Source organism: Nyctereutes procyonoides, unplaced genomic scaffold (assembly GCF_905146905.1).
Source record: "Nyctereutes procyonoides isolate TBG_1078 unplaced genomic scaffold, NYPRO_anot_genome, whole genome shotgun sequence".
Lineage (NCBI taxonomy): Eukaryota > Metazoa > Chordata > Mammalia > Carnivora > Canidae > Nyctereutes > Nyctereutes procyonoides.
This window is the reverse complement of record NW_026575140.1, coordinates 11,107,490-11,164,077: the sequence shown is the minus strand read 5'-3', so window position 1 is coordinate 11,164,077 and position 56,588 is coordinate 11,107,490. Positions and strand designations below refer to the sequence as shown.

At 41.1% G+C, this 56,588-nt stretch overlaps 1 protein-coding gene across 1 annotated transcript; it reads right to left on the bottom strand.

Moving 5' to 3' along the window:
• Positions 1–3,523: 3,523 nt before the first annotated feature.
• PMFBP1 (polyamine modulated factor 1 binding protein 1) lies at positions 3,524–49,653 on the bottom strand. Its single transcript, XM_055305211.1, has 20 exons — positions 49,642–49,653; positions 43,701–43,856; positions 35,123–35,365; positions 31,868–32,089; positions 25,057–25,227; positions 23,956–24,066; positions 20,625–20,751; positions 20,367–20,524; positions 18,671–18,911; positions 16,282–16,471; positions 16,000–16,153; positions 14,956–15,123; positions 14,554–14,691; positions 9,182–9,346; positions 8,470–8,637; positions 7,995–8,162; positions 7,070–7,173; positions 6,486–6,560; positions 3,842–4,080; positions 3,524–3,609 (listed from the first exon to the last, which is right to left on the bottom strand). The coding sequence occupies exons 1-20, from the start codon at positions 49,651–49,653 to the stop codon at positions 3,524–3,526; spliced, it is 3,096 nt and encodes a 1,031-aa protein (XP_055161186.1).
• Positions 49,654–56,588: the final 6,935 nt, after the last annotated feature.

Below are 56,588 nucleotides of genomic sequence, written 5' to 3'. Positions count from 1 at the left end.
CGAATCCCGCGTCAGGCTCCTGGCATGGAGCCTGCTTCTCCCTCCTGTATCTCTGCCTTTCTTTCTATGTCTATCATAAATAAATAAATAATTCTTTAAAAAAAAATGATCCTTGCACAGGAATCCCTAGTCTTTGCTCTTGTTAAGCAGCCTGTATCTGCTGAGATGGCTTTGTGGGTATGTGGCCCTTTGCATCATGCATGGCCCTTACTCTGACCCTCAGGTGGGGCTCCTGCCAGGTGTGCTGGTTGCAGGGTTCTGTGCTGGGGCTGAGTCATGGATGGCCTGGCCTGGGGCTCCAAAGCACCTTCACCCCAGCCAGCAGCCCTCAGCCCCACCCTCTTGGCTCAGGCCACCATTACTTCTATTCCCTTTCTTACTTTTTTCCTCGGATGTGGTTTGAAAATTTAAGTCAGTTTTATGGAGGAGTTTGGAAGCCTGGCTTTGCCAGCCAACACCAGCTACCACTTCTACTTGCATTCTCTTTACCTCTAACTGCCTTTATTGGGAATTCAGGTAGAAACTGCCTTTTCAGGGCTCTGGAGTGAAGAGAGGGCATCCGGAGGCTCATCTGGGAAGGCTTCTAGTCTTGACACCAGGTTGACGGGCTAGCAGAAGGTGTCGACCTGCTCTGTGGAAAGAAGTAAGCTGGGCATGTGATTTATGTACAGCCTTGGACTAGGGATGCAACCGAATGGGGCAAAAATTGAGCTTCCAGTGAATATGGCTCTGTTACTAACACAGGCTGTGACCTTGGTCACACACTTACCTTCAAGTTTCCTGGATCACGAAAAGCCAGAGGTTATGAAAGCCAGGGGTCAAACCAGCCTTCTTATTTGAAAACAGGAACACCTGGCAAGGACACCTCACAGTACAGATGCCTCGGGCTGTGTGGGGAGGCTCCCAGCCCTCAGCAGCACTTCCTGGATCGGTTTTGGTGTTGAGACTTCCACACAAGGGTCTGTCGGGACCCGTCTCTAATGTGCTCTTTAAATTATGGAACTTTTCCATTCAGATCCACCTTAAATCCTTAATCCTTCCTTCCAGCTCTAATACTCTTGATTCTTACCACTTCTTCCTCAGATAAAAACCGATCCCCCCCACCGAGATACAAAAGTAGGCCTGTGGCAACAGCCCTGAAGTGGGTTCTGGAGAATGGCTTTCGGGCTTCCTGGTGTGAGTGAACAGTGAGGCTGCTGAAGTGGACATGATTAGGGTGGGCGCCCCGTCGCTCTTAGTCACGTGCATTTATCATGTCTGGTTGATGGTAATGGTACTTTGAACACATTAAAGATGTCAGTAGTTGAGGGTCTCAGGCTGAGATGGCGCATTCTAGCTCATTCCAGAGCTTGGCTTGCCAGGTCCTGTCTATGGCAGGAAACCTCCTCCTCAGCTGGGCTGCGTAGGGAAGGCTCAAAAGCCAAGTGCTTATGGGGCAACACGGTGGTTGTAGAGAAGGTTACAGTGGCTGGTGTTTGCTCTGGGTGTTTTCGGTTCAAGGGAGGAAATTACACTCCGGGTGAGTAGGAGTGGATCTGCTGCAAAGGATTCTGTGGGCCCCAGGTATCGGAATCCCCTTGGCTAAAGTAAGTCCTAGTTTCGTAACACTTTCTTTCCTTTTTTTGGTTACTTTCTAGAGAAGTTTTAGGTACGCAGTAAAACTGAGCAGGAAGTACAGAGACCCCTTGCCCCCACACAAGCACAGCCTCCCCACTATCAACATCCCCTACCAGAGTGGTTCATTTGTTACAATCGATGAACCTACCTTGGCAAGTTATCCCACAGAACCCATAGTTTATATGACGGTTCGCTCTAGGTATTATATAGTCCATGGGTTTGGGAAATGTCTGATGACACGAATCTGCTACTACACATCATACAGAGACCATTTCTATGATCAGCGATTCAAACCACCTTTAAGAAACCCCTTTGGTTTCTTCTTAAAGATTCGTAGTTAGGCAACCCTCTGGTTTCCTGCTCTTTGCCTTATCTTTAGAGAAGCTACATTTCCCTAAATTCAACCCCTCTACCCCATCAGATCTCCCCCTTGGTTGGGCTCACAAGGCCAGATGGCTGGGTGATATATCTGTGTTTTTCTGGCTCTGCTGCTCCTTCGCTCCCCATAACTCACTACGTTCCATGCTCTGGTGTAATTATTCCACAGGAAGTGAAAGATAACTTTGAAAAAAATGGACAACATTCAAAGTATCCAGCTATTATTGTCTTTGGCCAACATATATGGCACCTTTTCATAAATATAGAGACAAAGTATCTTTTTAAGTAGCTAGCGCTCGGGATTTTAATGACATTGAGATTTTGTTTGAATAAATGGGCCACAGGCTAGAAATGGGGAATCATTTCATTAGGACCAGATTCTTCACTCTTTGTTTACTCTGGAAAACATATCCTTACTCTAAACCCAATGAGGGTACATAGTCAAAAATAAACATAAACAATCAGACAACAACTGTCACAGCAGAGACTACCAGACGTGCTTGTCACTTCTGCCTCACCCTGTACTTCCAGTATTGGCCCTTGCCAAGTACTAGCAGGGACATGCTACATAACATGTCTTGGCTTTTGTCTGGCTGAGGAGGAGGGCAAGAATATTTAAGAATCCTTACCAACTAGTGGGTTTCTTCACTTCTCCTGCCCCCCTACCCTGAGGTACAAACTCCTTTATTTCTTTCTCTTACTTTACCTTAGTAGATAGTTCTCTCAATTTCCTACACACTAGGAATATAAATTCCAGACATGTATTCAGTTTAACAAAATCCTACCACAATAAAATAGTTTAGCTGTCCTTGGAGTTTGTTATAATGGAATTTTACTTGTATTGAGCTGGCTGGGGAGAAAAATAAAATTGTTAAAAGGAGAAATGCAATATGGCGGGCCAGGGAGAAAGCAGATGGCTATCTCCCTCCTCCATTTGGAAAATGCATCACTCATTTGTCGTCTTTTCTTTTGGGTTTCAGGATTACTTTCCTTTTTGAGATTTTTAAGATTTTTTTTCCCTTAAATTCCAGACAGAAAAAATAAAGGGGGAGCTAGTTCTCTCTTGGTTCGAAAATGAATGCAGATAATCCAGAAGCTTCCTTTGGGAATTATAGCTTCCCTGTATATATGAAAGAAACTATATTTTTTAGAATCCAGAGAAAACAGGGATGAACATATGGTGGGGACTGGAGGGCGCAGAGATGTCTGCAAGACACCAAGAGCTTACTGAGATTGCTATGCTCATGTCTTTATTTTAGAGTTTGGGCCCAGAAATAGTATGGTTCCAATGCTCACTCCACTGCAAAAAGTAGACAAAACTCAATAAAATGTTAGCATCTTGCAAAATGCACTGGGACCTTGATGTGTTCATGTAAGAGCTGATCCAGGTCAAGAGAGAGGGGCAGAAAAATCACTGTCCTCTGAAAAACGTGCGTGGAAATGATGCTCAAGGCAGGGTGCTGATTTCTAGCAATATGAGGAACCTGAGAGAACAATGAGGAAATGACAGTCTTGATTTGAGGAGAAATTAATGAGATGATTCCTCAAGGGCTGGCCTCATGGCCGGGCAGCTCAGTTGTGGGGTGGCTTCTTCCTTCTGGGGAAACATGGAATCTATAGGTGACAGAAAAGGTAGCTATGGATCCAGGCTGTACAGGGGATCAGTGTAACAGTGATCTCTGGTCCAGAGTAGCTAAGCAAAAGATATGTCCCCCAGCTCCCACTTTGAATTCCCAATGCAGTGATCTCTTCTTGAAAAATAGTATCAGGCTGTTGCTTTTTTTTTTTTTTTTTAACCAAGAAAACAGATATCATATAAGTAGCAAAAGACAGATGGCAGACTTACCTGAGCAGTGGGGTATCCCGACAAACTTGGTGATGTCCATTCTTTGGCTCATGTCCTGAGCTGTCCCCCTCCAGCCCAAGGTGGCACACACTTTCCCCTTCTGTATGGGCTCTGTCTTGCTGGGGCCTAGGGCTTTGGTGTACAGCCTTGGGTGCCCAGTTTTCAGCTTCTTCTCCTCTATCTCAGTCTTTAGTTTCTTGTTTTCCTGCTGCAGATGGACCATTACATTGTGCAGGTGGCTGGGGAAGGAAAGGGAAGGACAGGGGATGTTCAGTCTGCTTCAGCACCTTGGTTCCCCACCAGAAAGGGCAGATAAAGGTGCCAAAGGAAGGAGGACCATGGACGTCCAGGTCCTTTCCCAGCTGGTGCTCTCCTGCTCCATAGAAACGGAGGCCTATGTGTATTCCCTGGAAGAAGCCCAGGCTCAGGGTTGGGGTGGACCCAGGATCAGGACTTCTAAGCCACTGCATCACGTCAGCACAGGGCCTGTTTTCATATCTGTCAGATGGGGACCATTGAGTCTGATCTGCCTTCCGTACTTCATATAAAGCTCCAGTTTGACAAATGACAGAAATTTGATTTGAAGAGCTGGAAGGCTGTCTGTCATGAATGATCCCACATGCTTGGGCTGTCCAGGCTGTGCCTGGGGAACACTTTCATCTAGTTCTGGTGTCAAAGCCCAACTTATTTCCCCTTCCTTTGCTGGAAGGTTGAGAGCACAGGGGGATCTTATCAGCTCTGTTGAGAGCTTGGGCAAGTAATGTGTCCCCATTTATGGATGAAGAAATGACAGTGATGTAGGTGAGGTGAAAGAACTTAGCATACCTCCTGTGGCTCCAGAACTGGTCGTATTTCTCCAAATCAATGTTGAGGGCAATGCGTGACAGTGGGCTCTGGAACCAGACTTCCCAAGTTGGAATTCTGGCTCTGCCATTTACTATTTATGAGGTCATGGGCAAGTTATTTAGCCTCTGGGTTCCTCTCTTTCTTTATCCATAAATGGGGATTTTAGTGGTACTGAACTCATGAGTTCTTATAAAGATTAAACAAATTAATACATATAAAGCCCTTAGAATAGTGCCTTGCACAGGTAACTGATAAATATTATTTGTGTTATTATTATTATTAATAGATTTTTTTGGGGGATGCCTGGGTGGCTCAGCAGTTGAGCATCTGCCTTTGGCTCAGGTTGTGGTCCCAGGGTCCTGGGATCGAGTCCTGCATCAGGCTCCTCACATGGAGCTTGCTTCTCCCTCTGCCTGTGTCTCTGTCTCTCTCTGTGTGTCTCTCATGAATAAATAAATAAAATCTTAAAAAAATAGATGGATTTTCTTCAAATAGGTTCAAACTCAAGAATGAGTTCTTTGTGAAACAGAACTTCTTGGAACCTGGCATAGTATAAGAAATGCTCTGTTACTTTTAGATTTTTACCATTTCTCTTCCAGTTAATCCCTTTCAGAAAATGCCTTTGTTCTAGTGAAAAATTTCATGGTCTTTTATAGAGAGAAATCAAAGACTTCATCCTCAACTTCTCTGGGCCTATGCTTTGCCCTCTTGCTCTCTATGAGCCTGGCTGGTGTTGAAGGCACCGTAGGAACCCCTCATGTCATCGCTACACTCCATATGCCACTGGGCCTGGAGGTGGAGTCCTGGCCATGTCCTCATTCCCTGGGTCTCTGCCATTCTCTATGGTCCACTCCTGTCAGAATTCCCAGTGCCTTCAACATCCTATATATTCTATCCAAGGCTTTCAGTTCCTTGACTTCTGTATTCCAATCATCCTTTCCTCTCCTTAAACTCAGCCACCATCCTATGGTCACAGCTCAGAACAGAGCTGTCCAACTGGGCCTAATGAATGGGTTCTAGATGTGCTGAGATGTGGATGCTTTCAGCTCTTGGGGCAGCCACTGGCTGGTCAACTTTGTCACAAACAATTCATCCCAAATTCTCCCACTGTGCCAAGCAAATGTGGTTCTTTTTTAAGTGTTCCCTGACAAAGGATTGGGAGCCACTGCCCTAGAGCTTGTCATTATCTGTGACTATACCATCTCTGAAATCTTGGTTGTAGACATCCATACTTTCATCTGTTCCCAAACTTCCCACACTCTTCCCACCCCACACTCTGCTAACCCAGCTTTGACCACAAGGATGAAGCAAGGCCACAGGGGAGGGTGGAGCAACAAGTAGAAGGAACTTAGGTCCCCAATGACCATGTGGGACAGAGGAACCCTACCAACCTAGACCATTCACCTCCTAGGGATGTTCCTCCCATTTCTATGTTCCTTCATTTGGAGGTCTCTTTGTTATAGCAGCTTAGCCTCTACCTTGCCTTTCAATTTCTGTTTCCTTCTTAGCATTTTTGATCTCTGAGAATCACAGCAGGCGACAGTGGGAAGTGGCAGAGAGACTAGTAACCCCTTTCTGTACTGTTGGTGAGGGAACAATGGCCCAGTGAGGTGAATGAGGTGAAGTGATGTGCCCAAGGTCACATAGATGCAGATTCACAACCCAGAATGTTTCCATAGTCCCAGCCCTTTCCTGAGGTCAGATGCATGTATATCTAATGATAAAGCCAGCCCTCGCTCATGGCTGATCCTTCCCCTAAGGGCCCAAGCAGCAGCCTGGGGGGTGTGGGATGACTTACTCCTTTTCACCAGTCAGCTTGGCAATATATTTGACCTGCTCACGGAGCTTGTTTCCTAGTTTCTCATTGGCGATCCTGTAATAAAATCCATAAGAGAAAGTTCCCAGACCCCCATGAGGAAGAGCATGAGTTGGCTGGCTGGGAGGCTGGTGTTTTCAGCAAGGCATCTGCTGAGCCCTAGGCCCCAGCTCATCACCCACTCCCTAGAGCTAGATCTTCCCTAGCACCTGGCAAATGAGGGAACCCTCCACTCTCAACTACTATGCAAAATCATTATAATATCAGGGGAATTCAAGGGATCCAGGCAGGGAAGCCAGATTCCAGGTTGGGAAGAGGAAATCTGACCTACAGCAAAGCATCCCTTTGATCTCGGAGCCACTCTGTTTCTAAGTCAGCAAGTCTTCCTGATTCTGCCTAAAGAGTTGAGGCCCCTCCATCTTATTCTCAGCTCTTGAATGTGGGGTGACAGTGGATTCATTTCCCTAGAGGGCAGTGTGTGTGTGTGTGTGTGTGTGAGACACTATTCTTAAGCACATGTGCAGTTTCTCAGCTCAGCCCAGGCCTTGGAACCCTGCCTTACTTACTTTTGCTCTTTTGCCCATTGCTCCATGTTGGACATAATCTGATCATTCTCTCGGCGTATCCTACAGCTCTCTTTAGGCGCAGACCGCTGGGGCAGGCCACAAGGCTTTGGTACAAGAAGAAAATGAGATGGTTAGAGGTGGGAGAGCATAGGCCTGTCACCTCCCTATTCCAAAATCAGGCCTCTTCTCTCTTCCTGGAAGAAGAAACATTGGTTCTGCTGTCCAACCCCTAGGCCAGAGTTGGAACTGCCACAGCAGGATCTCCACCACCAGCAGTGCGTGCACACAAAGGTAACATCTCTGAGCAGGGCACTGTTTATTGTAGAGACAAAGTAGTTGCGTATACTTACAATGATGATTTTTGGGCAAAGGTATTAAGATAGCATGTTTTGCAAAAGCAGTATGTTAAATCTGTTTTTTAACAGATGGAAGGAAAAATATCTTGAGGAATGGATGCCTTTTGTTTTTTCCTAATTTAAGCAAAGTCTTTGCGGCTACACCGAGATATTCTGTGGCCTCCTGCCATGGACTTCACTGCTCTGGGACTGGGGCATAAGGTGTGCCCAAAGATCTCTTAGCAGAGTCTACTGCAGGGAAGTGAAAATTTTTAGGGTAGGCTCTGGAGGAGGACTGCTCAGGGGGTTATCCAAGTCAGGGGCAACTGGTATACCTGACAGGGCGCTGGAATAGGCTTTTGTTCTCATTATCTCTATCAATGAAGGCACAGGAAGACAGCTGGGTTGAGGCAACTGCTGTGGGCCTTAGAGCACCCAGACCCTATTTGTACTGAATAGAGTGGGCTGGGGACGTCCTTTCCTTGCTCTTAGGCATCCCCACCTCCACCAAGGGCAGTCTAGAATCCAGGGGGTCGTGGACATGCTGGGAGGGCCTGAGAGGGAGTGACCGGAAGCTGAGGAGTACCCACCTCCTTCTCGTCTGCCAGGAGGTTCTCTTTCAGGGCGGTCATTTCCTCCTGGAAGGCCCGGAGCTGCTCCTCTTTAGCTGCCAGCATCTTGAGGTCGCTCTGGTGCTGCTTCTGCCACTGCAGCACTTGGTTGCTCATCTCCTCCAGCTTCTTGTCGAAGGCGTGCACCTGCTCAGGGGTGCAAAGTGAGAAGGGGACCCCGGCTGCCCGACCGCCCTGAGCCCAGAGCACCCATGATAGGGCAGGAGGGCGCTTTCTCGGATTTAGGAGACTCCTTATGGGGCGCTTTACTTCCAGTACCAGCAGAGGGCATCCCTGCTCTGATCGTTGCCGCCTCTGCTTGAAGGTCCCTGAACAGCAAGCACAGGGAACCCGTTAGCCAAAGGGAATGGCTCTGTGCTAAAGAGCTGGGGGCAAGAGGAGAGTTTGGGGACCTGGAACAGGAAGGCATTCCGAGCTCCTGGCTGCTTCTCACCTCTAGCTCGCTCTGCTGTTGGAAGCCCTGCAGTTTTTTTAATTCCATGTTGAGCTTTTTCATCCTCTCCTCGTAAGCAATGATTTCATCTTCCAGCTGAACTTTCCTCTCTTGAGCCTGTGCCAAGCTTCGGTGCAGACTCTTGGTCTCTGAGGTCGTATGATTGAGCTTCCATAAAGACAAAGGGGATGAGAATGGCTGTCACAGTTCTTTGGCCCATTCTGTTGAGTGCCAAATGGGGCAGGGTTCCAGTGTCTCCCCATCCTCTGCTCAGGGTGGCACAGACACCTGGTCACTTGCCTAGTGTCCCAGAGAGGGGTGGGAAGTGACAGTGGTTGATTTTCTACATCCTCCTTCCCCTACCTTGTTTCCTTTTTTTCCAGTTCTCTGAACTGATCAGCTAGGCATGATCGGCACTGAGTGAGGCACAAATTGCCCAGACAACCTAGGTTTTGGGAAAACTTTGTCCCTGGGTTACCTGTCGGTAGACTCATTGGATTTGGCCTCCATCTTTCGTTTCCTGTTCTCCTCAAAAAAGAAGTCTCACCAAGAGGAGGCAGGCCTTCTCTGGTAGGAAATTCTAGCTCATGCAAGAGTTTGCAGATGGTCCTGGTGACAGCCAGTTGTGCAGAGGATTGACTCTTACACTTCCCATGATACTTGGACGTTTCTTTACCCTAAAGAGCCCTGGAGATGAGAGGGTATGGCTTACCTTCTCAAGAGTTTGTGTCAGGTCATCTTGGCAGGCGGCTGACTTCCGGGACAACTCCTCATAGGCTTCTTTACTGACCATGGTCTGGATATATTGCTTCTCCTTCTGCACAGCCTTGTCCAGCTGGATCTGTAGACTCTCTAAGGCTTCCTTCTGAAGGACTAGCTTTTGGAGGGGGAACATCACTGTCAGAGGCATCCTCTATGTCTACAGGCAATGGACAAGAGCTGGGCTCTGTTCTTTCTGCACTAACATGCAGAACAGTCTGTGTAAGGCCCATACCCTCCCCTCACTGTTATAAAAAGAACAGCTGCCCTTTCCAGACTCTTCTGCACCTCTTGCCCCACAGTTCCCCTTCTAAGTTAGCAGGTCCCCCCGCCACATACAAGGAATATTGGCAGTCCTGGGCCATGATGTATGGAGTACATTAATAATCCCTTTCACAGACTCTATAGCCTTTAATAAAGATCTGGAGCTCAATTCTAGGTTAGGAACCATGTTATAGCATTTTGTTTGTGTGTTTTATGTCTCCTTAATTCCCTACATAATCCATTAGACTTGATGTACCATGAAAGCAGGACTGTGTATGCTTCCTTCACTGCTGTATCTCCACTGTCTATAGCTCAGGGCATGGCACATAACATGTGCTCAATAAATACTAAATAATTTTTTTGACCGAATGAAATGTTTTATATGGCAATATTTGGAATTAGGGATGTAGTGAACATGTAGTTCTGGTAGAAGCATGTTTAAAAATTGAAGTCTGTGTCTTAAACTTAGTAATGAGTATTCATACTGTAGTTAAAAGGAATTGAGATCTGGATTAGAGGTCGTGTTCTGTCATTTACTTAATCTCTCTGAGCCTCAGTTTCCTCTCCTGCAAACTAGTTACTTTCAAGAATTTATAGAGTTTTGGTGAAGATCAAATGAGATTATACAAGTAAAAAGGGCTTAATAGTGTGTAAACTGCTTTATAGCTATGAATATGATCATGGACATGCTAAGTAATGAAACATGTTATTAAATACTTTTAAATATAGGGCAGAGATCTACTTCCAAGTCAGGAAGCAGAAGGAAGACCTTAGAAATTCACAAGCCCAACTTCTGTTCTTTGGTATTTTATCTTCTTTGATATTTTAGTATACCTTCATCCTCTATGTGACCACATCCACAGAAACACACTCCGCTGGGTTTTCTTCAGTAACTGCTCCATGCTTGAAGTTTATTATTTTTTCAGTTGGAATTTTGAGTATCTTCAACTTTAGGAATTGGTGAGATGAGAAGTGTTAAATTGTACTTCTGACCCTGTATTTACATGTCCTGGGAATGAAACTATTCCTGAAGATTAAATAATTTGGTCTTCTGGAAAAAGAACATATTTTTCGGGGACTTCTGACAATGTGGAGTCAACTGGGTCTGCCCAGTAAACCTGGTGAATTAGTGAAGAAATGGCAATTCACTGTAAGTACTTGATAATTGGTGGTCAAATCAGGAAATGTCAGAGGAAGGATAACAAAAAGAAGGGTGGTGACATAAGTCACAATGATGCTAGCATCTAAAACAGAAGCTTAATTAATTCATTGGTTTTGTATTATTTATATGTAATAAATATATGTTAGTTATTATTTGTATTATACATTTATTGCTTTTATATTTAAAAATTTACCAGCAAAAGATGGGTTTATTTGGGTATGAAAAAGAATTACAATCTGGGACAAAGAAGCTGTGGCAAAACCATAGGCAAGTCTGGGAAACAAAGGAGAGGTGTGTTCTTTTTAAGGAGAAAAGGGGTACGTTGAGAAGGCTGTTATAAACTAAAAGCCCATTGGCTTTAGTTTAATAAAGTTCAAAGAGTTTATTTTAAATTTATCTAACATCAGTGGTTTAGCTTGGAGAAGGATAATGGAAACCTATGTACAGATATATGTAAATTATACAATAAAATAATTTTAATAAAAGTTTTCATAAAGATATAATCTCTCCCTTGCAAAGGCAATAGGCCTACACAGTTTTATAGGTGAGTTTCACTAAGTCATCTTTGATTCCTTGCTTCCTCTCACATTCATTCCATCATTAGTCTTGTCAATTCTGCTGCCAAAACACATCATGAATTTGCTAACTTCTGTCTTCACTGATGCCAGCCTAGTTTGAATGGCAATAGCCTTCTAACTGGATCTCTCACTTCCATACCTTCCCCTCTTTGCAATCCATTTCCATACATTAGTCAGAATTATATTTTGAAAACTTAGATCAAATCATGTCCCTTTAAGGAAATTTCATCAGTGTCTTTTCATTGCTCTTAGAATAAACCCCCAAATTGATTAACAGAGGCCACAAAATGTCCACCCCTACCTATCTTACTACTCTCATCCTATACCAGTATCCTCTTTGATTACTACACTCCAGTCAAACTGGCCTTATTTTACTTCCTAGAACATTCCAAGTATTGTATTAAAAGAGTAATATATGACACATAGGATTCATACTGGGAATGTAAGAATGAGCCAAAATTAGAATCAATTAGTTAATTTTAATCACCACATTACAAAGAACATCATACTAAAACAGATGGATTCCATTAATGTTAAAAGCAAGAAAAAGATGCTACTCTTGAACACCAAACTGTAGGTACTGTCCAATGTAATAGGCAAAATAAAATAAAATAAGAATAAATATTAGAGGTTTAGTGAATTTTTGTTGCTTGCAAATGATCTAATCATCCACCTAGAAAATCCATGAGAAGCAACTGAAAAACTACTGTTTATAAGTGAGTTCAATAAGAAGTCCAAATACAGAATAAATATGTAAAATAAATTAGCTTTCTAATTTATTAATTAGAAAGTTAATTATTTTTAGTAATTAATCATAAAACATAGTGGAAAAATGTCCTAGAATCAAAGAGGAAAAAAAAATCTCAAGATCTATTGTTTTCACATGGTAACTTTAAAAATTGAGATCGTGGAGTATTGGTGAAAGAAAATACACTTTAGGGGGAGATCCCTGGGTGGCTCAGTGGTTTAGCACCTGCCTTCTGCCCAGGGTGTGATCCTGGAGACCTGGGATCAAGTACCACATCAGGCTCCCTGCATGGAGCCTGCTTCTCCCTCTGCCTGTGTCTCTGCCTCTCTTTCTCTCTGTGTCTCTCATGAATAAATAAAATCTAAAAAAAAAAAAAAAAAAGAAAATAGATTTTAGAATGCAAAATTAAGCCTCTTTCTTTCTTTTTTTATTTTTTTTTTAATTTTTATTTATTTATGATAGTCACACAGAGAGCGAGAGAGAGAGAGGCAGAGACACAGGCAGAGGGAGAAGCAGGCTCCATGCACCGGGAGCCCGACGTGGGACTCGATCCCGGGTCTCCATGATCGCGCCCTGGGCCAAAGGCAGGCGCCAAACCGCTGCGCCACCCAGGGATCCCTCTTTCTTTTTTTAAAAGATTTTATTTATTTATTCATGAGAGACACACAGAGAGAGGCAGAGACACAGGCAGAGGGAGAAGCAAGCTCTATGCAGGGAGTCCAACATGGAACTTGATTCAGGACTCCAGGATCACACGCTGGGCCAAAGGCAGGCGCTAAACCGCTGAGCCACCCAGGGCTGCCCATTAAGCCTCTTTCTAATGATTGTTTCAGCTAATAATACTGCTACTATATATGAGGTTTGCTTTTAAAAAGTTGAACAGACGGGATCCCTGGGTGGTGCAGCGGTTTCGCTCTTGCCTTTGGCCCAGGGCGCGATCCTGGAGACCCGGGATCGAATCCCACGTCGGGCTCCCGATGCATGGAGCCTGCTTCTCCCTCTGCCTCTGTCTCTGCCTCTCTCTCTCTCTGTGACTATCATAAATAAATAAATTTAAAAAAAAAAAAAGTTGAACAGGCATACACATACACACACAAAAACCCTCTAGTGTCCTGATTTCCATCAAAGGAATTCTGAAATTAATCCTTTACTTCCACATTTACATGGCCATCTTTCCTTTTGGCAAACATGATAATAGGCCAATATTAAGTAATTAGGTAATATCTCTTATATTCAGGGAGATTCCCTGGGGATCTCAGGGACTCAGAGCTCAACTTTGGACCACAGCAAAGGAGAGATTTTTATCTCTGGAGTACAAAACTCCAGAAATACTAGTTTCTGTGCTGTCTAATATGGTAGCCACTAGCCGCACAAGCCTATTTACATTTAAATAAAACTAAAAATTAGCTAATAGTAAAATTTAAAATTCAGTTCCTAAGTCATACTAAGCCATATTCCAAGCACTCAACAGCCACATATGATAGTAGATATAGTATCTTAGAAAGGTCTAATACAGAACTTTCCCATCATCACAGAAAATTCCATTGGGAAGTGCTGTTCTTATACTTTGTATAGTCTGTAATATTTTAAGATGAACATTTCCTCTTCTTTCTTCTTCTCCTCCTCCTTCTCCCCTCCTCTTCGTCCTCTTCCTCCTCATCCTCATCTTTTTCGTCCTCCTCATCTTCATCCTCCTCCTTCTTCTTTTTCTTCTTCTCCTCCTCCTCTCCCCACCTCCTCCTCCTTCTTTTTAAACATTTTTTTTCTTCTTTTTAAATTATAAGGGAACCAGAGCTGCTTGGTCTTTCATTTGTACCCCAAGGGACTTACGTATCAAGATGCTATATTTGTTTCTTGCAGGAAGATGAAATATATTCAGTTTTAGGGAAAGTATTGCCATTCATGATGAAGTGGAAAGAGGTTAGGCACTAGAGCTAGATGCTCTAGGTTCAAACACTGGTCCATCTCATTGCTTATTAATCAGTTACCTTGAGCCCCAGCCTTTCTTCCCTGTAAAATGAAGATCATAGTAATCTATGTCTTGTTGGGAGTAAAGCAGATGGAAGGCATGTGAAGAATTATCTAAGTGGACAGTCAATAAATGATGACTAACTTCAAGCGTAGTGCCTTGCATATATTTAGATGCCATTTACTCTTTTCTGTCAACTTTTTTTGTGTAATGATAAATAACTGTCTCCCTTTCCATCCCTTTTGTGCCTTGGCACTATTTTTGGAAGCATTCCCTAGAAAATTGTCCCACATGATGAACTCCCTCAATTCTGGTCTGAAATGTTGCTGTGGAATATTTGCTTCCAAAGCCTGTATAGTTTGGGAGCTCCAGCAGATATTAAACAAGACCTTCTACATGTGGAAGAAACATTTCTCTAGCTAAGCAAATGGGTGTGGAGGGGTTACCCCCACTTCAAAGAGAGAAGTGGAGCTTGCAGGTATCACAGGATGCACATGGGCTGGGCGTTTAGTTGGGGAGAGATAGGTGCTGATTTCAGGTCAAGGGTTATAGGGGGGTCACAGGGTTCAAGTTTCTCACTCCCTCAGAATTTCTATCAACTCACCTCATTGTTTAGCTCTTGGATGACTTGCTGGGAGGCGTTTTGTTTGCTGAGAGAGGAATCCAGTTGGGTGGAACATTGCATTAACTGTGCTTTGACATTCTCATTTTCCTCCTCCAACATCCTCAAACTTTCTTTTGTCTGCATCCCCATTAGAGAACAAAGCCCAGAAAAAAGGTGTTACCTTAGACTCTCACAGAAGCCTGCTCCTCCTTCCCACACCCACAGCTCCATTCTGCAGCCTGTGGTGTCTGGGCCTTCTCTCTCCTTCTCACTTGCCTTTCTCACCTTCCCTCCCTTCTCTCCTGAGGTCTGAGCATGGCCTCTGTATCCTGCCAGGCTCAGTGGGGCTCAAGTCTTGCCCTGGATTCATGACCCCACCTCTTCCTGGATTCTCCTTCTCACCATTTTTTCTTTCTTTTTTTCCTCCTGTTGGAATGTCTCGAGCTCTAGCTCCAGCAACTTCTCCTGTTCTTTGCTCTTTTTCAACTGTTCCCGTTTTTCCTCCAGTAATCTTGTCACCTCCTGAAGCTCTTCTGTTAGACTGGTTTTGGCAGAGGCTTGCTCCCTGTGCTGAGAAGTAAAGACTGGCCTGAAAGACAATCTTAGACTGTATATTTTTTGAAAAAACAAAACAAGGGATGCCTGGGTGGCTCAGAGGTTGAGCGTCTGCCTTTGGCTCAGGGCATGATCCCAGGGTCCTGGGATTGAATCTTACATCGGGTTGGTGGCAAGGAGCCTGCTTCTCCCTCTGCCTATGTCTCTGCCTCTCTCTCTGTGTCTCTCATGAAAAAATAAAAATAAAATTAAAAAATTAAAAAACAAAACAAACCCCCCAGGCAAAGAGAATGGCTGAGAGAAATATGAGGGCAACTCCTTGGTTATTTAGCATAGATAATAAAAAAAGTTTCCCCAGATGTTCAGCAATATTTCTTTTGTTCAATTAGATATACCAACTTATTTTATTTATAGATCCTGTTCCCACAGCATCAACCTTCTCTCCTGCTTACTCACCAAATCTTTCCACTTAAAAACCTCTTTGAACAAAGTTTAAAAAGAAACTTAGAAAAGCACAGAAAAGAATAATTCAGAGATTGAAGACTTTAAAATGACTGACAAAGATAGCTTATGAATCCTAAAAAAAAAAAAAAAACCAACAACATTGTCCTTTAAAATGACTGACAAAGATAGCTTATGGATCCTAAAAAAAAAAAAAAAAAAAAAAAAAAACCAACAACATTGTCCTCTGACTGTTTTTAAGCTAAGCTGTTGAAAATGCTTATTATTGGTCATGGGAACTAGAGTTGATAGGCTGGCTTAGCATTCTAACACAAATTCTAGATAATTGGTTTGAATGGATTGGTGGTGGCATCTTCCCAAATAAAGACTAATATATTTAATCTTAAGCAGAGCAGATGCTTGAGCTGGTAACCTCTTTGCCCTTTATACCTGGTGTTGAAGGATTTTTAGATGCTCTAGAAGCTCATTCAGCTTCATATCCTGCTCAGCTGTTGTCTTCTGAAACTGCCTCTTTTCCTTTTCTGAAATTTCAAGCTTCCTCCGGGCCTCAGAGAGTTCTGATGTCAGTTCCTCTATCCGTTTCCTAAAGCAAATGGCAACCACAGATTGTGAGCTGGCTGCACGGGGCTTGCTATCCCATTGCTGGGCAGCTGCTGCAGTGTCCAGACTGGTTCACAAGAGAGCCTCTCTCTGGAGGTGACGTGGTGGTACCTGTTGGGTGCGAGTTCCTCTCCCGCTATCAAGGAATCTTTCTGCAACTTCTGAAATTCTCTCTGCAGTTCCTGGATGGTCTCTGTCTTCTGCTTCTCCAGGAAACTGTAGCTTTGCAGTTTCCTCTGGGCATCCTCCAGGTTATTCTTTGCCAGAAGGATCTCTTCCTTATACTGGGCTGCTTGCTGAGCTACAGAACACATCAGACAAGCCAGGCACATGTACATGGGAGAAGGGAGTATGTATGAAGATCAGATTACTAATAAAACCAGTTAAAAAGTCTGTTTCTTCATTTTGTGACTTATTTAAATATCCAACCTGTCCTAGTTTCTCTATCTCATTATCACACCTAAGGAGCTCTGTTAAATTATCTGTCTTCAACTATCCCCCAGCCATGAACTGCTTCTGAACTAAAGTTAAACCAATCAATATAAATTGCTCAGTATTTCTTAGGTGACTCATCCTGTCATTAGGGACAAATCCTGACCCTAATGGAGTTTAGAGTCTAGTGAGGGAGACATAACTGGCCCACACAACATAGAGAACACAGTAATGTTAAGCATGCACTCACTGTGAACTCCTGTGAAGCAAGATCAAAATGGGTGAGAACAGTTGGGAATGGACTTATAGAGGAACAAGGATTGCACTGGGCCTGAGAATAAGAAGAAGGAAGGGAATTCCAAATGAGGGGCTTGTTAGAACAAACGCATGGGAAGAGAATGGAGAGGTATATAAGAAGAGGATGGGAAGAGATTGGTTTGATTGGAAAGGAAAGTAGGAAGGAGTTATGGGATACAGCTGAGTGAGTGGTGGGAGAGAAGGCAGCTTTGGAGGATTTTGAAAGCCAGAGAGAAATATTTAGAGTTAAGTTAGTGGGTTCCTGAGCAGAGACCTGGCATAAGAGTATTTTAGGAAAATTAGAATGTATTAAATGGAGAAAGACTTCCTTCAATAACCTTTTAGTCCATGCCCTTGCCCCTAATGGCTATAAAGAGAAAAACATCAAATAAGTCGCTTACTGGAGTTTCTCTACACCAAATATGGTCCTATGTCCTAAAGTTTTTGGTATCGTTTCTGTTTTAAACATCAACATTGTCGGGCAGCCTCGGTGGCTCAGCGGTTTAGCGCTGCCTTCAGCTCAGGGCCTGATCCTGGAGACCCGGGATCGAGTCCTGAGTCGGGCTCCCTGTGTGGAGCCTGCTTCTCTCCCTCTGCCTGTGTCTCTGCCTCTCTCTGTGTGTGTCTCTCATGAATAAATAAATAAAATCTTAAAAAAAAAAACCATCAACATTGTCTCCATTTTTCAGCCGGAGATATTGGAAGAACGATGGTGTCACTACAGAAATGACCATATACCTTGGAAGAAGGAGGAGGAATTTCATTTTTTAAGCAGGGAAGAGAAAGTTCAGTTTTGGGAAGGCTGCGTCAGAGGGGAAGGTGCGTTGCCCAGGTGGAGCTACTCTCTATAGACAAGAGTGACGACAGGTGCAAATCAGGCCTGGGGCTCTAAGTTATGGAGTTGTCCTGAGACTGAGAATAAAGGAAAGAGGGCAGAGATTTAAGGGTGGATGATGACTACTGTTAGAGAAGGAGGGAAAAGAGGAAACAATGGTGAAATGTGTGAAAGAAGAAGGGACCTGTTATGTCTCCAAACCTGGGAAACAGTTGTTGAGTGTGGGAAGCCAACAGCAAACACACACACACATAGAATTAAAGGAGGGTAGGAACAGAGGCACGCTATGCACCTTCCCCCCACAAAGTGATATGTCAACCACATACATAACATTTAACCCTTTAAAGCATTCAAGTCAGTGATTTCTGGAATACTCACAAAGATGTGCAACCATCACCAGTACCTAATTTCTGATTGTTTTCATCCACCCCAAGGGAAACTCCATGCCCAGAGCAAGAAGTTATTGGTGGTCTCTGAGAAAGCAGTTTCAGCAGAGGAGCAAGGAATGACCCACAGTGCAGGCTGTACAGAGAAGAATGTATTGGGAGGCAATATAGGGGAGAGAATGTGTCTAAGCCAGGGAGGGAAGAGTAAACTGTAGGATGAAGGTCCTGGAGAAGAGGGGAGGAATGCAGTGCACAGAAGCAAAGTATGGAGCCCTGTCCTCCTCGTGATGGGGAAAGGGGAGAACTTCATCAAAGGCTGCTGGGAAAAATGTGGGTGTGTGCGTTCAGCACTTCACCATCCCAGTTGGGGGTGAGTGCAGGAGCTCAAGAGGGCATTGTGAACCCTGTAGGATGTGCCATGAGATCACCAGAAGGTTTGGAGTAATGAGTGGGGAAAGAAGGGGGAAGTGGGCATTTAGAGAAAGGAGGGGACTGTTCTAGCCCTGATGGTTGGAAGTGTAGTGAAGACACTGTGTGCTGGGGGGCTCACCAGCCAGCTTCTGTTGCTGTTGGGTTTCTTCGAGAGAGTCCTTCAGCTTCTGGATCTCAGCTCGCAGGGTCCCACACTCTGCCCTGGACTTATCCTGCTTCACCTCCTGGATGGTGATTTCAAGTTCTGTTGTCATCCGTTGCTGCTTCTCCAACTCCATCTCCTTTTTCATGAGACTATTCTGAACCTGTGCCAATTCCTTCTCGAGCTCATGCAGCATCTCATCTTTCTCTTGGAGGAGCTGAGGAAAGCAAAGAGTGAGTGCTGATGGAGGCCTGAGCAGCGACCCAGTGAAGCCGGGTACAGATTGTCTTGAGCCCTCCCCAGTCATTTTCTCTTGCCTGGATATCAAATAGTCTCCTACCTCTGCTTCTTGCCTCAAGTCATGCTGTTCCCAATGCAGCAGCCAGAGGAAGACCTCTGAAAGCGTAAGTCAGATCTTGTTCTGTCTCTCCTCAAAACCATCTACTGGCTCCATTTATTTAGAAAAAGGCCACAGTTCTTACAGCAATTCTTGGGATGCTCATGTTCTGGTTTGACCTCACCTCTTGCCACCCTTACCCCTTTCGGCTTCAGCTTATCTCCTAGAATATTCTTTTTTGTTTGTTTGTTTGTTTATGTATAGAGAGAGAGAGAGAGAGAGAGAGAGAGAGGCAGAGACACAGGTAGAGGGAGAAGCAGACTCCATGCTGGGAGCCCAACGTGGGACTCGATCCCGGGGCTCCAGGATCGCACCTTGGGTCAAAGGCAGGCAGGCGCTAAACTGCTGAGCCACCCAGGGATCCCCTCTCCTAGAATATTCTAAGCAGACTCTCACCTGAGGGCTCTCACACTTGTTACTTCCTCAGCTTGGAATATTCTTCCTCAAGCCCTCCCATTCAGTGGCTCCTTCACTTCATTCAAATCTCTGTTCAATGCTTGGTATATCACAGGAGCTCAAAAAATACTTGTTGAATGAATGTATGAATGACTCAAAGCTGTTTACCTAGACTCCTGGCCTCTTGTCATCTCTCTAGATACTTCCACTTTGACTAATGAATCCTCTCTGAATTTCAAATAGGAGATCTGAATGACCAGCCAATCAATCAGCTGGGATGATTTCTGCTAGATCTGATAAAAGTGTAGCTGTGCTGACTACACAAGCTTACATTGTTTTTACAACCTTTCTGTCCTTACTTCCTTTCCTAGGCTTTTCCAGGACCTTGATTTAGGTTGGCAACTACAGAACTTCTAGGGCATAGTTCCATTACTATTTTTCAAATGCCTGATTTGCATATTCATAAGATTTTTATAATTTTACCGATTAAAATTCACTTGAAACTCTTAACAAGGTTACACAATATCTGAAGAATTTCTTTCAACAATTGAGCATAAACAGAAGCATAAAGGAACGATGCAAGTGTGTCCTAAAGTCTCTGCCTTGCAGGGCTGGGGAAGAACCTCGTATAAAGTCAACATCTCTGTAAGGTCCCTGGATAATGGTGTTTTATTTATTTAGTATGTGCTTTGAAAAATCCCCAAGAAGTGCTCAGGACTGTGTATGGGCCTAAAGAACCTGCAGTTTCATTGCTTATGTGTTGATGTTCTCCAGGCAATCACAGTCAGTGCAGAGCTGCAGGACCTGCTCTGGCCAAGGTCTGGCCTCACATCCATCCTGTGGATGGATGGTCTAACCAGAGAACCTCTCTTGCCTTACCTTGTCTTTCTTCAAACCCAGCTTCTGGGTCTCAGTGAACTGAATCTGTAGCTCCTGCAGCCGCCGTTGCAGGATGACAACCTCCTTATCCTTCCTTTCCATATGGGCTGATGTCTCCTCCCTCAGCCCGTGCAGGTCCAGCTCCAGCTTCATCATGTCTGCAGGTGGAAGGGACAGAGTGCTCCTTGCTCAGAGGAGGGCTCTGGCTTCCTTCTGCCTCTCCCCACTGCCTCCCACCCCCACCCACTCCCAGTTTACCTTTCATGATGTTTTTCTTCTGCTCAGACACAGCCTCTAGCTCCATGCGCAGGTCCTTCACCAGGTTCTGATATTCCTCCACATGTAGGCACTGGCTGTCTTTCTGTTCCTGCAAGTGCTTCAATATCTGGACAGAGAGGACAGGAGCAGGGTGGGATGAGAACATGGAGGAAGGATGCTTTCTAAAATGCCAAATGTCCAGAATTGGCAAATCCAGAGAGACAGAGAGTGGACTAGTATCACAAAACCAATATACAGTGTAATGCCAGGCAACAGCTTGGTGGCTATTTCACACAGAGTGTTCAGGGGCTGAAGGAGAGAGGAAGGGGAATGAGTGCTCATGTACATGGGATTTCTTTTTGGAGTAATGAAAACATTCTGGAATTAGTGTGAATGGTTGCCCAACTTTGTGGCTATTTTAAAACTGCTGAATTGTATACTTTACATAATGAATTTTAGGGTGTGTCAATTATATCTCAAACAAATTAAAATAATAGGAAAAGGATATGGCAGCTTGTCACTGTCATGCAGAATGTGCCCAAGAGTCATCACCCCTTCTGTCCTACAACAATTAACAGTCTTTGATGGACACCTACTGTGTGCCAGGCACTTTCCTAGGTGCCGGGGAAAGGGGAAAAAAACATAGAAACATATGCTTGCCCCCAAGGATCTGGCCGTATAGTGGGGTGAGACAAAGAGCATAAATAGTCACTTGTAGAAAATGTTAACAGTTGATAGATGCTATGAAGAAACAGAACAGTAAAAGGAGAATGGAGGCATATGGGAGGAGAGGACTGCCATTATGAATAGAATGGAGAATTTGGCCCCACTGAGAAGATGCCTCTGAGCTGGGGCTTGCTGGAGGTGAGAGAGTGAGGCACATTGTAGTCTCTGTAGGTATCTGCAGACAGGGGAGCTAGCCAGTGATCAAACTCTGGGGAGAGATCATGGGGGAGGGCATGTGGCTAGAAGATTGAGTGATGGAGAGAGTAGGAGGCATGAGTTGAGTGGTTAATGGGTGATCACATCATGGGGGGCTTGTAGTCCTTGGGCAGGGACTTAGGCTTCTACTCTGAAGGAGAGGGGAATGGGCTATAATTAAGAGAAGGTAGAAACACATGGTCAAGGAGGAGCAGTTTGTCATCTGGGCATCAAGGGACAGTTATATGATTTCAGAGTTGTCAGTAAGGGCAGACTGCAGCAGGAAGACAGGAGGGACAGTCACCGTATGGCCCAGGTGTGGGCACTGAGGGGTTCAAAGGCTCACTCAGGCCAGCTGACTTCTGACATTGACCATGATCTGGATAGTTCCATTCCCAAAAGAATATCCAGGTACCACGAAAGAATTGGATAAGGACACATAAAATGGCAAGGGAAATGTGCTCTGTTTCTTGGGGAAATCTGCATCATTTTAAAAAAAGGAGTGGTAAACAGGCATTAGTGTGTATGTGTTTTTTTTTAAGAATTTATTTATTCACGAGAGACACAGAGAGAGGCAGACACACAGGCAGAGGGAGAAGCAGGCTCCATGCAGGGAGCCCAATGCAGGACTCGATCCTGGGACCCCGGGATCACACCTGGGCCAAAGGCAGGTACTCAACTGCTGAGCCACCCAGGTGTCCTGAGGCATTAGTGTTTTAGTCGATATAGAGTTTCATTTTTTTAAGATAAAAAAGTTCTAGAGATCTGTTGTACAACAGTGTAAATATGACAACATGACTGAAATATACACTTAAATGTGATTAAGATGATAAATTTAATGTTATGTGCCTTTAACCACTATAGAAAAAAATAAAAGAATATGGAAGAAATAAAGACATTTTTCAGACAAAAAAATGGGAATGTTATGAGATCTTGCTGTAGGTCAGGAAGTGAATAACATGGAACTGACCTTTAAAATAAATATTGACAAAATAAATAAATAAAATAAATATTGACAGATGCCCAAGGAGGAACTCCAAAATTCAATATTGATTCCTCATTCACTCAAACTTTATGGCATCAGAAAGTCCCGGAAAGAGAAGAGTCTCCATCCCTCCACTAGAGGACCTTTCGAGAGCTTATATGTGTTGTTTACTCTCCCTGCTGCCCCCCTTTGCTGCTATTTCAGAATTAGCAAGCCTACCCACAGTATGGCCTCTGGTGGCTGGATATGCCTTGGACTTCAGGTTTGCATATGACTGACTTACGATCTCACCTAGGAAATGCATACTGGTGCAGCCATTGTGGAAAGCAGTATGGAGGTTCCCCCAGAAGTTAAAAATAGAATTACCTTATGATCCAGCAATTGCACTACTGGATATTTAGCCAAAGAATATAGGAACACGAATTCAAAGGGATACATGCACCTTGATGTTTATAGCAACATTATTTACAATAGCCAAGTTACGAAAGCAGCCTAAGTGTCCATCAATTAATGAATAGATCAAGAAGATGGAATATTATTCAGTCACAAAAAGAATGAAATCTTGCCATTTGCAATGGTGTGGTTAGAGCTAGAGAGTATTATGCTAAAGGAAAGAAGTCAGAGAAATACAAGTACCGTATGATTTCACTTATGTGGAATTTAAGAAACAACAAACAAAGGGGGAAAAAGAGAGAGGGACAAATAAAGACACAGATTCTTAATTACAGAGAACAAACTGAAGGTTACTAGAGAGGAGGTGGGTGGAGGGATGGGTTAAACAGATGATGAAGATTAAAGAGTGCACTTATCATGATGAGTACTGGGTGATGTATTGAACTGTTGAATCATTATATTATACACCTGAAATTAATAGAACACTGTAAGATAACTAACTGGATAAATTTTTTTTTTAAATCTCATCTAAGAGAGCACTGAACCTAACTTTGACTATTGGTTGGTCAAATTTTGCTATTTGTTTACATGGTTTAAATACTTATTCACTATTAGAATCAATTTTTGATATCGCTTTGAATTTTTAAAATATTGAGTTTTCAAAAAAAGGATTTTGAATAAATAGTATTTCCTAAATTTGGTGCTTTTCAACTCCAACTAGAAACTAGAAAACTGAATGGTCCTTTTGAACCTAGAAAGCCAACCAGAGGCTTTGTCTTGTTTGGGCATACTGTTGGAAAAAGGTTAAGAAGCAGATGTAATTCCAAAATTCAGCTATAAAATTGAATACTGCCAGACACATTTATTGGAACTTGTCATACATTACATGCAGTATCCTTGTAGCAGGGTCAACCAAGTTCACACAAATAAAAAAATATAATATAAAAATTTTAAAATAAGCAAGAAAACCCAGAATCAAACCCAACTCAATTCAATCTCCCTCCAGGCACAAATAAGGAAAAGTTTCCCCACCTTTTTAATATCTTCACAATCTTCTGAGGAGCTAGGAGGATGTCTATGGGTGGCTGTATAGGAAGCAAAGTCCGCTTGTAATTTTATCAAAGCCTCTTCACGCTCTAGAACCTATAAATGAGTGTAGGTCAGTTATGCTGAATGATCAATGCAACGTGATTATGACTAGTACTGTTTTGCAGAGTGTTCCTTTTTTCAGCCTAAGTTTGTTGTAATATTATGCAATCCATCACACACTTTTTGTGGGCTTGGAACAGAGAAAGAATTAGGTTCTGAATCTTACATCAAGGTTTAATGAGGCATGGACAGTGGTTTGTTGGGAATCTGTCAATGGTCACATTTTGGACTCCCTCCTGAACCTCTGTGTGACCCAGTTTATGAGGCAGAAGGTTCTTTAAAATTTGTGATGGAGAGATATACCTAAACTAGCAGAGGATGGGATTCAAAGTTCAATAATTAAAGAAGGAAGTTTCTGATAGAGTGAGTGGATGTGTATGTTCTTTTTAAAAAAAGTTTAAAATCATGAAATTTTTGTTCTTCTTTGTTGAAAAGAATTCAAACAAAACCCAAGCATCAAAAATTAGTGAAATCTCTCCACTTTCTCATTTCCACTGGGGGGCAGTGTGCACTATAGGGAATTTACAGTATGTACTTCTATATTATAATCAAAGACTAAAAAACAAAAGTGGAGTTGAACTATACATGGCCCTTCACGATTTTGCAACCTTTTCTCAACAATATATCACAAATATCCTTCTATTTAGTCCTTACAGTTTGCTTAATCCTTTTTCTTGACTGCATATTATTCTACAATATGGATCCCTCTTTAACAATTTTTTAAAAATCAATTCAACCATTTCCCTGTTGATGAACACTTAGGTTGTTGTGAGAGATTTTTAAGTCTCTTTGGAATCTCAAACTTAGTGTCAGTTGGGGGGATGCCTACCATGGGGAATATGAACAAAAGGTGGGGACAAGTACATATAAGACATCTGAGGAATCTTGGTGAAAGAAATTACTTTATATGACTCTTTTCCCCTCCTTTCTCTCCTCATGGCTTTATTTTTGTTTTTTCAGAAAAATATTCTTGAAGTCACTTACCAAAGCGTTACTGCAGGCTAGTTTATTTCGAAGTTCCTGGATTAGATCATCCTGTTCAGAGACCTTTTGCCAGACTTCAGACAGTCGTTTCAGGGTCTCCTGATGCTCTTGAATCATGCAGGAAGAAGTGTATATACGCACCTTTGAATGATCACCCTTGTTCTCAGGATCCTGGGATATTTAGAAATAATGAGTTTGTTTTGTTCTTAATATTTGAGTTAACTTCAGAATACCATGAGCATGGAAAATCTCTTAGTTCTGTATTCTGAAAGATCTATATTCTGTTCATATATGTGAATCATATCTTTCTTAATAAAAGAAAAAAGTTAACAAATGCAGATACATGGTAAAAAATTCAAACAGTTCACAAGACAATATACTGGAAACTTAGTCTTCCTCTAGCTTGGCCCTTCATGACTCAAGTCTCCTCCTCTGTGAGTCTGTGTTGCCAATTTTGGGATAAAATATCCTTCCAGGGATATTTTATGTATATAACCTGCTGCTTTTTTTTCTTCACTAATGAAAGTCTTCTAAGACCCTATTCTAACATTATGTTTTCATTTGACAATTTATTTAGGATATTTTTTCATATTGTTGCTCATAGATTTATCTGGCTTTTCTTTTCTTTTTTTTTTAAGATTTAATTAATTTATTTATTAGAGACACACAGAGGGAGGCAGAGACACAGCAGAGGATCCACAGGGAGCCTGATGTGGGACTTGATCTCAGGACTCTGGGATCATGACCTGAGCCAAAGACAGACAACCACTGAACCACCCAGGTGCTCTTCTGATTTTTCTTTTTTTTTTTTTTAATTTTTTATTTATTTATGATAGTCACAGAGAGAGAGGCAGAGACACAGGCAGAGGGAGAAGCAGGCTCCATGTACCGGGAGCCTGATGTGGGATTCGATCCCGGGTCTCCAGGATCGCGCCCCGGGCCAAAGGCAGGCACCAAACCGCTGCGCCACCCAGGGATCCCCTCTTCTGATTTTTCTTTTAAAATTAACTTCAAATTGCACACATAATACATACATATATATTATCTTTCTAAAGCATTATAACATTATAGGCAAGTCTAAATTCCTCTTTGACTATACTACCTCTAATCTCATACTTGCTGTGTTCTCCAGAGATGATAATTTGTGCATATACTTCTAGACCTTTATGTATACATTTACATAATACAAAGGAATCTATATAATACCGATAATATTACATTGTCCTTTTTTTTTTTTTAAAATTTTTTTTTTATTTAGTTATGATAGTCACAGAGAGAGAGAGAGGCAGAGACACAGGCAGAGGGAGAAGCAGGCTCCATGCACCGGAACCCCGACGTGGGATTCGATCCCGGGTCTCCAGGATCGCGCCCTGGGCCAAAGGCAGGCGCCAAACCGCTGCGCCACCCAGGGATCCCTACATTGTCCTTTTAAAATATAAAAATAGTGCTCGCTTTGGCAGCACATATAATAAAATATAAAAATAGATTTTTTTTCCTTAAAAAGATGTCTTAGAAATTTATCCATGTTAGTTCATGTACTTCTGGCTCTTTTAGATTGCTTTTAAGTGTGTTTATCCAATCTCCTAGTAGGAAAATAGTTGTTTCCAAGGTTTTTTCTAAAATGAAGCTGAAATGAATATTTTTGCACATAAATCTTTAAGTACCTATTTTAGTATATATATGGATTAAATTAATGAAGTAGGACTGCTAAGACATATTTAAAATTTTGGTATATATTGCACATTATCCTTCAAGAAATTATACCAATTGATACTCTCATCAGCATGAGTATGCCCATTTTCCTACAACCATTTAAAAAAGTCTTTTTCTAGGTCATCTGAAATCATGCATAAAGGTTACTACATGCACATGATTTGCACTAACAATGAAATGAACTGATTTAGATAGCCAGAAAAGAGCAAGAGTTCCAGTTTGGATAGTAGATCTTTCTCCATTAAACTTGTTTTCCTAACTGAGCCTTTTCAGGCACAGTTAGAAATAGTTTATGTTCATGAGCATGAAAGCTACCCTTGAAGAAGCTGCAGAAGGGTCAGTGAGAAGTCTAAAATTGAACATAAATAATATTCTTATAAATAAGTTAGTGTGTAAGTGGGCAAAGGAATGGAAAACAATAGAAAAATTAGGGAATAGGAAGATGATATCTACATGTCCAATGTCTTAATACTACAGGATGAAAAATAGAAATTAATTTAAAAGTAATAGAAAAAAATTCTCTGGATTGAAGAAATTGTAGATCTTCAGATTAAAAGGATCAGTTAAACTTTGAGAGGCTTAATGAAAAACAACCTAAATAACTTTGAGTCTAAAACCCTCTAGAATTCAGACATAAAACTGGTGACTTACAAAAAAATGAGAAGCAGACTGAAATCTAACAATTCCTCTCTAATACTGGATGGTACAAGATAATGTGGCAGTAACTTCAAAGACTTAAAGGAAGGTGTTTCTGAAAGTTTGTATATCCAGTCAAACTAGCAGTTAAGAGTGAAGACAAAATCATCTTATTCAGACATGCAGATACTGAGAAATCTTAACACTCACAATAGTTTCTGAAGGAATTAGCAAGGAAGTATTACAGTAAAAGGAAAAGTCCAAGAATTTAGAAGAGGTAGAGTAAATTGCTTAAGTAAGGATTGAAAGTTGGTTTTATTTGTAATCTTAAAGAAATGCATATTTTATATGTTATAAAAACAGTTCCAGAGATTCAGAGAGATAAAAACTTTCCAACTCATTTATATTAGGGAAGCATAATCCAGACACCAACATGAGATGAGAGCACAAGAATGTGAGTGATCAAAACAAATCTCATTTCTGAAAATAGATACAGAAAATGAAACTTTAAGAAATTTAATATAGCAGTTTATTGTAATGTAATGGTTTATTATTATTATTAAAATAAAGCAAAATAATAAAATCAAATAATAATATGTCATGATCAAGTAAGGTTTATTTCAGGAACATGGAAATTGTCCTATAACTAAAAATCTATTAATGTAATTCACTTCATTAAAGAAAAATACTCAGGTCCCTGGGTGGCACAATTGGTAAAGCCTCTGCCTTCAGCTCACGTCATGATCCCGGGGTTCTGGGATCGAGCCCTGTCTCAGGCTCTCTGCTTAGTTGGTAGTCTGCTTCCCCCTCTCTCTCCCTCTGCCTCTTTCCCTGCTTGTGCTCTCTCTCTTTCAAATAAATCAATAAAATCTTTTTAAAAAAAGAAAGTAAAGAAAAAAAACCCCGCCTCTATGATAACCTTGATAGCTGCTAACAAAAACATCTGATAAAGTTCAACATTCATTTCTGACAAAAATTCTTGATAAACTACATATAGACAGTCACATCTTCAACTTGAAAGAATATTAACAAACATCCAGGAACAAACATTATACTTAATAGTGAAATACTAGAAATATTTCCTTTAAAATGAGAAGCATATAGATGTTATAGGCATCTGATACCTATAGATGTTAGAAAGCAAGGATGTTATAATTCTACACTGTTTTGGGAGTCCTGGTCAATGTAGTAAGATAGAAAATAAGTTGTATGAATGTTGAAAAGGAAAACAATTAAGAAATACCAAGCAGTCCACTGAAAAATTGGTCAGAGAGTTTTAATAAGGTGATGGAACAAGAGTTTTCCTATACATCAGTAATAGTTAACAAAATTAAATGTATACAAGTTCTCATAAAATCAATAACAACTGTACTATATCTAGTAATAAACTTAGCAAGAAATATGTGAAATCTATGAAGAAAAGTATAAAATCTTATTGAAGAGTGAATAAGTAAACTTAAATAAAAGTAGAAGCATGTCATGTCCCACAGAATATGCTAATTTCCCCCAAATTAATATATAACTTGAAAGTAAGTCAACCTAAATCTAAATTTCATCAAAAGAAGATGTAAAAAATAGCCAAGAAATATTTGGAAGTCAAGAACAAGAAAGGGGGACCTGCTCTGAAGGAGCTAGCAAAACATATTACCAGTTAAAGTCGCTAAATAACTGTGGTCTTGGTGCAAAAACTGGCAAATAGATCAAAAGAACAGAGTTCAAAAAGAGCCATGTGTACACAAGAATTAGTATATTGGGGCACCTGTGTGGCTTAGTGATTGAGTGTCTGCCTTTGGCTCAGGTTGTGATACCAGGGTCCTGGGATTGAGTCCTGTATCAGACTCTGTGTGGGGAGCCTGCTTCTCCCTCGGCCTGTGTCTCTGCCTCTCTCTCTCTCTGTGTCTCTCATGAAGAAATAAATACAATCTTTACAAAACAAAAAGAATCAGTATATATACATATAGAGTTGGCAATTCAAATCAGTGGGGAAAGGGTTCAGCAAATAGAGTTGGGATAAGTGGAGGCCCCTTTTGGTAAACATAAAATTATATAAATCAATAGTCATATATCTACATGTGTGTGTAGATTATCTCTCTGTCTACCCATCCATATTAATTCCAGATGGACTAAAGATAAAAACATAGAAATACAAAAAATATAAAAATGCTAAAAAATGAGGTAAACTTTTAAAATCTTGGGAATAGAGAAGTCCTTTCTAAGCAAGAAATAAAACCTAGAGGTGCCTGGGTGGCTCAATCGGTCGGGTGTCTAACTCTTGATTTTGGCTTGGGTCATGATCTTGGGGTCATGAGATTGGGCTGTCAGGCTCTGTGCTTGATGGGGAGTCTGCTTGGAATTCTCTCTCCCTCTGTCTTCTCCCACACTCTCTCTATCTCTCTCAAATAAATAAATAAATCTAAAAAAAAGAAAGAAAGAAAGAAAGAAAGAAAGAAAGAAAGAAAGAAAGAAAGAAAGAAAGAAAGAAAACCTAAAATCTATAAAGGAGGACTGAGAAATTCAACTCCATAAAAATTAAGAAAATGTTGGTATGGTAACAAAAACCATTCATAGAGTAAAATGAAAAGTTACAAACTAAGAGAAGATATTTGTAACATATGTAATAAAACATTATTACCTGTAATATATGAAGAAGCTCCTATAAGTCAATACAAAATAAATACGTAATAAAAAATAGGTTCAGGATTTATTTTTTTTTTATTTTTATTTATTTATTTAGGGCTTCAAGTGCCTAAGGGCAGCTCACATCCATAACTGATCAACACAGTGGTAAAAGGCCAACTCCCATCCCCCCAGTTTGGGACCCCTTTGAACATCCATCCAACCCTAGAACTCCCATAGGGTTGGCGGAGACCTTTGCTGGGACCACACCACAGCTCAACTTTTCCCTCTGCCCAACCCTGCTTCCTTCTTCCTTTCACAGGTATTGATACCAAGGGCTCTCTCTAAAAAATATAGTACGTGCTAATCCATCTCAGAGTCTGCTTCCTGGAGGAACCCAACCCACAACTGTTGGAACTAAAGGAAATGAAAAATGTAATGAGAAAACTTTTTCTTTCCCTATGCAACTGTTTAGCACGACTTAAAAAGATTGAAAGCACAACTTCCTGTACCATGCTAGTGTGGAGAAATGACCTTAATTATTGTTGGTAAAAGTGTCAATTTGCTAACAATAATTGGTAAGTGTAGAATCTTTCTGGCATTCAATTTAGAAGTATCTTTTTTTTTTTAAGATTTTATTTATTCATGAGAGACACAGAGAGAGGCAGAGACACAGGCAGAGGGAGAAGAGGCTCCATGCAGGGAACCTGATATGGGACTCAATCCCAGGACTCCAGGGTCACACCCTGAACCAAAGGCAGATGCTCAACTGCTGAGCCACCCAGGCGCCCTAGAAGTATATTTAAACATTAAATGTAAGCATATCCTTTGACACAGCAATCCCCACTTTAGGAGATTATTCCATGAGAATAAGGATGTTCATTACAGCTTGTTTGTAATAGACAAAATAGGTCAGTAGATGGTAGAGTCACACCATAGAATACAAGGTAGTTACTAAAGGAAATTGTCAAGATACACATTTAAAAAGCAAGGTGTAGAACCACATTTATAAAATGACCCATTTATGTAAAAAGAAAACCCTAACCATTTATGTGTAACTGTATAACAAAAGACTGAGGAAGATTCCCAACAGATTATTCAAGTGATTACCTAACAGGAGGAGAGTAGGGTAGAGGAGGCTGAAAGCAGACTTTCACATTTATTTTTTTTTTAATTTTTTTTTTTTTATGATAGTCACAGAGAGAGAGAAAGAGGCAGAGACACAGGCAGAGGGAGAAGCAGGCTCCATGCACTGGGAGCCCGACGTGGGATTCGATCCTGGGTCTCCAGGATCGCGCCCTGGGCCAAAGGCAGGCGCCAAACCGCTGCGCCACCCAGGGATCCCAGACTTTCACATTTAATCTCTGTGATTCTGTCTAGGGAGCCTCTGCCATTGTACTACTTGTGTAATTAAAAAAAAGCAATTAAAAGAAAAAGAAAGATTCAGGCATTTTGGCTCTTTGTTATCTTTCATGGGTTTCACCTCCTGTTTGATCCTGAAGTCGCGGTTTGCATGAGTCCTGTGACTGAGAAGAGGCCCCCAGCCAGGTCCCTGTGAGAATGTGGAAGATTTGAGAGCTCATATGGTATTTGGATTTTTGCCTTACTTGAAGTGCTGGCACTTTATATTAATTAAGGAGCCTCAAAATTCCTAAGGAGGAATCTGAAAGGAGATGTGGAGACTGGAAATTGAAAGCTGAGGGTTACAAAGCTCGAGGGAGGGAAGGACATCTGGTTGAACGTTTGGGTTTCCCTCAGAGAAGGCAGGGAGTGTTACTCAGGGACCAGCTGGGAGCATGTCCACTTGCTGGAGCTTCTGGTCTGAGTGGCTTGGTGTGAGTCCTACCTGACTGATGATCCCGCTGAGCTCCCCCTCCAACATCTTCACTTGGCACTCCAGTAACTCAATGTTGCTTAGGGAAGTCTGGTATTTATCCCTGTAGAGGCTTAAGCTCCTTTCCAGGGAGACGATCTTGTCCCCAGCCAAAGCAAGTTGCTCTTGTGCCAAATGGAGCTTCTCCCCTGTGTTCTCATTATGATTTCCCATTTCCTCCTCATAGAGAATCACCTGTTGGTGTAGGAAAGAAACCACACTGAATTCATGGAAACATCTAATGAGGAATGGGTATGGCTATAAGACCCCATGCAGAGGAATCTTATGTTTAACTGGAAACCCAGATGTACAGAATTCTATGTACAGAACAGGCCCAGCACAGATTTAAAAGCTAATATATATAGTATCAGAATGTTAATGATTAGAAATAAAAAAAAAAGATTGTCCTATTTGGATGGTAAGTTTCTTTTTTTTTTTTATTTTTTTTGGATGGTAAGTTTCTTAAAGGCAGGGACCATTATCTTTCCCATCCTGCCTGGCATGTAGTAAAAACTCAATAAAGACGTGTTAGTTGATTAATGGGAATGAATTTGTATAGCTCCATTTTTTTAAGGGCTTCAAGTGCCAGTATTCTTTGCTTCCTAGGTATTCTCTAGGGATCTAATTTAGAAAACGTGGAGTCCCTCCTGCACACAGCAAAGTTCCTGAGAGAGACTAGGGGAACAACCCCAAGTTCCTCTGGGACTTGCACAATTCTTATATAGATTACTTCTCTTCCTAATCGATTAATTAGTCAACCAACTGACAGACATTTATTGAGTACTCATAAACAATGTCTTGGGTGCTGAGGGAGTATATATCTATAAGACAGGCTCCTCCCTCAAAGAGTTTACACTCTTACAATTTTGGGAAGATCTGATTTACAACTAGCAAACAACTGCATACAGCTGAGCATGCTCAACTGTATGCCTAGAGTTACATGTGTTGAAGGAGTTAAGAGCAGGAAGGTTTCATTTTGGTTCAAATATTTCAGTGTAGAATTTGGAGAGAACATATTCTGTTGCTCTAAGCTAATTATACTTGCTGCCTGCCATTTGAAGTTCCTCCTAAGAAAAGGTCATTTAGTTTGAGAAGTTTATCAGATAAGGGGAAGAGGGAAGGAATATTTTATATTCAAATGTTTATAAGTATCTACCAGTGACTCGCTCACATTCCCATGGCACTCACCGTTCCTCTGAATGCTAAACCCATCCCTATCACAAGCATCTTCAGCTCTTTGCCTGAGGGATGCCTGGGCTTCAGGAGCCCACTCAAGGAGAGGAGCAGGACAAGGCAGGTTACAAGTATGGAGGACTTAACACCTTCTGGTGCAGCCTTTAACCAATGACTGGGTGGTTGGCCGGGATCACTCCAAGGCATGTCCTGTCCTACCTCCTAGAGTTCTCCAGAGAGATTGAATCCCAGGTGCCCTTGGCAGTGATCTTAATAGTGATTTTCTTTATGGGCTTCCTGCCTTACTTTGATTCACTTCTCCACCCTCCCTCTGGGATCATCTCCTGAATTAGCTATTTTACATTCATCTCCTTGTCTTAGGCTCTGCTGTTGGGAAACTCATCCTTAGACAGAAATTTGATGCTACTGTACAGCAAAGTTTTGGGGAAACTTGGCCAAATGGCTTTAGTAATTTTTTCCAATGTTTTTCCCAGCTTGAGGTCATTTTTAGTGACTACTACTTACCAGATCCCATATCAATTCTCCCCTTCCTCCTCAGTAGTTGAGCCTTGACTTTATTTGGGACAGTAGTGCATGTCACTAAAATACATTTCCTTGGCTTCCCAGGAAGTAGCTGTAGCCATATGACTAACTCTGGCCAATGATACATATAAATAAAAGTTGCGTGGGGCTTCTGGAAAGTGTCCTTAAAAGAGAAGAGTGTGTCTTTTTTTCCCCACCTCCTCCCCTGCCCCCTTCCTGATTATCTGGAACAAGGATATGATGGTTGGAGCTCCAGCAGCCATCTTAGGAGATCTAGAAAGTGGAAGTTTTGAGCTGATGATGGTGGACCCAAAAGATAGGATCCTAGGTACCTGATGACACATGCAGTTCCTGTAACAGTCCTAGACCACCTATCTCTAGCCTTCTTTTATATCAGAGAAATAAACTATCTTAAGTCAATGTTACTTTGGGGTTTTCTGTTACATGCAGCCAAATAGAATCCCAACTAATTCAGGGTCGCTGTATTCAGGCTGGACTCTTGTTTAAGAATTGCCAGTTTTAACACAGCCTTGCTTTAGTTTTATTAAACTATTGTTTATGTTCACAGGCTTTGTCCTTAATTATATTTTGTAGGATAACCTTTCTCTGTTTCATTCCCTCTCAATCCTTTTCAGTAAAATCTCATAATATTTCCTTTTAAAAAATTCTACATTCTTTAAGTCCCTTCATACAGCCCCTGGAATTAGTCCTTAAGTAATATCACCATCCTAGACAGTCCTTGGAATTTTATCTCTAATGCAAAGGAAGGAAATTCTGGGGGAGGCTGTGTATCTCATCACTTAGAAGCCATAGTTTTACTGTTGCTAGTGTTACCACTGCTCAACTGGTTTATATTCTATAGTTTTGGTCTTTGGAATTTACTCAGGATTCCACAAGGATGCTTTTTCTGGTTTAAAAAAAAATACTATCTTGGGACATGAATGGAAATGAACGTCCAGAATATACTTAAGTCTATATGATCTAAAACTCCAGCCTGAAAAAAAATGACCAATCTGGTACTCTCAATGATTGACTCAGACTCAATGTCTGGTTATCTTACCAGCTATCCAAGTGCTAGGAATTTATGTATTATCAAAATCTGATTTTTTCTAAAAATGGTTCATTTAATGGACTTTATACCTTTTTTATAACCCTCAGAGATCAAGAGTCTTTTGCATTTAAATTGCAATGGTAATTGGATGGAAGTGATGGACCTATATGCACACCACGCACACATACACACACACACACACACACACACATGAGTCACACACATATCACATGTCCCACATATATTGATACTGGAGCTCTCACCCAATTATGCCATTCTGTTTAGTTCCCTCTGCTCAGCTTCAAAAAGATTAAAAATTAAAGAGGGAAATTTGATAAAACCTGCTCAAGATGTAGAGAAGCTCTCCTATGTAAGGCCAGTGTCTGCTTTCTAGTAGATGTGACCTGTTTTCTGTAGGTACATGGGTATAGGAGACATTTCCATAGTTATTCTATCTATACCTCATCTTCTTTCAGTTTGCAGTGATGGTGGAGAAGAACCAGGTCAGAAGTCTGCTTCTCTAGGAGGGACTGATACTGCAGGAGGGAACAGTAAGAAGTCTGTAACTCCTCTGTGCGGAACTCTAGTTCTTGCTGAAGGGCTAGCAATTTTTTCTTGAGTTGTTGGAGTTGTCTCAGATGGCACTGTTTACTGGGCTCAAACTCCATCTGCGACTTCTCGAATGCTAATGTTTGTTTCTTATTCTGCAATTCAGATAGAATATATGAAAAAAGCATAGGTTGTCACTAAGTATGCATTCATTCTTTGAGATTTTTCATTTGTTCAATCATTGACATCCATCTATCCATCCTTTCACCCACAGAGCACTTATTAAACATTTCATTCTATCCACAATGAAACATCATTCTGTATTTCCACCCTGTAAGGAGAATTTAAAAGAAGAAAAAAAAATCCTAGTTCTTTCCTATTAGTTAGATCTACCATTCATACTATTTAGGCCAGAAGAAAAAACATACACCTAAAGGACCTAGAAAGTAGTATAAAGATACACACAATAATACAATTTTTTTTTGTCTTCACATTTAAAGATAGCCCAATTGATCTAGAAGGCAATGGATTTCTGGTCAGAGTTCTTGGACTAAACTCGATTTAGATAAAAGGGTAAACACTTGGGTGGGCTCTTGGAGAAATAGTTTTCTGGAATGCTGGGAAATGGGAGGCAGAGAAATTGTACAAGCACATCTGTTTTCTCCTCCCGAAGGAAGATGTGACCTTGTAAATGCTGAGTGTGTGTGTGTGTGTGTGTGTGTGTGTGTGTGTGTGAGAGAGAGAGAGAGAGAGAGAGAGAGAGAGAGAGAGATGGAGAATGAGAGATCTCTTCCTGCCAATCCACAATCAACTTGAAATGCTGCTAGACCCATCTTACATTTTCATTCATTTATTCAATAAACATATGTTGAGCACCTACTTTGTATCAGGCATGCTGCTGGTAGGATACATCCCTGAGTTGTTTATTTCAGTATAGGTGAGGTCTTTGCACTGAAGTTTCTATATTTTCTTGCCCAACATCCCTGATGACATGTGAAAGAGAGGTGGATAAAGAGGGTACCTCATGGGCGTTCTTTAACTCCCATCTGTTTATTATCTTCCTACTTATAAATAATCCTGTCCAGTTTTTGCTCTCTTTCTTGTTTTCCCTGCAAAGCTGCCTTTGCACCAATACCATAGATTTTATTGGCTATGGCATTTCACATTCTGCTTTGCATTGCAGTGACCTCTCTGTATCTTATCTCCTACTTAGATTATAAACTCCTGGAGGGCAGGGGCCATGTCTGCTTCTGTAGGACCTAGACTAGAGGTTTACACACAGCTAGGTATCAAAGCAAGATAGGAAATAGAGAACAGGCAATCTCATTGGCTTCCCAAAATTTGAGCATGTGGCCTTGGCCTCATTAACAGAGTACTTTCAAACTTTCTAAACTTAACATTTTCTTTTTTACAGTTTTATTGAGGTACACTTTATATATCATACAATTTAACCACTTTAAGTGTATAGTTCAATGATTTGTAGAAAATTTATAGAGTTGTGCAACCATTATTACAATCCGGTTTTAGAACATTTCCATTGCCTCAAAAAAATTCCCTTTTGCCCATTTGCCACTCTTGTTCCTACCCTAGCTCCAGGCAACCACTAATCTGCTTTCTGCCTCTATGGATTTGCCCTTTCCAGATATATCATATAAATGGAATTGTATAATACAATACATCTTTTGTGTCTGTCTTTTTTTGATTAGCATAATGTTTTAAGGTTCATCCAAGTTATAGCAAGAATCAGTATTTTATTCTTTTTTATTGCTGAATTATATGAATATACCATATTTTGTTTATCTGTTCACCAGTTAATGGACATTTGGGTTGTTTCAGTTTTTGGCTATCCTGAATATTGCTGCTATGAGCATTAACATAGTAGCCATGTATGGATGTGATACTTTCCTTTAATGAATTTGTTTAGCAAACATCGTGGTGTACCTACTACATGTCAAGCACTGTAGAGGTAATGGAGATATAGAAGTTTGCAAAACAGAATCCCTGCCTTCATGCAGTTTGCATCTATGGGGAGGGGGGAGACAGTAAGTTAAATAAATAAATTATGTAGTGTATTAAAAGGAAATGTGCTGTGGAGGAGAGTAAAGCAGGGGAGAGAGATGAGGAATGCTTGCATGGTAGCAGCTGTAATATTGAGTTAAGTATTTTCATGGAGGACCACATTGAGGAGATATTTGAGCTAAGATGGGAAGGAGGCAGAGAAGGAACCTGGTAGGAATCTGCAGCAGGAACATTCCAAGGACAGATAGTAGCAAGAGCTAGGGCCTAGAGGTGGGAGGTGCCTGGTGGTGTCTGAGGAGCCACTTTGTTCTGGCTGGAGCAGAGACAGTAAGGGGGAGAGTGGTACAAGATGAGGTGAGAAAGAAAAGGGAGGTCGGCTCCTTTAGGGCCATATAAGGCCATTCTAAAGACCTTAACTTTTCCTTTCAGTGAGATAAAAGGACATTGGAAGGTACTGAATGGATAAGCGAAATGATGTCCTTTAGATGTTACAAAGGACACACTGGCTGCTCTACTGAAAATCAACTGTAGGGAGACAAAGACCAAAGCAGAGAGACCAGCAAGGAGGCAGAGAAGAATGCAGGGAAGAAGGGATGGTGACATGGACCAAGTTGGAAGTTGGGAGAAATGGTTGGATCATGGATATATTTTGAAAGTAGATCTCAACCAGACAAATTTGGCTGTGTCTGTGTTAGATGTGGGATGGTCGGAAATGATGGTTATCCAAGGCAAGATGACTTCAAGGTTTTGGTCTGAGTAACTGAAGATGGAGTTTTAATGAGATTAATTCTGTGAGATCTGGGATTGAAAAGAGGAAAAATCTTCTCCAGTGAGAGTGACTGGGGGCCACTTGGGTAAGCTAAAGGAAGTTCACCACTATGGTCACCAGCAAAAGAAATCCTAGGCAAGAAGCTGAACTCTTGGCCTGAATATCTGGTGTGTGTGGCTGAAGAGAAGCTAATGACATTTCTTTCTTAAGCCAAACAATGCTGAATTTTGTATTTACTCTGTGCAGCTATAATTGCCAACATTTATATTAAATGTTTTTAGTTAAGTGCTCTCATTCTTTTCAAGATAAGAATGCTGCTATTCTCACAACTCATCCATGAAGGGACTCGGAAGTGGTGTGTGTGTGGGTGCTCATGCACACATAAACATATCAGGGGTGTTTTAACAGCCCAAATCTTCTGTCTACACAGGTAAGCTGGGAGGGGGGAAGCTACTTGGAAAAAGACATGGTCAAGAATAAATACCTAATGTGGCTAGAACTAAGCAAAGGAGTGAACATCCTGGGGTAGGGTTAATTGAGAGGGCTTATTTTACTGAAGCAGATACCCAACAAATCCTTATTAGATTATGCTCAAATTCTATTTTTCTTGGCTTTCTTGAAGTTGGCTTGAACTCTGACAATTAAGGAACTGGATTCCTAGTCCCTCAAGTGCTCGTGTGTAACTGTTGATTTGGACGTGCCTCTCCACTGATGGGTATATGTGACTTGGTTGAAAACTAACTGTGATCTCTTCATTGTTCATTCTTTCTTAGCTTCCTCTTCTTATTTCATGTCCCTGTTTTCTCTTCATTATACAAAAGAATGAAAGAAGTGCTTTTTCTTTCATTTTTTTTTTCTTTTTAAAGATTTTATTTATTTATTCATGAGAGGCACACACAGAGAGAGGCAGAGACACAGGCAGAGGGAGAAGCAGGCTCCATGCAGGGAGCCCGATGTGGGATTCAATCCCGGGACTCCAGGATCACGCCCTGGGCCTAAGGCAGGTGCTAAACTGCTCAGCCACCCAGGGATCCCCTAAGCCAAACTTTTTCTGTAGGGCTTCCCCTCCTAGCATGCTGTACATCATCTATTCTTAGGTGTGTTCGTAATCATTCTTTGGCTTAAAAGACACATGTCTTTTTCTATGTGTATAAAGCTTAGCAACCTATCAGTGATACCAATGAACTGTTAGTAATTTCTCTTCCCCAGAGGTCATGTTGAATCTTCTGGGTTTAATTTTGATTTGAGGTAACATGATAGACCAACCAGATGATGAGAGTTCATTCAAGTCTTACAGTACAGAGCCAACATAGCACCTGACCAAATCTGTCTGGTTGGAAAGATCCAAGAATTGCTCATATCTGCAGAGAAACTGCAGTTTCCTTGAGTGAGAATTTTAAACATTTGTACACTATAGATACCTATGGGTTTAGAGGAATCAAGTTTCAAAGTCTTGGAGAAAAGCCTAGACTTATTTGGGACCTATTAAATTTCTACTTATTTATCCTTAAGTATTCAAAAGATTATTTTTCTTAATTCTAAATAAATAGAAAATCACATGCTATAGATTAAGCCTACATTTCACTCATATATGTGACAGAAAGCAGTATGATAAAGGCATCAATGCATTTCCTATTGCCTCTTTGTCTTCTTTTTTAAAGTTTTCTTTCTAGTGAAGACATAGACATTTTATTAGATTCTGCTTTGAGTTTTAAACTGATATTTGGGGAAAACGAGCAAGTTGGAAGTAATCTTCCAAAGTAAGATTAGTTCTTGAAGTTATCATCCAGAGTTGGACATGATTCAAGAGGATGTCTGGTCCACCATGTTTCTCAGATAGATTTCTATACAGGTCCTAGCTGTCTTAAAAGATGGAGAGCACACTGGCCACCAGTAGGAACCTGTTCTCATATTTAGTCAATTTTTCAGCTGTACTTATGGTCAAAGAGATTATAGCTATTGCTCTTTCCTTGCCTATGTGGCTACTTGATCACAGAAGGAAATTAATTGGCCTGGCATGATTTGCCTTTTGAGAAGTCACTTTGGTTTCTACCCAATACTTTGTGCTTTTCAAGTTGATGCTAATTGATTGATGTTAAGTTCTATATTTTCCCTGATATTGAAGTTAAGCTGACAGGCCTATAATTACCAGGATTGTCCTTTTTCCCTTTTTAAAAAGATGAGCACTTCATTTACCCTTTTTCAGTCTACAGGGACTTTCTTTATCCTCTTGAGTTCTCAAAAATAATCGCTAGCAGCTATGTAATAACACCTGCCAATTCCTTAAGTACTCTTCAAAGTATGTCATCAGGTCCTGCTGATTTGCCTAAAGCGGCTTTTCAAAATACTTTTTAACCATTTTATTCCCTATTCTAGTTTGCGTTCTTTTCTGTCTCCGGTTGGCATTACTCTGGTAACTGGATCCCTGCTGCTTTTTCCCCTTCATTTAAGAACTGAAAGTCTCATCTTTCCCCAGTCATTGCCGTGAACTTCTTTCCCTATCTTTGAGGTGTTAAATGGAATATTTTCCCTGTAACCCTGGGTTAGCCTTTTATCACTAGATAGGTTTATCAATTATTTTTTATATCCTCTATAAAGTACATTTCTTATACTTTCTTGTATTGGTATAGGACTGGGTGTCCAAATGATATGCATTTCTTTTGGATACATCTTTATGGTTTAGACATTTTTCTCATCTGTGAGCTCTGCTTACCAGAGAGTCCCTTTAAAGAAAAAAAAACCTCTTAATGTCAGAATAATTTTAGATTTACAGAAAAATTGCAAAAGTAGTATATAGAGTTCCCATTTACTCTTCGTCCATCTGTCCCTAAGGTTAACATTTTACATAATTGAGGTGCATTTGTCCCACTAGGAAATTAACGTTGGTAGATTATTATTACCTTAACTACATACTTCATTTGGATTTCATCAGTTTTTCCACTAAGGTTTGTTTGTTTCTGTTCCAGGGTCCAATCCCAGATCCCACATTGTATTTAGCAATTCCACTTAAAAAAATTTTTTTTGTCATTTCCAATGACTCAAAATGATATTTCTGTGTCATAATTTCCATCAAGGAGGTATTAACCCATACTCAACTAGTTACTTTTATCTTCAGAAATCAAACTTCTTTACATAGTTTTATGCTAAGAATAGTGTCATTCATGCACTTCAAAGATGAGTTTGACAATCTGGGCTTACTAAATATCAGAGTATAATCCCCATGGTACCACCAGGGCCAAAGGGGCCTGGGCAATTGCTCAGAAAGACCTTTCTTTTTCTAATTTGGTCATCCTTTTATTATGATATCTCTGTTCTTTTCTCCTTTCACTTTAACTGAGGCACTCTTTTGGTTCCTGGGCAGGGTCAGGACTACAGTGGGACAAGTGAGGTGCAATTTTTTTTTAAATTTTATTTATTTATTTATTTATTTATTTATTTATTTATTTATTTATGATAGTCACAGAGAGAGAGAGAGAGAGAGGCAGAGACATAGGCAGAGGGAGAAGCAGGCTCCATGCACCGGGAACCCGATGTGGGATTCGATCCCGGGGCCTCCAGGATCGCGCCCCAGGCCAAAGGCAGGCGCCAAACCGCTGTGCCACCCAGGGATCCCTGAGGTGCAAATTTTAAGGAGGTATTCAGTCGGGGTGGGGGGGCAGGGGAGGTGGCATGCAAGCTCAGGGTTGGCACCTGAGGAGTTCCCTGTAAATGTTGCACCCTATGTACTCATTTGCTTCATCCTAGTCCTATCTTCATTCCTGAGTTTTGGAGCATAACATATTCTTGATTTATAAGGTTATTCCCTCCCCCATACTTACACATAACATCTGATGTAGATTTTTAATTTTCTTTCCTAACTGCAGTTTTGAACTATGACCTCTGGCTCATTTCTCCAGATCCTTGTTAGATATTACTCAAAAATTTCACAAAGTCTTGGGTTTCCTCTTTGGTCCCATGTTACATTTCCTTGTAGAGGGCAGATCTTGCAGGGATTTTCTGAGTGATGAGTATAAGTCTACATCTAATTGTGTATTTGTATGCATAGCCTGCAATTTAAATTCTGCACTAAGTGCTAGGGAAAAAAAAAGATCCTGTTTTAAAGCTTATTTCAAGCTGTTAGACCTTCTTCTGGGCAATTAGAATAATAAAATGCGATTTAATACCTTTCTCCCTCCAAGTTGCTAGGTACATTTATAAACCACATGGCTTTTCCTGACTGGGGGAATAAATAAACTTGTGGCAGCAATGGTGAAAATATCCTAAAATGTTAATATTTAGGAAGAAATAAATTATGATAATATTCTTCCTGAGATCCATTTAAGAAAACCAATGGATTTTTCTATGTTTGTGACCTCCTAAGGAAAGGACAGTAACACTCAGTAAGATAAGGTGGAATTGCTTTGTTGGTATGAATTTTTAGGGAATTGCAGAACAATTTGTGGTTTCCATAGGGAGATGGTGAGTCCTAGAAGAGCTCTAACAGACACAATTAAGAGAGACTGGATCCTTGACCACAAATGTGGAAGACAGTGGAGTCTTAAATGGTAGCTAAGGCTAACTTGGGGGTCTAGTGACAGGTCTGTGCAACTGGTACATGCTTCATGTTTGCCAAGGATTCAAAAGGAAATGAAGACTGCAGGTAAGGCATTCTTGTAAACCCAAAGTTGTGAGAGAGCTATGGGAAAATATTTCCCAGATGGCTCCCCAGCTTAGGGGGATAAATTTAGAGACTGGTTTACAGACCCTAGCACTAGAGTTTCCAAAGACAGAAAACCTCAGGCTGAAATGAAGTTGCCTCAGCTGATGAACTGCTTGGTCTACAGGTAAGTATTGGTTCAAAAAAGATAGTCATGCCAGGAGAAGATGATCATGCCACTGTTTACACATGTGTAGGCCAAATGTTACCGGGTATCTTGGCTCACACACCTCTGGAAACAAGCCCTGTGTCAAGGGACTGAGTGTCAAGTAGGGGTTTACGTGGGAAGTGATCTTGGGAAACTCAGGTGGATAGGTGAAGAAATGAGACAATGAAAGGAAGTGAGCTGCTGAAGACTGTGTTATCAGCTTACTTCCCGCTATAGGCAGCTGGCACAGGGTCCTGTTGAGGAACGCCAGGGACAGAGCAAAGAGCATGTCTGGAGTGTTCTAAGACTGAGGGGCGAGAGAGAGAGGTTGTTTCACCATCTCTCCATCAGTCATTGGTAGAGAGCTGCTTCTGGGTTCCTGCATCCAGAAGAAAAGCTTGTAGGCAGAGAGCTGATGATGGGGCAACAAAGATCACCTGCTCCTGAGAAGTGACACCTCTGAGTAGTGGGACAGTTGTTATCTTCATGGTTGATTTAGAAGTTTGTCTAAAATCCATTAGGAGATGCTACTCTCCTTATATAACTATGATTTGGTCTTTTCAGGACAATGGGCCTCAGGTGTTGCAAATCCAGATGTGAAAGGGCAGATATGGAAAAGACAGGGCCTCGAAAGTAGATGGCCTTGGAGATAGCTAAATGGAAAACTCGTGAGGGCAGGGATGGGGTTTTTGTGTGTATGTGTGTTATAGGGTATGTGTGTTTAATTCTCTCTCATTGCCTGCTCAATAAATGTTCTTGAATGACTAGTGGAAGAATTTTCTATTATTGTTCCTGCCCAAGGGAACAGAGGTGGAAGTTGAGGGAGCAAAGGTGGGTAGCAGCTGCTCAGTTCCTTACGTGGCTGCTGCTCATCATCGTCTCCTCCACACAGAGCTGATTCTCCTGCAAGGTCTTCCCCTGTCTCTTGCAGACATCATGCAGATTTTTGATGTCAACTTGCAGGCTCAAGAGCTTGCTGTTCAGGTTGCTCACTTCTCTGTCTCTCTCCCCCGCCTAGGCAGTCAAAAAACAAAAGCATCAATTATAAACTATCAAGAAAATGCTTACTTTCGTTCACTTAACTGGTTGACAGAGACTTTAAATTTGCTGGAAATTTGTCCATCAATTCTTGGCTGTTATTACTCATCCACTGTAACATTTACACAGTATCCATTTGCAAGGTGTCTGAGTGCTCTGCACTATTCAGACAATTACTTATTTACATTAATTAATCTTCACCCACTGCTGTGGGTACATCACAGACACTTCCCCTGTTTTTCAAGAGGAAGTCAGTGCCTAGAATAATTCCAGGCACCTACCAGACTGTCTATAAATATTAATGGCTCTGGCACTGATGAACTGAACATAGTGAGATGTCAGTTGAACTTGTCAGGACTATAGTGAATCAGTGATGGAGTTAATGTGGATTCTGAAGTGTCTTAACTTTCTCTTTTGCCCACTAAACCAAAAGACCTCCCTTACCTGTAAACCTAGTGCTTTTTGGTGGAGATGTAGACCAAGGAGAATAAAAGTAAAATCCCTGGGCTGATAGCATAGGATAATCTGTCTTTGATTACGAGTGAAAAAGATTAGCTAATTACAACTAGATCAGAATGGAAATTAATGATTGAGATTAAAATAGAGGGTGTGGAGCAAAGTAACTTGGGTAGGGTTGGGGTTGTAGAGCTGTGGTAAGAAAGTGAGTACCCCATCACACTAGGATGCCCCCTTCCACTGCCAGTGTTGTGGGTGGCAACGGTATGAAAAGAAATCAGGAAGAAGCTCTTTGTGAACCTGTCCAGTGCTTTAGTCCTATCGCTGTGCAGACTCTTCATAACAAGAGGACAAGTCCTACCACCTTTGAGTTTTATTTTATTTTTTTATTTTTATTTTTTAAATTTTTATTTTTATTTAGTTATGATAGACATAGAGAGAGAGAGAGAGGCAGAGACACAGGCAGAGGAGAGGGAGAAGCAAGCTCCAGGCCAGGAGCCCGACGCGGGACTCCAGGATAGCGCCCTGGGCCAAAGGCAGGTGCGAAACCACTGAGCCACCCAGGGACCTTTGAGTTTTAGATGCTGGAACTGAGACTCCTCGTTTTGTGGTAGATGCTTATCTTAGATTAGGTTATCCAGAGTAGGCACTTTGGCAAGGATTCCTGGCATCTACTAAAGAAACTCTCCCAAGAGAAATCAACAAGTGGAGGAAGCAGGACAAGGAGGAGGAAAAAAGCCAGTGAAGGGCATGATTTCAGACAAAGTCCTTTAGGCAGTAACTGTAGTGTGATCCCGCAGGGAACTCTGGAGTGTAAGTTCCATCTCAGAGTTTGTCTTGATTAGCTGCAAAAGCTGGGCTGTCAGACTCATTATCAGTCAGTCAATGGCTAAGGGTTGCCCCATAGGATATAAGCTCCCAAGGAATTTCAGCTCTCTGCTCTTATGAGCAAAGTGACCCCAATAGCCCAAGGGCAATTCTTCTAAGAGAGTTTCAGGAGCAAAACACAGAGAAGCAAGCCATGGGTGCACAGAAATGGTAAGGTGATCCAGACGATGGTGCCCGAGGTCCCAAAGCTGGTTAGCAGCAGAATGAGGAGAGTTCTTCTCTTCTGACCCTGTAGCCAGTGATCTACCACCATATTCCACTGATTGCTTTGGCTTCTTAAATGTATGAGCTACATAACACTCATTCCCAGGGGAGCTGGAGACCTGATATGGACATTGTAAATCAAGCCTTACTGGACAGGTCAGTTTAAGAGACCTCTGCACAAGGCCGAGGGGCCAGAGGATAACCACGAGAATCGGACACCGCAATGTCAGAGTATTCGGAATTCAGAAGGTTTCCCAGAACTGCTGCTGTCTCAGCTGATTTATTTCTTCATTTCCATTTAGTACCTGGATTTTTTTTTTTTTTACCACTTTACAGTTTAATTAGGTTAACGGCATGGCTCTGTCATTAAAAGGATTTCATTATCTCAAAACTCTTCCTCTCTTGCTCCTGTCCCTTGTTCCTCACTTTCAGAAAAATAACAGTGGATGTCAACTGCCCCAAGCATGTAATTACCATTACAACAATTTGCCAGGGACTCTCTTAAGAGAATATGTGTAGAGCAGCTAAAAAAAAAAAAAAAAAAAAAAGGTGTATAGACACTGTTTTCTTTTTTTTTAAATTTTTTTTATTATTCATTTATGATAGTCACAGAGAGAGAGAGAGAGAGAGAGAGAGAGAGAGGTGCAGAGACACAGGCAGAGGGAGAAGCAGGCTCCATGCACCGGGAGCCCGACGTGGGATTCGATCCCGGGTCTCCAGGATCGCGCCCTGGGCCAAAGGCAGGCGCCAAACCGCTGCGCAACCCAGGGATCCCCTAGACACTGTTTTCTAACTAGAAAACAAAATCCTTGACCTGACAAGGAGCAGCAGTTTGATTCTAGTGCCTTAAACTCCTTTTCTTGTTGCTGCCACACTGGGAATAGGGAAGAGAGGCTCTCTGGGGACTGAGACCCTAGCGATCTCCCCCCCTCTTGCCACAGGACTCTTTCTTTGTCATCTATGGGCAGATTACGTGACAATACAATGCCTGTTCTATGGAAGTGTCAAATGCTCTATACTCTTGCCTTAATGCTGAATACATACATCTTAAAGTGAGGACCATGTTACCAGATTGTTCCATATGGAGCCTGGCACACTGTGGACTCATTAACAAAGTAGCAATGATGTACAACTTGAGCCTCTCCAACTTAAAAGCTAAATGCCTTCTTTCTGTCAGGCCAACAAAAAACTCCTCTCCCTCTAGTTTTAGATGTCTTCTGAGTAGAAGCCTGTTTGCCCCCATTCTAAGGCACCAACAGGACTTCAGAATTGGATCTTTAATGTAGATGATCTCATCTAATTTGGACATTAGCATTGACTCAGAGTCTCTGAGGCAATTTCTTCATTCAGAAAACAAGAGCCTTGAAATAAATAATTCTTTCTTTGAGGATTTCATAAACCAATTGAATAACAAATGTGTTTTGTTGGATGTCAAATGAAATTTGCTTTTGAAATCAAAACCGAACTATTCACTCCTAAAGTCCAAATCATACAGGGGTTTTTATTCATCAGAACAGGCGTGAAAATGCTGTGAGAGTGATGAGGTGATTCCAATGCACAACAAAATATTTTTTACTATAGGTAAGCTGTAAGAAGAGGATGTGCTCATTTCAGAACTCCAAGAAATGCAAGTGTTTCTGAGGTTCCAGTAAACGTAATTTCTTGCTAATATTTTGCACAGAGGTCACTGTACACTATTTCTAATCCTATCTACTTTATGAAGGCTAAATTCCAGGCAGATGCCTTTTGAGTATCAATATGTGGCAGGAATTGATTTAATCTGACATTTCATCAATCAAAGCTCTGTAACCAGTACCGGGTCATGAGAGGAGCTGAGAGTCATAATCCTGACCCTCAGGCACCATCTGATCTTGTTCTAGATCTGAAGCCATTAATGAAGGCTGAAATCACAAGCTTCTGCTGCTAGGTGAGTTTTCAGTTACGTAAGCCATGCACTCAGATACCCCAGTTATGCTTATACGAAGTTGGGACCTGGTCACTGCTTGAAGGCATGTGACATCAGCAGCAGCTGCCAACTGCAGGCAAAATGGTGAGTGCTGTTACCACAGTTGTAATCATGATAGTTACTGGAAAATAGATTGTTTACTGAAGCAAATTTTGTATATTGATTCAATGGGTCTTTTTCAAGGAGCATGTCTTCTCGAATACACATTTCCAAAGATGGGAAGAAATTTTGCTCTAGACTTCAAAGTATTGACAGATATGTCTCATGCTTCTTCTTGGAGGAAGCTGATGTTAAACTGAGGCTTGTGATTCAGAAGCACTTTAGAAGTCAAGAGCGTTACAAAGATTTAAGATGGCAGCATTCCATCAAGGATTTGGCACTCGAACAAGAAGACTTGAGTATAAGTTTCCAGAGTAATTTTGGAGTCAACCAATAACACCATAAAGATCATAATCTTTGGGAGATTATCTTTTTTTATCTGAGGATAAAGACAAATCTTTAACAAACAATGGAAAACCCACTTTTAACCACTACCACCATTCAACATGTATCAATTTCTCATGAGAGGTAGATTTTCAAAAGCATAAAACTTTAAAAATTATCATTGCTTCAGGCATTTTTACATTTTACTTGTGTAATAGGAGTTTACAGTTATCTACAGTAATTTTAAGTACTGTTATTACTATTATTAACTTGATCCCTGAGTTTACTTTTCTATAGATAAAAACATTGTAGTTTTTTATTATTTAAATGGGAATTAATGGGCACTTATACAAGGTTTGCCTGTGAGCAAAAAATTTTGGAACCAATTTTGTTCATCTAGTGAAGAATGAGTATATTTTATTGTGCTCTAAATTCTTTAAAAAATTGGCACACTACATAAATAGATGGTTTAGGATACACATGGCATATGGCAGAGGTCAGCCACCTATGGAATATGGGCTGATTTTTACTGGCACTTGGAAAGTTTCTACATACTTTTTTCCATCATATCTTTGGAGAAATTATTTTACTAGAAAATAAGCTCTGGAGAACACAGAACTTTGTTTTGTTCACTGCTTTATCCTCAGTCCCTAGAACAATGTCTGGCACATTGAAGGTGGTCCAAAGATATCAATTGAATGAGGAAATGCCCTTCTAGAATATCCATCCCAGATCCTTGTTCCCTGCAGAACATACAGCAAATCCTGTACAGCTACCTCCAGTAATCCAGCAGGAAAGGAGCTGAAACACCTCTTTTAGAAACTGTTCATCTCCTGATAGAAGGTCTGTTAAAAGTATATGTTATACACTTTTATGTGTATAACACATACACATAATGTATGTGTTTTGTGTATGGGACACTCCTACGATAATCTAAACATCCCCCTTAAATGCTTTCTGGAACAAGTCAGGGAATAGGTAAACACAGTTTGACCAAAATATTAGACTAATGAAAACACTCCATTTCCATATCATTCCAGATCAAGAGACAATGTTGGCAACAATAGTTACTATCTTTTAAATGTTTCCTATGTCCCAAGAACTAGTATTTTACAGGTGGTATCTTACTTAAACCTTGTGGCAAACAGTTGAAATGGGTGCTAATTATTCATATTTTCTAGGTAAGGGAAAGAAAGCTCAGAGAGGGTAAGTAACATGCCCAGTATTATACTGCTATTAGATATGGACCCTGACCCACCTAACTCAAGTCTGGGCTCCTTAAATGCTATCGTCTGTTGTCTACCTCTCTTTGTGATATTCTGGGATGCCTATTACTAGAATTTTTTTAAATTTTTAATTATTTTTTTTATTGGAGTTCAATTTACCAACATATAGCATAACACCCAGTGCTCATCCCACCAAGTGCCCCCCTCAGTGCCCACCACTCAGCCACCCCAACCTCCCCTCCCACCTCCCTTTCCACCACCCCTTGTTCATTTCCTAGAGTTAGGTGTCTCTCATGTTTTGTCACCCTCACTGATATTTTCACTCATTTTCTCTCCTTTCTCCTCTATTCCCTTTTACTAATTTTTATATTCCTTAAATGAATGAGACCATATAATGTTTGTCCTTCTCCGATTGACTTATTTCACTCAGCATAATACCCTCCAGTTCCATCCACGTCAAAGCAAATGGTGGGTATTTGTCATTTCTAATGGCTGAGTAATATTCCTTATTACTAGAATTTTGAATCATGAAACTTGAAAAGAAGTTCATTGTAACACAGAGTCAACTCCATGTGTGTAGGAGAGTTAGGAGACTTACTTTATCTTTCATTTCCTTGGCACCTCTCATTTCTCCTTTAAGCTTTAGCATTTTCTGAGCTTTGTTATAAACCTGCAAAAGTCCAAGAATTTAAGATGGTAAAAGTAGAAATGAGCCTGACCCTTTAAAAATTTCCCATCCGGATGTGTGCTTTCAGCAGAGAGCTGGGCGAAACTTCCCAAACCCTTAACAATACCTACTTGTCTGTCCATCTGTGTTTTCAAAAGTGTGTTAACACCTTCACCAGAAAGACAGAACCAAGGGATTACATCTTTTTCCAAAAACCAACACTTGGTAGACTAAATCATTTCTGAATTCACAGTTTCTTGGAAAGCAAAAGTTCTGAGATGATCTTACTTTCTATGTTAAGTATCCAATGGCTCTTTTATAGTTAACATTATGCGCTAATTATGAACCAGACAGAATGTGCACAACCTACCTTCATTTGCAGGGTAATCCTAGGAAGTAGACATTATTACTAATCTTGTTTTACAGAGGAAGAAACTGAAGTCCAGAGAAGCCAAGAGACTTACCCAGGGTCTCACAGACTGTCTTACTACTCCTTGAGGAGCTGCCATTAATTTATAACTGTTACTTTGGAAATATCTGATGATGTAGGGTTTTTTTTTTTTTTAAGTATCAGGTTACTATAATGTTGGTGCTTGTAAAGTTATGAAACTTGGTGAGTGCTGAGAATTATCTATATAAAAAGTCTCAGGGAAAACCAAAGATTGTTGCACAGGTATGTGTGTAAGTATAGGATGATGTATTTCAGGTCATAATGCACTGACTTATTAAAGTAATCTAATTTATTATGTTTTTCACTCTAAGGCTAGAGGAAATTTCCACCAGGCACTTACCTGCAGAATAGTTCCAAGAATGAGAAGTTATCAAAATACTCATTCTTTGCAATGAACCACATGCCCCACCCCTAATATAAGCCAAGAGGAAGAAAGAATCCTAGTGAGACATGGAATTTGGAATGTTTTATGGGGTTGTGTTCTGATGTGCTGCATGGGTGTTTACCCTCTTTAGTCTTTGCACACAGAGATGCATTATGGGAGTGGAGATGTAGCTCAGGCTTACTCAGGTGGGAGAGGCCAGGTGATGTTGCAGTAACAAACAACTCCCAAATCTCAGGGACTTAAAGCCATGAAAGTTTCTCACTGTGCCACATGTCCTTTATGAGTCAGCTGGGGCTGCTCTTCATTGTCCTTTGCTAGTAGAACTTCATCTACTATGTTGCCTGTTGCCATGGCAGCAGAGAGGGAACACAGGGGTTCTTAAAGTGGAAGTGACACACTTCACCTCTGCTCACATTTCATTGGCCAAAACAAGTCATACAGCTATGGCTGACTTCTTCCTTTATCCTTTAAAGGAAATGTTGGTGAATGTCACAAATGACTTCCACACTGGGTGTCTTGGCTGGTTGTACTACGATAACAAAATATCACAAACTGGGTAGCTTATGAACAATAGAAATCTCTCACAGTTCTGGAGGCTGAGAAATCCCTGATTAAGTTGCCAGAAGATTGGAGACAGCTGTGTTTTTTTTGTTTGTTTTTGTTTTTGTTTTTGTTTTTTTTGCTGTGACTTTACAGTGCTGTAAGGGAAAGGGAGTGATCTGTAGCCTCTTTATAAGGGAACTAATCCCATTCATGAGGGCTCCATCTTTTGAACTATCACCTCCCAAAGTTCTCACTTCCTAATACCATGATTTTGGGGATTAGAATTTCAACACATGAATTTTGGGGGGACATAAACATTTAATCTACAGCACTAGGCAAATGAGAAGATTAAAAATAGTGTGGCATAAAAACACTACACTGGGCTCTAGGCCACCAAGCTTCTAAACCTGGTTCAGCACCTAAGTTAAGGACTGGCCTTTGGAAAGAAAAGTGCTCATGTCTCCCAAACTTTGTTTCTGGTTCTATAAATTGGAGTGGAGGTAGGGGGTTGTATGAAACGACCATTGTCTTTTCTAGCACCGAGGCTTATTGACTCAGTATTCTACTTTGATGCACATCCTTCTTTAGTAGGAACCATGAACTCAGCCCAAGCATCACACAAAAGTTGGAATGGAACAAATCTAACCTTGAGAATAATATTCCTCTACAGGAAGACCCACAGGTTAGTCCTGAGATGACTCTTAAATCAAGTGAAATGTTATCCCAAAGACGGAAAAATGACTATCCAGATTGTGATGGTTTCATCAACTAGGGAGTTATACAGCTAACAGTTATAAGGGCCAAGTGTTTGGAAGGAAAAGTGGAAGGCAGAGGCTCTCATATTTGCATGAAAAGACATTGGACTTCACTAAGTAAAGTAAGTGAGAGGAAAAAAAAAAACAAAACACTAAGTTGTGTTCCATGAAGGAGACATGGGAATCCTAGGAATCATTAACTGCAGCAGTGGGCAATTTGGAAGTGCTTACGATGAAAAAAAATAGAAGGGTTATGATAGAGTGTTTTGAGGGAACCTCAAACGCTTTGTAAAACAGTTATGTGAGCCTACATGACGCTCTCTGAGCAGTGTGGTGGGACCAATATTTTGTAGATGGGAGAACTCTTTACAGAGGGAGGGGCTCTCTATCTGATCTGTGGATACTGATCTCTGAGTCCAGGACTTGAATGTCTTCTCTCTTCTCAAACCCTTCTTCTGCATCTTCTGTGATGTTGTCTCCTGCACCTCTTTTGAGACTTCACTTCCTCATGCCTCATCTCTTCCACTGGCATATCCAATCCTGCTGCATCTGCCCAGGGAACTGATTTCTTGTATTCAAAAGTACTGCTCCTTTCTTCCCCCAGCAGGCCTTCCCTTGGTGACAGCTGTGACCAGAAAAGCAAACAAATATATGAAAAAACAATTGTTGTGAAGATAAACTTGGTCAGATAATCTAGTGATGTTTGTGCCTCCTGGTAGGCCTCAGCTCATACTCAGAGCACCTCATAGATTCCCAAGAGACACCTAGCACTGTATCTCACATGAGTGACTAGTTTAGCAGGTATGGACTCAGCTCTGCAAAGAAAAAGTAACTTTTTTTATTACTCAACCTGGTTACTGAGCCCCATTTTCACCAAATGGCAGAAAGCGGAATCTTAGTTATTTCTGAGAAAGCACCATCATTTTCAGGTTAAAAATAAATCAGTTCATGATTATCTCCACCTTTTTAAAGAGAAAACTTGAATTCTGGGGTCCTAGGTTGAATTCTGGCATCAGAGGTGGCTCTGGTCCACCGTCATGGGTATCTCTCCCAGATGGAGTGTGTTGGGATGTCTATCCCAGTCAGCAGGCTTCAAGTACTGCATCTTCCTCATCCTGTGCACTTTTGGGCTACTGGCCCTCTTTCATTCTCCAAGGATGTTTCTAATGTAGAGAGAGACACACACACACACGTTAGATGAGTCTCAGGCCCTCTCTTAGACTCACCCTAATATCACCCTGCATTTTGCCTAAAAAGGTGTTGAGAAGAAGGGTATAGAATTCTAAGATCTTGCTGACTTTTCTGCCTCTCCCCCCCATTCCTGCTACTTATCAAAAGTATCTTCTGCCCGTGGTTTGCTGAGCCTATCTGGGATTCTATTGCTTCCCCGACCCTTGCCTACTTCTTCAATCTTTCCAGGGTCTAATTCTTTTGCTTATGCTCAAATTACCCTCTCCTTCCTCTTTTCTAACTCATAGAGGCTTTGTTTAGGTTTCGGGAGAGGAAGGAAAAAGAGTACAAGTGAATAAGTTCAATGAAGTACAGGTAGAGTGGGCAGGATGGAAAACACGTTAGTGTCTCATACACTATCTACCCACATAAGGCGACACTGTAGCTATAACCACAGACTGTAAATGCTGGCTTTCCCTGAGGAACTGGTAACTAACTGCCTGGGTATATGGATGGACTACTAGCCTTAGAAAAACGAACTTCTGGTTGTAAGATAAATAAGACTGGGGATATAATGCACAGCATGATGACTATAGTTGTCAGTGCTGTATGATCTGTTCGAAAGTTGAGAGTAAATCCTAAATGTTTTCATCACAAGGAAAAAAGCATTTTTTTGTTTTGGTATCTATATGAGATGTTAACTATGTTTATTATGGTAATCATTTCATAATATATGTAAATCAAGTCATTATGTTATACACAGTAAGCTTATACAGTGATGTATATCAATTATATCTCAATAACACTGGAAAATTTGTTAAGAAATAAAGTTAAAGTTATCCCTGAAAAAAAAAAATAAAGTTATCCCTGGGGGTTAGTCAAAACCCATAGATTTACCTACACTCAGCCATAAGTCTTTCTTTTACTCTTGCTGAGTTTTAGATTTTTCTCCAATGTCCTTCCTCCTACCAATGAAAAAGTTGTGATGAATTCTAGGGCTCTTAATTATTGAAATAATGATATGATGTTCAATGTTTCCTCTATTTTTAAAAATATGTGAGTACCATGAATTGCAACAATTATTGCTGCAGTGTTGTAATAGGGATTTTATATTTCCTTTATTCCTTCTACATTCATTCATTGGAATTCTTCATAAAGAAGAGTTGGACCTTCTCCCCCATTTGTTTGTTTATTTATATCCATATGAACTCGTGGCTATCTGTTTTATTCTACGGGTTATAATCTAATATCATTGTTTATTTTGTTGCTCAAATGTTCCAACTTTAGCCATTGGGCACCCTTTTGGTTTGGATCCTATATCTTTTTTTTTTCTAATTTTTTTTCTTTTTTTAAAGGTTTATTTATTTATTTGAGAGAGAGAGAGAGAGAGAAAGAGAGAGGAATCAAGTGTTGGAGGGAGGGGAGGGGCCTGAGCGTGGAACCAGGCTTAGGGCTCTATCCCAGGACCCTGAGATCATAACCTGAGCCAAAATTAAGAGTCGGCCACTTAACTGACTGAGCCATCCAGGAGCCTCAGCTCCTGTGTCCTTTCAGCAAGGCCCCATCCTTTCTTGAGCACTTCCTTACTTTTGGCACTTCAAAATGCTCCAGGTTCATCTTGCACCTTCCTTGCCCCAGGCACAGCTTTATAGAGTCAGGGTTCACATTTTGACTCAAGTTATGTGACCTTGGGCAGATTACCTTCTCTGAGTCTCAGTTTTCTCACTTGGAAAAAACTGGAATAGTAGTACCTACCTTACGGGGTTGTTATGGGGATTTAAAAAATTATACATATATAAAAGGGGTAATATTTTTTAAAAATTTAATGGCCTGTTCTCCTTTGTCCTTTTTAGCATCAAATCTGCTTTTTTTTTTTTTTTTTAGTTGCCCCAGGCTGCCTTCCTGGTACTATGCAACAAGATTCTTGCCTTGAGAAAAGCTTTTCTAAATTCCTTTACCTTCTCTCCCCATGTTAGCCTCCTCTACCTTCTTTCAGATTTCAAAGCGTTCAATGAAAAAGGCAAGGCCTTTTGGAGGCAATGTTTTTAGCTGGCATTTGCTTGGATGCCTGCTCTCCAGCAGGAGAGGAGTTAAATACTTTGGGATAACTTCAGCATGGAACTGCCAAGTCTCTTAGGTTCAGCTCAGCAATCAAACTGCATAACCTAATAGAGCCCCTGGTGCTACGGGAAACACAAGACACTGATTTATATTTTAATATCAGTAATTTCCACAAGAGCAACATTTCTGAGTGTCATTTTACAATTTCTGTCAAATGCCAGCTCAGTTTTTCTTAATTCTGTTTATTGTGTCTGAATTTGCAACCTCATCCGCAATGCAGATTCTTGGCTCCCAGGAGAAAAGAACATTTTCATCTTTCTCTGGAATGGGAGGGATGGGGATAGAAGCAGAAACAGGCCTATAAAATAATTGGAAATGTAAATGAAGTACTGTTTATTAAGAATGGTTACCAAGTACTTTTATTTAAAAAAGAAATGGGGTGGGGGTGGGGGGACCAGTTCTGGACAAAATGCAAAAAATGATGCACAAAAGTAGGTGCTTGAGGTCCAAACTGGAATCTTTCCTTCCAGAATGGAGAACTGTTCTGTACACCTCAAAACTGAGAAGAGAGAACCAATATGGGGAATACTGGACCACATTTACTGTAAGTAAGATGGTTGCTATGGCCATTAGCACTGCAGCAGGTTATAAAGTGCTTTGGGATCCTTAAGGATCAAAGGTGCATGGCTACATAAATGCCAGATGTTGCTATTAGGAAGAAGGAGCCTGGTGCTCTCCTGTGTTCTTTGAACATCTCATAAAAGTAAGAACAAAGCTGGTGCTGTTGGCACCAAACCCCATCTACTCAGCGTGCTGAGGGGGTGGGAATGCTTCCTGAGGCTCCTAGCTGCACATGTGTGCCCTTGAACACCCAGTGTTGTCCACCCATTCCCTGCAGGGCCTGCAGCTCCAGTTTCTACCTCAGTCCTTTTCCAGACCATAATGAGCAACCTCCTGTAAGAGCTCCACATAATGCTCCTCTTTGAGGCCTGAAATGCAGCTTTGGCTGGAGAGGATCACCCCTTTTCTTGTTATAGAAAGGCAGCCAAGAGTCTGAAGCAGGGCACCTGTAACTAGCGAGGCCGCTCAGGCCTTTCCCAAACAGGAATGCTGTCCTCTGTAACCCTTTTTGCCAAAGCCACAGCTCCCTTAGGTCACAGCCAGCCCCCAAACCGTTGGCTAAGACCCGGTGCTTTTCTCCAGCATCCTTCAGTTCCACGCACTCCAAATCCAAGAGCATGTCTCACTGCCAAACCTCTGGCGGAAGCTGTGTTGGGTTTCTCAGCGGAGCTATCGACCACATTGACTGAAGCGGCAGCAGCGTGTTTCTCCCCGTCCGAAAGGGTAAAAATAACAGGAACAAGTTGTCGGAAATGAAATTTCAATTCATCCACGCCCTTTCTACACTTCTACTGCGACTCCCAAGCAGGGATCAATAGTGTTTAGACAGCCAAGGAGATTTTTTTCCCCTCTTAAAGCACCAGATCAATAGTGGGAAAAAAAAAAAGAAGAA

Coding starts and splice junctions, on each gene's coding strand:
- PMFBP1 (XM_055305211.1), bottom strand. Junction 35,366..43,700: donor CGATGATGAGCAGCAGCCAC/GTAAGGAACTGA, acceptor TCTGAATTGCAG/AATAAGAAACAAACATTAGC. Junction 9,347..14,553: donor TCCAAGAGCTAAACAATGAG/GTGAGTTGATAG, acceptor CCCCTCCAAAAG/CTAGTCCTTCAGAAGGAAGC.